Source organism: Quercus robur, chromosome 8 (assembly GCF_932294415.1).
Source record: "Quercus robur chromosome 8, dhQueRobu3.1, whole genome shotgun sequence".
Classification (NCBI taxonomy): Eukaryota; Viridiplantae; Streptophyta; class Magnoliopsida; order Fagales; family Fagaceae; genus Quercus; species Quercus robur.
This window is the reverse complement of record NC_065541.1, coordinates 31,561,265-31,622,212: the sequence shown is the minus strand read 5'-3', so window position 1 is coordinate 31,622,212 and position 60,948 is coordinate 31,561,265. Positions and strand designations below refer to the sequence as shown.

At 34.5% G+C, this 60,948-nt stretch overlaps 3 protein-coding genes across 4 annotated transcripts; 1 reads left to right on the top strand and 2 right to left on the bottom strand.

Moving 5' to 3' along the window:
• Positions 1-11,228: 11,228 nt before the first annotated feature.
• LOC126695219 (cytochrome b561 and DOMON domain-containing protein At5g47530-like) lies at positions 11,229-12,320 on the top strand. Its single transcript, XM_050391887.1, has one exon. The coding sequence runs from the start codon at positions 11,600-11,602 to the stop codon at positions 12,164-12,166; it is 567 nt and encodes a 188-aa protein (XP_050247844.1). The 5' UTR covers positions 11,229-11,599; the 3' UTR covers positions 12,167-12,320.
• A 159-nt stretch (positions 12,321-12,479) lies between these two features.
• LOC126695216 (uncharacterized) lies at positions 12,480-18,738 on the bottom strand. Of its 2 annotated transcripts, none has more exons than XM_050391884.1 (6): positions 18,458-18,738; positions 18,193-18,264; positions 17,891-17,993; positions 14,645-14,777; positions 13,456-13,494; positions 12,480-12,704 (listed from the first exon to the last, which is right to left on the bottom strand). In XM_050391884.1, exons 1-6 carry the CDS (start codon positions 18,639-18,641, stop codon positions 12,624-12,626), a joined length of 612 nt encoding a protein of 203 aa, XP_050247841.1. In that variant the 5' UTR covers positions 18,642-18,738; the 3' UTR covers positions 12,480-12,623. The 2 variants fall into 2 exon arrangements, with proteins under 2 accessions (XP_050247841.1, XP_050247842.1); XM_050391885.1 differs by having other exon boundaries at positions 17,891-17,978; positions 18,458-18,728.
• A 5,468-nt stretch (positions 18,739-24,206) lies between these two features.
• On the bottom strand, positions 24,207-25,115 carry LOC126696154 (uncharacterized). Its single transcript, XM_050392939.1, has 3 exons — positions 24,966-25,115; positions 24,649-24,845; positions 24,207-24,519 (listed from the first exon to the last, which is right to left on the bottom strand). The coding sequence occupies exons 1-3, from the start codon at positions 25,113-25,115 to the stop codon at positions 24,207-24,209; spliced, it is 660 nt and encodes a 219-aa protein (XP_050248896.1).
• Positions 25,116-60,948: the final 35,833 nt, after the last annotated feature.

Genomic DNA, 60,948 nt, shown 5'->3' with positions numbered 1-60,948 from the left:
TGAGAGAAAAGTGTCTCATAGCATTATTACCATAATGCCCTCCCAAATTTTTTTTTCAACGTGACCTGAACGTTCTCTTCTTTTTTTTTTTTTTTAACGTGACCTGAACGTTTTTTTTCTTTTTCAACGTGACTAACCTAATTTTTACATTATAATAATAAAAGTAATAATATAAATTTATATATATATATGATGTGATAAATTTTATATTATGTAATTAGTACAAATAAATTTATTACTTACATATTATGTAACAAGGGTATAATAGTCTATTTATATAAATTACATTTTTTATCCTTCCCTTTTTCTCTCCAACCAAACAAAAGAGTTTTCCACCCTTCCACTTTTTCACCCCTCCAACCAAACACACAAGAGAGAAAACTAAATATTTTCCATACTCCTACTTTTCCATTCCTCCATTCAAATGAACCCTTAATCTATCTTTATCTTAAATATATAACTCACCGTTGTCCCAATGAATCACCAATGATTAACTTAAACCATCTATGCCAAAATCTCTCTTCAAATTTAACTCACTATTCCCCAAATATAAAGTTCCTTCAAGAATAAACAATAAGACCCACTAAAAATTCTTATATAAATAAATAGCCAAAAGCTATCAGTGCAAACACACCAAACATACACAACCTAATTAAGAAATTGCTAAGAAACACCTAAGGGATTCTAAAAGATGATTTCGTAGCCAAAACAGTTAATCTAGAGGATCTATAACGATTTCTTGGAGAAAAAAAATTTGCTCACCCAAAAATGGTGTTTGACTTAAGTCGAAAGTGAGTTGCTACTTGATAGGTTACTGATTTTTTACTAACCCACTTCTTAACATATTCTAATCCATTCCAGAACACTTAACCAAATCCTTTTCTAACAGCCACTGTGAGATCAGTGAAACTCTACCAAACTTCAGTGTACTAGCAGTCTAGCAGCATGGTAAAGCTAGCAAATCCTTCTCTGCCCCATGTGGCTGAGCGGTACGAAGGCATTGAGAAAAGAGATGCCGATGGTTGCTGTCTAATGATAGAAGGGGACTGAGAGGGTATCTTATGAGACTATTCTACTAGGGGTGGCAATTCATTAAAAATCATGTCATGACTCTTCAACCTTAACACGATTGTTTATGAAGAGGGTTGATACAATACGACCCACTTGACATGCTTAACATATAGGTTAGGTTAGATTGACACAAATATAACATGACCCATTTTAACCCACTTGATATTAAACAAGTTGTATTGGTTGACACAAATACAACTTCTTTAACCCGCTTCAAATACAATCCATTTCAACTTGTTTGACCTTATTAATATTGTTTTAAATTTAATAAACAACAAATTTTCTACAGAGTCATAACTCATAACATCAAAATACCTATAACAAGTAACATCTAAAATAAAATTAATATTTAATTGTTATATGGGTTAAATAGGTTTGAAATTTGGTCATTACATGTTGACACAAATATGTAACAGTGTTTGATGTGGGTTAAGCGGGCCAACCCACAGTTGACAAGTTTCTTATTATGTCGATTATGGGTTGTCCCGATTATAATCCAAACTTGTTAAGGCTAAACCCTAACTCTCAAATACCTATATTGTGTTTATGTAGTGTTTGGGAGTTGTGTCAAACATTGCCACTCCTATTGTTCATTACACAAACCAATGCAAGCAAACAGGCTGACTTGGTTACATCACGTGGAAAAACTGTGAGGTACAAGAGAGAAGTGTTGGTGAGGGAAGTTGGGCTCCTGGCTCGTGCCAATAGCATGATAAACGTTGGGGGAAGCAATATGCACAGTCTGGCATGGACAAGAAGCACTACCATGAAAGGGAATTTGGTCTTTGTTGGTCAAAGGCTACAGAACACCCCTCATTGGGTAGTACCAATCTGGACCACTGCCAAAGACACGTGCAATGCCCTCAGCTTCCATGCAATCCTTTTCCTTGTTGATACTTGTTCCTCATGATGTAGTAGAGTCGCCTTTCATCTCTTTACCCTGGCAGCGGCAATTTTTCTCTCTCCTCCTACTATAGTACAATAGTTGTATTAGGGTTTGTGGGGAGGAATGAGAGTGAGACACTTGCTATTGTACATCTAGCAACATTCCTCGTACTATAAGAGGAGAATGTTGCTAAGCAAATAGGGTAGAAAGGTGGGAAATCAGGATAGGAAAGAAAGGCAAAAATGATAGGTTTTTGGGAAGAACAACACCTTATGTAACCTTAAACTTTTCATATATTATACAACTTTTAAGAGTGGATGATATTTTGTCCTTCACTTGCTGTGGATTTTCATCCTTACACAGGGTTTTCCACATACATTCTCTTTGTTCTTTATTTTCTTTATTCTGCCATTGTTTTCCTTTTCATGTTTTAGTGTTAAAGTCTACGTTTTTATTGCTCACAAAGCTTTGACAACCAAATGTGCTTTTAGGCTTTTAGGTCACCTACACTGAACACCTAAACATCTAGCTTGCACGTATGCCTATCTACCATGGATTTCGTAAAATCAATATAACCATCCTAGCCATTTAAGTCATAGTAATATATATATATATATATAGAGAGAGAGAGAGAGAGAGAGAGAGAGAGAGAGAGAGAGAGAGAGAGAGAGAGAGAGGGCATATTACATCTTTTGTCCCTCAAATTTGGGACATAAGCAATTCCTCAATTTTCAAATATTTAATTATAATTCTTTAAATTTCAAATGTGTAACAATTTAGTATTTTAGTCAACTTTCCATTCAATTATGCTAATATGGCTAATAGATAGTCAAAATGTACGGGATTTAAAAAAACCTCTCCCCCAACTTCCAAAATGCAAGTATCTTAATAATAATTAAAATAAAAAAGTCCTAAATATTAAAGTCACAATAAACGTTCACAGCCATTTCACTACACTCATAATTTTGTCAAACGCTTCATAAATTGATCGTTGAAAGAAAAATTAAATTGCAAACTGTGGTAAGTCTAGGTGTGAGTTGATAGACAAATTTAAGAGGGGTGTGAAATTTTGTTGCTTCCTTAACTTTATTGTAATAAAATATGTAAAAATAATAGCAAATATAGTTGAGTTAGTAATATCCCTCATTATTAATAAATAAATCATATACTATATAATAAAAGTTGGGCTTAAACGCTGTGGTTGCACCAAGTAACCTCACCATATTGTAGAAATTTTTTTAGATTTTTAGATTTAAAATATATATATATAAATATATAATTTTTCTTCTCCTATAATTTCTAAGTTGATAAAAATCTTAATTTGATTCCAATTCAAATTCTTCATTTTATCCATGTAATCCTTATTTTTTATGTGGTGTATTATAAAAAGAAAAAATTTATATAAAAAGGCTATATATTACTAATAAAAGTATAATCAATATTGCAGAATTTAAAAAGGTTAGTTCAACTCACATTGTTATTTTTTTTTTTTTTTTAATCCAAAACAAATTGTAGCTAACAGGTGTAGTAATATAAACTAAATAATTTTTTTTTTAAAAAAAAAAGTTTAGATGAACATGAAGATTTTGGATTGTAATCAAATTAAGAAGAAATAGATGAAGAAAAGGATTTGGATTGCAATTAAATTAAGATTTTTATCAACTTTTAGAAATTATAGGAGAAGAAGATAAGGAAAAAAATATATATCTATTTTTTTTTTTTTTTTTACAATTGTTGAAGGCCAAAATTTCACAAGAAAGCCCATTCCATGAAAAGTAAAGAAGACCCAATTCAAGCAGCAAGAAGAATCAACATTAAGGCCCTATTTATGTTCAGATTTCCAGCAAAAAGGTCATTAAAAAGTCCAGCAAAATTTAGTGAAAGAACTGGGCCGGGATACCTAGAGACTGCCAGAGGCCCGGGATCCTCAGGTAATGCAGGACAGCTACTGTAGGATTGAGACAACTCAAGAAAGGCACCACGAAATACAAGAAATGAAGAACAGAGATGTCCTTCTCAAGTACCCACTGGTGCAGCAAAGAATCAGAAAGTATAAAGCAAACATTCATGAACAAAGGAGTTGTACCACAAGGAACCAAGAATGAGAAAATCATACATAGAAGCGACTGGAAGAGAACTTTCAACCCAGCAGTAAAAGATTCCAACTATTTGGGAATAATGACAGCAAGGAAATACAACCGACAGCTGAGTCTGAAAAGTGAGAAATATTGAAGGAAGAGAGATTGAAGGCTAGTTGCCCAAGGACGCCCCGGAATGGAAAGTCAGCAAGTGACTTTTAGAGAAACAGCAATAAAAGATGAAAACTATGAGAAAAAAGGGAAGAGACCAGCCCTTGAGCAACTGTCACAGCACGAGCTCTGAGGGGCAAAAGAGAGAAATCACTAGTACCATGGAGCCTTAGAAAACACACTATAAAAGGAAGAGAAAACCCATGTTGAAAGGGGGGGAGGATTTTCAGTAGGAAGAATATCATAACAAAGCCATGAGAACTCTGTAAAATTTAAGAAAAACAGAGGAACGTCTCCCGGTATCCTAGAAACAGCCACTATAGCATATATTTGTCTCCCAGTATCCCAGAAACAGCCACTATAGCACATACTTGGATTCAAAAGGATTCAAACTTTGCAAGTCTTAGAAGCTTGAATAGCCATCAAAGTCTGTAATTTTTGAGCTTATTTGAACCTTGTATCACGTCTTAGTGACCACATTTGTAATCCACAATCAAGAAAAATAATGAAATATCTCATATTGATTTGAGGATTTCTAACAATTACTTTGCATATTTATTTATCATATTATCTTCATTTACTGCTTCTTGCTGCTCAATACATATATTCTTGCTTGTAAAGCTAAGTCTTTTGCCCAAGTAAAGCCACTCAGACTTAAGTTCCAAATCCCACAAGTCTTGTGCAAAAGCACCAAGTCTGTAAGAATTGGGACCAGGATCCTCGTGGCTGAATCATTCTTATAAAATTCATTTACATATATGTATATGTATTAATATATATATATATATATATATATCCTAATCTAAGAAACTAACAATTATTTGAAGATATGTGCATTGTATAGTTGTTCTTGTGTAGGACCTATAGAGGTAAAAGGAAAGGACAAAACTCCATTGCATAACAAGCATGGAGAAAGATTGTATAGTGCAGAGAACCAGAGATTCTGGGTTCTTACAGGCCTAATACGCCCGGGGATCCCACGACAGTACGTCCCGGGATCCCACGACAGTATGCCCTGGATACCAAGTGAAGGAATTCTTTAAAATGTTTATACGATAAAAGATAAGCCTTAAATATTCTATTTCAATCTCTTTCTCATTGTGAATATTATGAAAATCTATTTTACTTATTTTGTAAGAGTAAAGGGTCATTTTATGATACTAAAACACTTATAATGGTATTTTATTGCTTAGGAGGAATCGCATTTTTGCCTTGAGGAGATTTATGTGACTTGCGCACAACTTGGTTTGTAATCAGCCCCCATTTAGCTGCGGTGAACCAAGCCCAGTCCACCAAAATACAACTATTTGGCCCAGGATCCTTGGGCCTGTGTGCTAAAGAAAAAAAAAGCACTCTCACAACAATCCAAACTCTTCATCTTATCCATGTAATCCTTATTTTTTTACTTGTAGTGTATTATAAAGAAAAGGCAACAATTTTTTTTTTTTTTAATTACTAGACTATACGTAAAAAGAAAAATTTTATATAAAAATGTTATATATTACTAATAAAAGTCTAATCAATATTGCAGATTTTTTTTTTTTAAGATTTAAAATGATAAGACATGTAAAAAAACAACCTTAGAAACATGGATAAGATAACTAATTTACTTCGATTAGGATCGTGTAAGAAATTTTGTTATATGATAGAATAAAAAAAGTTTATATCACAAAATATTAAACAGAAAAAGTAAAACCGTGTAAAAATAAAAAAGTTGATATTAACTAAGTTTTTGTGTTTATCCAAAAAAAAAAAAAAACGAAGGGAATTTAGTGTTTTATTAAAACACTAAAAGTAGTTGAATAGAATTTTAAAGTAGATCTTTAGAACAAAATCGTACACCATGTTGCTGTTTTTCAGTTGCATTTTTTTTTTTTTTTTTATATACTTGTCTTATCATTTTTTTTAATATATTTTAAGTGATAAGACGCGTAAAAAAAATAAAAAATAAAAAATAAAAAAAACCCTTAGAAACATGGATAAAATAACTAATTTACTTAGATTAGGATCCTATAATCTTTAGTATTTTATTTAAATTTTAAAATTATAGATAAAAAATAATTTTAGAAAAAAAAATACACTTTTTTTTTTTTTTGTATAGAAACCTTTTTTAACAATATATAATTGATTAAAATTTCACATAGGATAGGTTTTTCTTTAATTCCAAACCATCTAATAATTTCTCTTATAATTTAACTTCAATACAATTTGAATTCTATGTCTAATAGAACTCCCCAAGTCCTAACTTCCAAGTTTTTTGGATAAATATGCATCCTAAGTGATGAGTTTTAGGGTTTTACGTTTTGTTTTTTAAAAAAAGTTAATTGTGATAATTTTTTTAATACATATATATATATATATATATATATTTTTCCTAATAATTCTATTTCTCTTATAATTCCTAAATTGATTAGAAATCTAACATCTTCACAATTGAAAATTCTCTATATATACCCTTTTTTTAGTGTATTCTTATATATTTATATGCACAACTTCTTCATTTACGGCTTCTTTCTTTCTCTTTTTTTTTTTTTTTTTTTTAATTTTTTGGAGATAGAAACACTACTTATTGTTCTCATCAATTTTTTCTCTCCCCATTATTAATAATAAGTTTGTATCTCTCTTTTTGTTTGCAACAGACTATAATTTTCGTTATTTATTTAGCTAATATGTATTAACATTTTCGTAAACTTAATTTAAAAAAAATCTAATTTAGATAATGTCAAAACAAAAACAAAAACAAAAAATAGGATAAAGTAACCCAAAAAGAATATATTTTACATAATGAAATATTTTGCAAAAAAATAAATGACATATTCAAATCTACGTAAATTTGAAGAAAAGCATACAAATTTTGTTTCATGATATTCACAAAAAAAAATATACAAAAAAAAGGAATAAATAATCTTATGCATTCTAAAAGAAAAAAAAATATTATTACACTCTTTTAATAAGTTATTACTTTTATATATATATATATATATATATATTTGTGTGTGCATTTTATAATACCTTAATTTCACACAATATAAATTTATTATATAACTTAAAAGTAAAATATTTATTAATTTTTATTATCTAATTTTAAGTAAATTAACAACAACAAAAAAACTATTTACATATGAATTTTGATTAAGCCGTGTCCATGGATATAATGCTAATAAATCCTAATAAAGTCAAGCCGAATTTTTCTTATCTAAATTCAAAACGCCTAGTCGAAATTCCAAATTGTCTCAACTCTAACCTTCTAGAACTTCAACTTGACAAGGATCCAAACACCAATACGATGAAAATATTCTCACCTAACTTCTCCATGCCCTTTCTCCTAAAAAAAAAAAAACTTCTCCGTGTCTCTTTCGCATTGCATTATCAACTTTTTGGTAGTCCTAACCTCCTTTGACTTTTTAAGTTTTTATATAGGTAGTTCGTCCCATTCTTCCATCCTTTCAACTCCACGAATCCCTACACTTGAAAATTGACATGAGGAAACCACGCGTACGATTGGAGGAAAACAATTTATTTGAGAAAATTGAGAGGATAAGAAATCGAGCAAATTTCTCCCCTCTTTCCAGATAATTCAAAGAAGGATTTCTAGTTTAGGTAATCAACCGAATATAACGGTCATATTTACATCATTCTCTAAAGTTTTATATAGATAAATTTTCTATTTTTTTTTTCTTTAGAAAAAATAAATAATCATAGGTAGATAATACTAACATTGCTAACTTTAGCTAAATAAATTTTCTAATTTTTTTTTTCTTAAAAAAATAATCATAGATAAATGATACAACATTACTAAGAGTCTTATAACTTAATTAACAATTTTATATATTTACCAAATCAAACCACATGTTTAACAAAAATTTATATAAAAATTAACAATATTTTACCCAACAAAAAAAATCTCTAAAAAAGGGTTAAAATTTGATAGACCAATTTTAAAACATACTAATAGCATGCTTTACGCAATAATAATTACTTAAAACTCTTTGTCTATTCTCATCCCATTTTTTGGGTTTCATTTTATACTCTACCAATTATGTCAATATAAAGAGTCAACTTTTTTTTTAAATTTTTTTTAATGATCTAATTAATTTTTTTTTTTTAAATACACACACAAAGGAGAGCGAATGAGATTCTAACATAAAAACATACTACAAACTTTATTAAAAAATCATGGTAATATATAGAGAGTCGATATTTCAACATTTACCTAAATCATAAATCATGAAAGAATATTATGTTTGTAGGTATGATAATATATATGTTGGGTTTAGGGCCCAATCCGAGGACATCTAGTAGTTCGAGGACGGGTAAATGCTATCATGGAAGTCTGCATTAGTGAATGAAGACAGTCTGGTTATAAGGGTCTGGGAAGGTGGTCCGAGGAGGAATGTCTCATCGGCTAAGCAAAGCAAAAGTTAAAAGGTGTGGTTTGCCATCCAAAGCAATGTTCCGGGAGATTCTATTAATAAGGATACATATCATAGAAGCACAAGACAAAGGGGAACTATGAAATATCTAAAAGAAAGCTACTACCACCACATTGAATACTCTGTAACTAACTCTCTAGCCGCATTAATATGGAAGTGATACCTAAACAGTAATTTTCAGCCTTACAACTACTTCTAGAGACTTCAAGAAAGTGCTGATAGGACAGGGATCAACGTCAGAAACCTAGTCTACCCATGAAGGGTAGAGATGAAAGAAGGAAGACAGTATAAAAGAAAAATAATACACTGAGGAGGGGGATCAAGAAAAAGAAAGGAAAACAGTCTAACAATAGGAAATAGACTTGTAATCAAATTCAAAAGAGATATATATAATAACACATCTCCTCGGATTGGGCTGAAGACGATTTTCTTTGGATAAAACCTATTTATCTTTGCTTTCAAGTCATCTAGACCTACCATAATTGTTGTCCAATTCATTAGAACTTAGTTCTCTAATCTACTCTCTACAAATTCATTGTATTGGATTCTTGGGGCCAAGATCCTTTTGACTCTTGGTCTTGGGATTCAAATTAGGTCCTTACAATGTTCCTTTAACAAAACGCACTTTACTTATAATTTGGTAGATCTAGGTGTTTTTAATACTTTAAGAAATAAGGTTTCAAGATCAAATGTTGAAGTCATTCAAGTTTGTCCAAGAAACAAGCTGAATAGTGCAAATTCATTAAAGCTCGACAGCTGCATCTATCGAGCTTAAGAAAGCTGTTTCAGCCCGTGTGCTCGACACCTGCTCGACAACTTCTTGACACCTCCTATCTGTTGAGGTTTAAAAAAAAACAGAAATTTTGATCTGTTTTCTTGGAATCCGCGAATGTGTCTTTGGGCCTTCTTTTCTCCTAACCCTAGATGTATATAAGGCTTATTTTAGAGGCTGTCACATAAGAGAATACAAGGAGAACATATGCAAAAGGTGACCGATGTCTTATTCTCTCTAAAAAAAGCTACTGCGTTTTTGCACCTTAGGGTTTTGTAACCAAGTGCTTCTTGATCTTTATTGTTGATGAAGTGAAGAACTTTGCAGCCAACATCTTCTTCTAGTTGGTGTATTAGTCACGTACTGAGAGCCGTGCATCATTGGTTAGTCACGTACTGGGATCGGTTGAAAAAAAAGGTGGCATTCATATATTAAAGAGTTCAGAGGTTCTGAAGCGGTAGAAGGTTTCTGTTAGGAGTTCATCTACAGGGATTGTAAAGTTTAGAGACAAAGGTTTTGTACTAGGTCTAAAACTTCTCTTTACTATAGTGAATTGCTTTTCGGGAAGGTTTTTCCCTAGATTTTTTACTATGAAACTAGTTTGTTTCATTGATTTTCCTAGGTCATCATATCTTGTCTTGTTTATTTTTCCGCTGCATGATTTTGACATGATATTGACGTTTGTTTGTTTAACAAATTTTATTCATAATAAATCTAATTAACAACTTAGGTTTAAAACTTGTTAATTCCATCAACCGGAGTCTAAATTTCCCAACAATGAATATAATAAAAAGATACAATTTTTAACCAATCAAAACATATAAATATTAAAAATAAAAATAAATAAATACATATGTTAAGAAGTTACACAAATAAAAGTATAAATAACTAAATTAAAGTAAAATATTAAAAAAAAAAATTTGAATGAGAATAATTTAAACCATATTTTGAAAATTATAATTTTCTTCATAATAACTTTATATAAATTAAGAAATGTAATTGTGGAAATAATTGTAAATAAATAATGGAAGATGTTGTTTTCGTAATATAACATTTTTCTTTTAAAAGACCAAAATGTCAAAATATTTGTAATAAAAATTTAAAAAAAGAAGAAGTCGATAAGTGATTTAGAGAACATGATCAGTTTTAAAGAACCTGTTCGGGTTGAACAAGTTAGAAAAGAACTCATTCGTGTTGAACGAGTTAAAAAAAACCACCCACCAGGTGCGTGTGTCTAGGTTTAAACGGCTCATAGGCTTAAACAGCCGATATAGGATTTGAATCATCAAAATTTACTGGACCAACTAGTCAAATTGATCCCTCGAATTTAATAACTATGGATGATTGAAGTTGGAGCACAGTGCAATTAATAAGTTTAGTTACCTGCACATTTGATTTCAGTCTATTACTATAAAAGTTACCTCCTCCACTCTACTCCACAAGACTTCTTTTTTTTTTTTAATTATTAATAGGTTGTCTCACTAGCTTTCAATTACTTATTTCGTTCTGTATTCTTATCTTTTTGTTTTGGCTTCATAGACACGCACCTAGCACATGTTGTTCTTGTGAAGAACAAAGTTTAAAGATTAATATATAAATAAATGCTACTTCGACGTTTCAAAAAGACTATGTCTATGAAAAATAGAAAAGACTATGTCTAAAGCAAAAAACTTGTATTTCATTTCACCTATAAGTTCCCATTAATCCCTTGTCGGTTTATCAAACAATTATGCCCACTTTTTAGGACTAGGCTTTGTTGTTGAATTGGTGTTGGGTTGGAAAAAATCAGTTACAACATAGGAGAAATTTTGTCAATGAAGAATTCATGATGCTATAATGAAGACAACTCTCATGACTATTCTACTTCAATTCATTAAGTTCACACTGAGATTGAAAAAATTCACAGAAGTTCACACTCCAACCATATTTTACACTTCACTAAACACTTCTATTAAAAAGGAGAAAAACCCTTTTACGCTTTTATCAAAACAGCCGCTAGCTTTTACAAAATCAAGGATCGAATGCTTGTCTAAATTTGATAAAAATTTCTTGGTTCCATTCAAGCTCTTTGGAAAATATTTCAGCATTAAAGCTTATTTGACCCAACAGTTTACTCCAAATCCTCAAACCCACTTCCCCAGCAGAAAATCATTGTAATCCTAAGCTCCTAGATATTCATCAGTATCCCATGGCATTGACCTCAACACCCATCCTGATAATTTGCATTGTCATCTCTCTAGTCTACATTTCCTCTGCTCAAACCTGCTCAGACTACACCTTTTCAACTAACCGAGCATTCAATTCCTGCATTGACCTTCCAGTATTACAGAGCCATCTGCACTGGAACTACATTCCATCCACCAGAAGCATTCAGATTGCTTACAGAGCAACTCAAACTTCTACAGGATGGATTGCATGGGCAATCAATCCAACTGGAACAAGCATGATTGGATCGCAGGCTATTGTTGCTTTTCTCAATGCTAATGGGACTATGACAGCTTATACAACACCAATAACCAGTTACAACCCTTCAATGAAACAAGCAGCTCTTAGCTTTCGGGTTTCAAACATCTCAGCAACATATGCCAAAAATGAAATGACTATTTTTGGTGTTGTGGGCCCACTAAAAAATGGAACAACTGTTAATCACGTCTGGCAAGCTGGAAGTTCGGTTGTAAACAGTATCCCTCAGATGCATCCAACATCAGGCCCCAACATTCAATCGGTAGGTATTCTAGATTTTCTTTCAAGGTAGAAACAAAAATTAGACTCTAGAATGGCTGTCCTCAAGTTTGCCTCCTTCAATACTTTAATTTTGCTATGAATATGTTTACCAACATTACATGTTTTCACATGATCGTTAATGTAGACTCTGCAGATATAAGAATTTTCAGTGACGTCTACTTTAATGTAACTGGCTCCATTCTACTACATCTCACCATCAACTACTTGCAAATATTCTTATCCATGGATGCTCCACATTTTGCAAAGATTTTTACAAGCTCAGTTTATCCAATATACTTACTTGGTCTATACAAAAAAGAATGAAAGGCCCAAAAGATCAGGAATTACAAATCTAGCAAAAATAATCTATCAAAATATCTTTCTTCTTTAGTTCATAACCCCTACATTCAAGTGAAATGCCGTCTCATGAGATGGCATCCTTAAACCATAGTTAATCCAATATACTTGCTTGCTCTACACAGATAAAGTTATGCATGAGTAACTACATTACCCAGCAAATGCAGGAGCTCCTCATGCTTGGGCTTTGTTACTTGTAACTCCAAAGTCACCTGTCAAATAAGGAACAATATACCGCTAAGTGGCAGGATTATGAAGAGGACAGTTGAAGCTATATTCCGCCAATGTAAAATTTTGCCATCTTGGATGCTTATGAAAAATAAGGCAACTAGTTCAGCAAAAACTTACAGCTCAACCTGTTCATAATTATAGAAGTCTTATTCCCCATTAGAACAATGAAAAGAACATAACTAACCACATAGATCCAGTTCAATATTTGACAACTTTCCTGGTAACTGTCAATCAACCAGTTTGGACAATTTTTTTTTTTCCCTTAGAATTTTCCTTAATATTTTTCCACTTCATCTATCTGTATAATTTGATAAAAATTAAATGTCAAAATAATCCAATTAAGCTGATTTCATCTGATTAGATAAATCCAACCCATTAGATAACAGGATCCTGAACTATTTACCAAACTAACATGTCATAATATTACTAAGAATTATATACTAAATGGGCTGGAGCAGCCAAATAATCTGTAAGCTCAACTGTGTAGAAATTCCATTGTTACCAGGCCTGCACCATTACAAGGTTGATGCTGGGGGAAGAATATTTCCTTACATTAATATCAAGAATCAAGAAGCTTCTATTTCTTCATAAGCCAATGACAAAAAATGCATGCATAAACACTTGGTGATATAAAGGATCTGGTTGTAGTCTATTTAACTTCTTCATAAGCCAATACAATTACACAACTGCACAGCTATGTGTACTGGAGTTTGTAAGGATTGAAAATCTTACCTCTTTAAAGATTTCACTATAAGAAGCCTCTTCGAATCCCTACACCAATCACAATTGAGTTTAGTTAAGGACAAAGCGTAAACGCAAGTGTCATCTGTCGTGCACACAAACAAGAAAAGTGTTGGGGGTGAGGAGGGATAAAATGCAGACCATGTAAGCACATATGGGTGTTTATATATATATATATAAATAAAAAATTAAAAATAAAATTAAAAAAAAAACCTATCAGAATTTTTGGTTTTGGCCTTTTTTGGGTATTGGTTCTAAAAATCCGTTTTTGGAATCGTTACTGGAATTCTTCATGCCAACACCAACTGATATATATGTAATTTTATAACCATAGCACTTATATCCTCAGTAATTATCTCATGCATGGGATATACGCATCCACCCTACAAAGTGAGAGGGAGGACAATATATCCCATTCATGAGTACCTTCTCCTATATTTCAGTGGTTCTGTCACCAGTATCCTAATCAAGAGTCCTTGGTTTGACCCCCCACACAGGTGCCGGCATAGACCTTAATCTTACTTCTAATTTCTCCTAGCATCACAACCCTTCCCACCCCCCAACATGGACGTTAAGCCTCTCTCTCTCTCTCACTCTCATATGAACATCAAGGGAGTACAATGAGCCAAATTTCATATTAAATAAAGCACAATGAGCCAACATGGACGTTACTTCGAGTACGAAATCAGGGGTTTGAGAATTGTAATGACAGGTCTTGGGCTTCTGCTTCTCTATGGGATGTTAGCTTTGGCTCAAGGTAAAATACATTACTCTGACTTTGCTGCACCCTCCCCCCCCCCTTCTCTATTTTGTATCATGCTCAAGTTTTGACTCTCTTTTTTTTTTTTTTTTTTTTTTTTTTTTTTTTTTTTCCCTATTTTAGTGGTAGTGGTGGCAGTTGATATGAGTGAAAACTATCTTCTTTCAAACCAACTGAAGTACAGTCAGCCCGGTCCGGTTGTCCTTCCTAACAGTTCAATGTTGTTCCCAAATATTGCAAAACCAACAACACTGGTTCAGTGCAAAAAATGCTCTCAACACCAAACCGATATCAACCCTAAGTACATGTGTACCAATTCATATGTAGGCAAGAACAAGGGAAATATTGTTCAAACGAATGGCCAGCATTGCATGAATGTGTAGATATGAAATTAAAAGCATGCTTCAGAGAGAGAGAGACCAATTTCCGGAACAAGGTAAGAGATGCTCCATTTGATTCCCCAATTTTAGCGCGGAAGATGTGTATCCCTAAGCTCTCAACTGCAAAGGCCATTATTAACAAGACAGATTCCTTTCCAAGTCCTTTCCCACGACTATGCTAGCAAGAGCAAAATGATAAGATATAAGCTTGAGAACTATATTATAGTATAGGAAAGTAATTAAGCTTTTTCCCCTTTTTTTAATAGGTAAAGGAGTTTATAAAGTTCACAGCCAATCAAAAAGAAAATTGAGCAAGATGAAGGTTAGCATTCATTTCAGTCAAAACATTCAAAATGGAGTGTCAATAATCAGACTATCCTAATGCACTGGCCACAGATTAATTGACAAATATATTTTAAAGTAGCTGAGTTGATAAATCACTAGTTGATGATCTGGTCTGGGTTAATGTATAAGGGTCAATCCAAAACACAAATTTGAAGTGATGATATTTTGGAGCCAGCCAATGGCCCAAAAGGCTAATAAAGCAAATTCTGCTTCCCCATCTATAGCTGTATCTGCTATGATCATAAGACTGGATCTAAATATACTTGGATGACATTTGTGTTTCTAAAACCTTGAGAATTTGACTTGCAAAGACAAGATAATAACTACAATCATGATTATTAAATCTCTAACACAAATAGTGATAATCACTGAAGGGAAGTTAAGGACTATAAAAATGTCCTCACACCAACCTCCCTTGAGGAATTAAGAAACAATACGCCCTCCAACTATTAGAGAACTGACATTCAACATTAAAACCAATGTTTGACCTAACTTTGTCAGGACATTAGATTTTTTTTTTTAGGGGGTGGGGGGACAAACTTGCCCTTGGTTAAAGTAAGGGTTCTATCTTACCTTTACCTTATTAATGAAATCACCATTTTGTCCTTAAATAATTGCAACCAATTATAAAATCACTAGCATCCTTGACATATGATAAAAGGGCTGAATTTGAGTTTCCTTTCTTTTCTTTGTTTCTTAAAATCATGATGACAGTGGAACATCTTTTTCTCTAGTGGGATTAAACATTTTAGGAATTACAAATTTAATAATGGGAACCATCATTGCAAGTGACACATCCTTACTTTTTATGAACATGTTGAAGTATTGGAAAAAGCTTCTCCATCTCTTTCATCTCTTCTTTCATGATGATATCTTCTTTTGTTTTAGCTTTAGCTTGTTATAGAAAAATATGTGTGGCTTGCTAAGATGTATTTGGCACAACAATAGTTGAATAGTAGCTGGTTTTTCGAATTATTTTTCCGCATTCGAGAGTTTCAAAACTTTCCTCCATTAAACTTTCAAATCGCTTGTTTTGACTCATCTTCAAGTTGTCTAGGCGCTTCAGCTAGCTCATTAGGTTCTTTTGCTTGTTTTCCGGCTGTCTAGGATTTTTTGAATATTGTCTGACTCTTGAACTTGCCATTTAGAGTCTACTACTTGCTCCTCTAGCTGTTCTACCATCCTAGAAAGTTATTCTGATTTGTCAGCATCCTGTTGTGGCTTTCCAACTTCCTTTTGTGGCACTTTAGCTGTTTTACAATTCTAGCAAGTCAATCCACTTGTATATTATCTCCCATGGTGTGGATACATCATGGCAAAACCTGCTCTAATACCAAACTGACGCAATACAAACATTTAAGTGGGCTTTGATACCAAACTGATACAGGATAGAGGACTTAATAGGCTCCGCAACCAATTTTGATGTAGAATCTTTAGGAATAACCACTGTTCTTGATGAGATCTTGAAGGTTTCTTGAATACACTATGATAAGGGTTTAGGTAGGGTTAGACTTAGGTAATAAAAAGATTGGATTTTGAAGAAATTTGATGGCTTCTTAGGGTTAAAACAATGAATAGAATTAAAAACAAAGAAATATAAACCCTAGGCAATCACACACTCATAGCTTAAAATATATTGCTCGAATTTTATTAAATTCAAGAACTCTATGAGTCTTATTGACTACAAAAAAGACTTTATACAGGCTATTTCTAAACCTTTTTCTGGTCGAAAGACTAGGAGACTTAAATAACCTATTACTATAAAGATTAGGACTCTAGATAACAAAGGAAACAAACCAAAAATTAAAAGAAAAAGACTCAAAACTTTGAATAATACTCATGGTCCTTTCCTGCAGCCAATGACAGACAGCAAGTTCCAGAAAATCTGAAAATTACCAGATTGCTCTCATTCTAGTTAAACTTAATGTCTGTTTGTGTCCAGCTTACTTGCTAGCTTTTAGCTTTTATGTACAGCTTTTTAAAACCTTTTTCTCACTTTTTCAAGGTACAAGTACGCTTTAACACACTTTCAGCAAAAAACTAAATAAGCTAATGCCAAATGCACACTTATAATTAAGACTGAACCAACAACTTTTTAAGTGCATAGTGGGGTTGAAATAGAAGAGAGAGAATCCTAGGAGTAAGAATAGTTTAAGGGTTAGATTTAATCATAGTTCAGAGTAAAGTTAATTTGAGTAGGAATCATTTTTTGAACTATTTTGCTTAAGTAAGTAATGGCGTCAGAGTGAAAGGACTTATCTACTATTAACTTCATCACAAACCTCAAGGGGTTGAGTACTATTTTTCAATAGTTTCAAGGCAGTGTCATTGTTTCTCAAAAAAGAAAAAGAAAAAAGGCAGTGTCATTTCTTGAAACCTCAAGGGAGGTTGGTGTAATTTACCCCCCACCCCTCCCTTTTTTTCTGTAATAAGTAGAATAGGATGTGTGAATGAAGTTCATATAACTATATGCATATGAAATCCATATGCATAACCCCAAGCTCATCACGAAAAACACACACACTAACTACATTCATATGAAGTTTGTGCATATAAGCACACTCTACTAGCTGCATTCCTCAATTCATTATATGCATATGTTATATTCACAGCTTCCCTTTTGCAAAATTGAATATGAAGCAAAAACAATAAGGAAAATGAATGAAACCCAAATCCCAGCAAAAGCGGTGTTAATATGCATATAAATGAAATAAAAAATAATGAAAAGAGGCATTTGGCAATCACACAATCCTCCACCACTAAATGAAAATCTGTTTATCATCAGATTTTTTGTTAACTTATGTTAATTGGTAAGTTACACACACCTGATGGGTCTTGAGCCCAATACCTCAGCCTCCACCTAAAACTTACAAGTGGAGGAGGTGTCAGTAGAGCTAGAGCTCATTTGAAAGTTTATCCCGAAAAGTAAGGGTAAGTGTACCTTTTGGGTTCAGCTATCATTATCTCAATCTCTGCTATATTGGGATCATCGAAGTTGTTCATGTATAAGTTCACATCACCGACCATGGCTGGAAAAGGGCATGCTGTCAATCCCTTATAATAGATTAATAGAGACTATCATGGATACAAGCTACTTAGAGTTCAAGTGGATTTTACTATATTTGTACATGGGAAGCTAAATTAATTCTGTCTATTTAAAAAGACCTTGTATCCTGCAGATTTTTTTTTTTTCCGGACCGCAATTTTCTCAGCAAACGAACTACGGGTAATTGATTAACTGACCTTCAACATGGGGATCTCCATGAATGAACTCTCCAACAACCATCTCCCTATCCAATACAATGAAAGTCTGCTCTGCAAAACCCACCTCCAATATTAGTTGGTGCCACAAGCAGATACATATATGCATGTACAATCAAAACTGAACAAACCCAACTGAAAATTTTAGAAAACCCATATCCAAAACCTTAATCATTCATCAAAAAATTAAGCCGGTGCACAGAAAGATCAAATATGACGCACACACAAAGGGAGAGAGAGAGAGAACTGTTAGGGTCTTGGGTCCAGGTGAGCTGCATCTGGAACTCCTGTTGAAGGGTGAGGGGCTCAGAGGCAGTGGCTTGAAGGAGAGCCGGGTGTTGCATCCACTCATGGTACTTTGGTACGTGTGCCTCCATGTATGGTACCATTATCACCTTCTTTCCTTCCAAACTCACTCTCTTTTTCTCCATTTTTTTTCTTGTTATCTAACACTCCCCCACACTGACTGCTCTCTCTGTCTAACTCTGTCTCACACACAGATTTATCTGAACGCGAATCTTTACTCTTTAGGTATTTTTGTTAAAACTGAAAACTGAAAACATTATAGTAAAATAATTTGAGACAGAAGCGCTGATCTTATTAAAAAAATAAAAAATAAAAAAAAAGAAAAAAGAAAAGGAGAAAACGCGGGTTTGCTGAAAACGTAGACGTAGGATGTGGATCCAAACTCCACCTTTGCCTCTTTTCTACCGTTTTGTTCTCCCCAAAACGACTGTCGTTTCAGAGCGACTCTACCTTTTTAACACTTTCTTTTTCTTTTTTCAATACAAGAGTTTGGTACTAACCAACTTAAGGCCTTTATGGTAATGTTGTTCTGGTAACATTATTTAAGTGTTATGAAAATGTGTGTGGGTGAAAAAGTGTCGTGAAAATACTTGTTTTGTTATTTAAACAATACAACCAAACAAACCTTAAGTCTCTAGTCACGATGAGAAAGAAGAGATAAATGAGTAACGGTTTAGATTCAAAGTTGGGTTTATGACCAAGTTTGTCACTTTTAAAAAGGCTGGCATTAGTTCAAACTTCAAAGATTCCCAAAAATATTTTCAAGTATTTGGTTGTGTTGAGGAAAATGCTACAGAAAACCAACGGCCAACGACCAATGGTGGTGGAGACCCACAACCAGCGGTGGTGGAGTCTAGCAATAGCGGTGGTTGGCAACTTGAGATTGGAGACATTAATTAGTAGGGGTGGCAATTGGGTGGCTGACAGTGGCGGTTAGAAGTTTTGTTGATGAGTTTTGGGTGATGCGGAAAAAGTTTTATTAAATATAAAAGCGTAAATCAATTTCTGTCATACATGCAATTATTTTACAATCAATCGAATTATCTTACATTTTCAATCGCCCCAAACACCCACAAATGCGTAAAATATTTTCTTGAAATCAATTTCTGTCAAACCAAACACTTTTCAAACTTTAGAAAAATTATTATAGAACAAACTTTGCCTAAGTATTTTGTAGGCAATGGATACAAAGTCCCACTAAAAAATTATCGTATTTACATATTTTAAAAATCTATTCATTGGATTGCATATTATTTATGTTCTCAACATGCATGTCCAATTTCGTTCAAATTAAATATTATTTACTATTTAATCCATAAACTTATTTTTATGCATAATTTAAGACTAGAAACTTTAAAACTAACCATTTGATTGATGACATAGATATAGATATTTGATTTTCTTGAAATTTTACAAGCATGGAAGATTTAATAAGAAAGTGCAATCTGATGATGGATTTGTCAAAATTTACCTCTTATAAATATATATATATAAAAGGAAATTTCGTAACCATTGGTTTGTAGGCCAACGTAGTTCGTTATTTTATGAAACTCTTTTATGTGCACTCCACCTTTTGGATTAAAAAAAAAAAAATTCCAATAAACCATTTGCATCCTCGACTATTTAACACATTGATGTGAGCATAATTGTCAATATTGTATGATATGCGATACATATCATATATTATATGATACATATCGTATCATGTGTAAAAGTTTCGTATTATATCAATGTATTGTAAGTGCTCATGAATTGTATAAATCGTATCATATCGTAAAATCTTATGATAAATGCTTTTAAATGAGATTTTTTGTTAGAATTTGTACTTTTATTTGAATCTAACATGTTGTTAGACTTGTTTTTAACACAATTATTAAGTTACTTAATTTAGCCTAATAAAATAATATATTCATAAGTTTGTTTTTCTTTCTTCTACAAAATTTGGATTACACAGTACACAATTAATTGAAAATATAATTATTTTTTTATTTTTTTTCATTATTGTTATATGTCCAAGAAACTAGAATGCCAAGAAGAAATATTTTTTTAAAAAATTATTAAAATAAAAAGAACAAGAAGAGATAGTAAATGTTAATGACGATGAGGAAAATTTTAGCAAAGAAATAAGTTTACAAAATGATAAACATGATGATAATATTTGACTTAATAGGGTTGATTAGGCAATATGATGAAAATAAATTATTATTTTTGGGTAATTTGTAAATATTATCACATTTGAATTTAAGCAATTTAAATGTGTATGTTATAAACACATGCTAGTTTGATTTATTTAGTTAGCTTATTAAATATTATTACATAAGAGATGAACAAATTAGTCATTAGTTAAATATATTCAAAATTTATAATGAATATACCTTTTATATATGTATATCTATAATATTTTAATAAATTTTATTAAATGTTTTTGTTCCTGAAGATGATATTTGCCACTATTTTTTTTTCTTTAAATCACACTCTAACAAATTCATCTCATTAGACCCCACCACAATACAAATATAAAACCATGGTGGGATTTTTTTCTATGAAAAAATTGGAGGCAATAGACTTTCTAATTTGCTTTTTTTTTTTTTTTTCCGGTAAACCAAGGAAATTTCATTAAACTTAGGAATTAACAAGTCTGTTACAATACATATTTGCTTTATCAAAAGCTAAAATACTATCCACCACAAGCGATGGACACAAAAAACACAGTAAAGGAAGACAAGGAAGTCGCTCCTATTTTGCCAATGCATCAACGCATTGATTAGCTTCACGGTAGACATGAACAATCTGTTTATTAGGTATTTCCCTCAGCAAGTTCCTGCAATTAGTCAGTAAAGGTTCCATTAGCAAATTGGCACTGTTATTTGTCATGAGAAGCACAACACTCAGCACATCAAGTTCAATGACAAGGCTGTTGAGCCTCATTTCCTTTGCCATCACCAATCCATCTCTTAAGGCCCAAAGTTCAGCCCTGCAACTGTCAGTGCTCCCAATTGGTCTTGCATATCCCTTAAGCCAAACCCCCTCATGGTTTCTGATCACACCATCTCCCCCTGCCTTACCCGTACTTCCCATCACAGAACCATCTGAATTGAGTTTTGCCCACCCTTCAGGTGGTTTGGTCCAGCCAACGGGAATGACAGCCTTAAGTTTCTGTACCTTGCAATTAATGCCCAGCAAGAAGAACTCAGCGCTTTCTTTGATACACCTCATGTGACTTATGTTATCCACCCTTCCGGATCTGAATGTGACTTCATTCCTGTGGAGCCAGATATGCCATATCCCCATGACAAACAAAATTTTCCACGGCAACCCCATTATATCAGATCTGATCTCTTTCTAGTAGTTGATATCAAGCCACTTCCCAAAGGGTAGCTTGAAAGAATCCCTCAGGCATTAGGGAAATTTCAGATCCTGCCAAAACCTTTGTGCTACCTCACAGCTCCTTAGCAAGTGCTTAATTGTTTCATTGCCTCTCTGACGCAAATTACACATAGGGTCGATATTTAAACCCCTTGAACCTAGCACGTCTCCAGTTGACACACTATTATGTAAACATAGCCACAAAAAAAACTGAATCTTTGGAGGAGCTACTACTTTCCAAACCCAAGCTACCGAATTTGTCACTAGGTTCAAAGGATTTAAATTTCTTGCTAACATGTAAGCTGATTTCAAAGAGAATATGCCATCTTTGGAAAAAGCCCAATGAAGAGTATCTTCAGTGTTTTGGTTTAGAGACAATGGTGTAGCTTTAATTACATTAAGAACTTGGTCTGGTAATTCAAAAGATATACTTTGGTTTATCCAAGCACCTTCATTATCAAAGCATTGGTTAACTGTAATCTGCTCTTCAGTCCGGTTTAGTGGTCCCTCAATGAGATTTCGAAGCCTGCCAATTGGAAGCCAAAAATCCCTCCAAACATTGATTGACCCACCATTCCTCACAGCGCATTTTAGACCCTTGACATATATTCGACCACCCTTTTTGCAAGTCGTCCAAACACTTAAGCACGGGGCTAATCTTCTTTGCTCCAACCTATGGGGAGTTAGGTATTTAGCAGCCAACATTTGAGCCCAAGGCGCCCCTTGATCACTTGCCAACCTCCAACACAGTTTAGCTAGAATAGCAAGATTCCTATCTTTTATGGAATGAAGACCCAATCCACCTAACTCTTTAGGTAATGTCATTGTGCCCCAATTTACCATGTGCATCCTTCTCTTCTCCTCAGTTGAACCCCAAAGAAAGTCTCTTATAATCTTGTCCACTGCATCACACACTTTGGTAGGTAAGGTTGGCATTGCATATAGTATTCTACTACTGGTGAAGCTGCTGTTTTGGCAAGCACTAACTTCCCTACCCTCGATAGAAGCTTAGTCTTCCATCCAGCAAGCTTGTTTTGGATTTTCTCTACCACAAAGTTGTAAGCAGACCCGGCCCTGTTTTGATGAAGTATTGGAAAGCCAAGATATCTTCCAAGATTGGTAGTTGCATGGATTCCCAATTTCCTACAAATGAACCTCTTCCTTCTTCTAGTGACATTTGAGGAAAAAAAAAATTTTTGACTTTCTCGGACTAACTTTCTGCCCAGTAAGATTGCAGAAATTGTCTAGAACTTCAATGATAGCCTCACAATTCTTATGATCAGCCTTACCAAAGAACATCAGATCACCAGCAAAGAAAACATGGGAAAAGCTTGGCCCATTTCCAGATGCTTTGACCTTATCCCACCTCTTAGCTTCACACATGCTAGTGATTTGGCTTCCAAGAAACTCCATACACAACAGGAAAAGGTAAGGTGAAATTGGATCACCTTGCCTAATCCCTCTCGAAGGGTGAAAAGCTTCAAGCTTGCTACCATTAAAAAGAAGAGATGTAGTTGTAGTGGAGATACAACTCATGATGAGATTGATAATATTCTGGGGAAGACCAAAATGCTCAAGAACCATCTTCACAAAACTCCATTCAAGGCGATCATAAGCCTTCTCAAGGTCAATTTTAACTACCATGTACCTTTCCTTCTCTTAAGAGAATAGATCAATTCTTGGGCAATAACAACATTATCCATGGCTCTCCTTCCTTCTAAAAAGGTCGTCTGCATGGGGGAAATCAGTGATGGAAGAAGGGGTCTAAGCCTTTGAACAATGATCTTAGAGATGACCTTATACACCGTATTACAAAAGCTTATAAGTCTGTAATGGCTGACTGTTTCAGGTCCAAGCTGTTTTGGAATAAGAGCAATGAGAGTCTGATTTAGATATTCAGGAACCTTTTGGCTTGTGAAAGCTTCCTTGACTTCTCTTTTAACCAAATCTCCAATTATAAGCCAGAATCTCTGAAAAAACCCTGCATGAAGGCCATCAATCCCAGGGGCTTTATATGGTTTCATAGACTTCAATGCAGTCCATATTTCCTTATCAGAAGGGATATGAGACAACCCTCTTGCTTCTTCAAGACTAAGTTTAGCACCCCACTCAGTATTCCATTGCAGGGTAATATTACAAAAAATTTGCTCAGTTTGGTATAACTTAATGAATCTTGAAGTGAAAATATCCTTAACTTCTTCAACATTATGCACCCATTCCCCATCACCATTTTGAATGCTAGTGATTCTATTTTTACTTCTTCGAGCAAGAGCTGACATGTGAAAGTAGGAAGTATTCCTTTCCCCCAAAATAACCCAGTTTGTTCATGCTTTCACTGCCCAAATTTCCTCCTCCATTTGAAGAATAAGATTATACTCCTCAGATAATTGATTCTGGAGGTTAATAAGAAAAGGGTTAGGGTTAGAAGCTAAGGCTTTCTGAGTACCCAGTAGCCTGGCCAAAATTTGCTTCTTCTTGACAAAAACATTCCGAAAAACCTCCTTGTTCCACCTTTGAGCCTTTACAGTAAATTCCGAGATCGCACTCTTCAGCCCAACATCTTGTCCTTCCGAAGCTGCCCTGACCACAAAAGGAAATTCCTCATGGTTGAGCCAAATGGACTGAAATCTAAAGGGTCTGTCCAAGGTATTACCCATATTGGGCTTCAGATTTAACACCAAGGGGCAGTGATCAGAATTAATTCTGGCCAAATGAGTGACATTGGCCTCAGGGTAAAATTCCTTCCAATCAGGGTTGGCTTAACACCTGTCTAGCCTGCATTGAATTAGATCCCCAGTCTCCCTCTTATTTGTCCAAGTAAATTTTGGTCCTGAGAAACCCAAATCCATCACGTGGCAAGCATCCATACACTCTTTAATTGCTCTAACTCTCCTCAAACAAACTGGATTCCCACCAGATTTTTCCTCCTCAGTGAGCACCTCATTAAAATCTCCCATAAGTGCCTAAGGAAGATCATGAAGATCTGCTAACATTTTTAAATTCTCCTAAAGCATACATCTTTCTGCAAATCTAGGGCTAGCATAAATAGCACTAATTAACCAGTTAAGGGATTGAGATCTTACTCGAATAATAGCATGAATCTCCTGCTCAGTTGTTGCCAGGATGTCCACATGCACCACATTTGAACTCCAAAGCAACCAAATTCCTCCTGCAAACCCAATGGTGTTAGTCACTTCAGCCCCATCAAAAGGAAGAGTTTCTATTATCTCCATAGTCCTCGCACCGCTTAATCTTGTTTTCATAATCACCATGATGATTGGGGAACACTAAGCAACTAGGTCCATAACAGTCTTTCTAAACAGGGGTTTCATAGCTCCCCTACAATTCCATATCAAAATGTTCATGATTCTATTTGTGTTTGTTGTAGAATCAACATGAGACAGAGAAGAACCCTCTTCAATGTCCCTCAACCTCCATGCATCCATTAGTTCCATCCTCGACTCTAAACTCCCTCGAAGTAGAGTTATGGAGTGTTTGATGATCCCTAATGTATCCTGCGTTGCTCTGATTAGGATTGTTCCCGTGATCGTTAGCTCCGTAAATTGCAACATTTCTACCTGATGTAAGTGACCCATCATCAAACACTCCACTGGTTTGTTCTTCAAGAACTTCCTCATGGTTATCACCGACTGTGTCCATTCCACCTCTGCCTTTGACCATGATTTTTCCGAAATCAGCTTGCTTGATTCTGTCATTGATGATCCTAAGCTTTGCATCGGTTGTACTGGTACCGGTGGCCTATCCATTAAGAACCTCCACCAAGGGTTTGGATTTGTCACCCATGCTTCGTCCTTCAACGGTAAGTACCCTAGCCTTCTGCTTATCTCTGTTAATGGGAATATGTTCTTCCAAGCCACCATTAGCTCCGTCTCGAACCATCCCCAAATCTCGGTTGGATCCTGCCTTATCCACCGAATGGTTTCGTCTCCCACTGCTATGATCTTCCCTTTGTAAAAAATCCCCCATTTTTCCCTCCCCTCCATTGTTTCTGACATTAGGAACGGTGTTTTCTAACTCTTTAAAATTAGTTTGTGTGTATATATCATCCCTAGTTGTGCTGGAGAAAACAAATGGGCTTTGGCTTGTCCCATCCGCTTTTATAAAGTCTCTACCCGAACCACTAGGGTCTAAACCAATTTTAAAGCTAAGGCCCACCCCATTTGGTTGACTTCTAACTAAGTTTACAACTTTTTGGTTTTTTTTAGTGCGGGAACTCACACCTTTAGTTCCTTTACCCCTGTTTGATTTATTTAGACTTGATGTGAAAGATTTACTGACCTCACTGATTGATGCTGCAGGTTGCGTGTGGGGAGTTTTTCTTTTGCCCTCCCTTTTGTATTGATCCGCCACCCTAAGCCTGGCTATGGAGCTATGCTCTGAGCTAGCCTCACCCGTTTGGCTCTGTTCCACGGGTTGTTGCTTGAATCTCATTTTACCACTGGGCTTCTGCCGTCTAACCACCATCCATTCCCCATAATCCTTCATCTTATTCAACTCCACATCTTCTTTCTCATTCCCTTGATCGTTTCTTTGCTCTTGAGTGTCTGTATCTCGTTCCTTCTCTGCCTCCTTTGGTGTTACTCTGATGATGTATGGGCATGTTTCTACCTTATGACCAATCCTACCACAAGAGAAGCATAAAGCATTGATCCCTTCATATTGCACACACTGCACAATCTTACCAAGGTAAACAGTTTTTATCAGAGGTTTATCCAAATTCACCTGTATGCACAATCTCGCAAAACGGCCTCTTTCACCATTGGCTGTGTGTGAGTCAATTCGGAGCACAAGGCCGATGGCTTGCCCAATCGTAAGAAGTGCATTAGTCTCATAAAATTCTATGGGTAACTCTGGGAGCCTTATCCACACCGCCACCAACGACAACATAGCAGTTGACGCTTTGAAAGCAGGTTCCCATTGTCTTATAGCCAAAAAGTGTCGCCCCACAAACCATAGCCCACCCTTCAGGATATGATCCACATCATCCACTAGTTCAAATTTAACTAGGTAGTAATCATAACCCAAATCAATAAAATCCATACCTCCAGATGGTTTCTACATGCTTCGGATCTTTTCAACAAGAAAGGAAAAGCCCATTCTTCTCCCAAAAGTTTTGATAATCAGAGCTCTTTGCCAAGGTGATCTCATACAAATCTTTTCCTCTTTGGAAAAACACACCCTAGTATTGCCTTCATGGCTATGTTCCTCTTCATTGTCTGACTCAATGTCTTCATGCATAGAACAATCAAAACCAAACGCTTGCTCAAAGGCACCAGGGATTGCTCCCACCAACCTATCTCTATAACTTCCCATCTTCTTGCCAAACCCATTCTGTTTCTCACCAACAGATGCATGAGTTTCCTTGAATTTCTTTGTGCTACGAGTTAGTATATCTTCCTCTTCGTTAGAGCACTTAAGCCTTTCTCTCTCCATTGTTTCTAATTTGCCATTGACAAGTCCCAAAATTATGTCGTTTTTAATAGGAAAAATATTTTAATAATTTTAGGAAAACAAAATAAGTATAAACTATTCTTTATCTCATAGCAAAGTGACCAACCAAAACCTAAGTAATCCATGAATCTAGAATCTTCTCTATTTCATTTTTATATAGACTTTGAAGGTCATGATTCATTTGAAAGAAATCAAGAGTTTGGAATATGACAATTCATTTAAAAGCCTTTAACCTAACTTAATAGAAAATTTAACAAAACTAGCTTTCACTCGACTAAAAAAAAAAAAAATAAATAAATAAAAAACACAAAGAGAGAAACATATGGCTCACACTAAGGAGGGGACAAATTAATATATCTAATGAGGGGAAATTTTTGTGGACACTCGGAGTACCATAAATGTGTATTCCCTCCTCTCACATGAATGGTGAGTTCCACTAATTAAATTCATGGTAGGACCCACCATTCATGTGAGAGGAAGAAATACACATTTATGGTACTCTGGGTGTCCACCATTCATGTAAGAGGAGGGACTATCATTTATGGTACTCGGAGTACCTAATAATTTTCCTCAAATGAATTATTTTTAGGGATGCAAGGTTTTATAACACAAAACCGCAGCTCTATTTCTATATGCACTCCTCTTTGGCCACCCCATAAACAAAGCAATAGCGAAATTTCAATCATGTCTTTGTTTAGATTTTATGGATGGGTTTAGCATTGAAGGAATAATATGTGAAATGTAGGAGTGCATTCACAGCAAAGCTGTAAAATGCTAAAAAAGTTATTTTCTAACATCTCACACCATAAAATAAGGCTACATCAATGATGCTATTGCTATAATATTTAGCATCCAAGCTACAGTAGTGTGTCATCTTTGACACCCTACTGTAGCTTTAAAGTTATAAATAATAATAATATTTTATATCATTCTTTCTCTCTTTTCTATTAAAATAATATTTCCCTTTCTTTCGTTTTCCCTTTCCTTCGCCATATCTCTGCCACTCCTTTTTCTTTTTTCTTTTTTTCTGCTCAGTCTTCACCATTTTTATCACTCCCATTTCTGTCATTGTCTTTCTCTTCTTCTTCTTCTTCTTTTTTTTTTTTTTTTTTTTTTTTTTTTTTTTTTTTGTGGGTCGACTTCGTGGTTCATGGGTGGCTCAACTCGTGGGTCTTGCAATGGGTTTTGGTTGGTTTTTAATTAGAGTTACAGTGGTTTTCGGCGGGTGTGGATGGTTTCCGATGGATGTGGCTGGGTTTTCCAGCAGTGATTGTGAGCTTAGGGAGGGAGAGGATTACGGGTTTGTGATTTTGGTGGGTTGTTTTTCTTTTTTTTGCTTGTTGGTGGTGATAAGGTTGTGGGTTTCGGTTTGTGATTTTGGTAGTTGGAGATTGTGGTTGTGGGAGGTGGTGGTTATGGCAGTTGTTGTAGTTGTGGTGGCTGCTGGATGTTGGTTTTTTTTTTTTTTTTGGTTTGGTGGTGGTGGTGGTTAGCAGTGGCTAGCTATGAGTGTGGCTATGGCTGTGGGTTTGTTTAGGAATAGGGAGAGACATAGATAAGAAGAGAGAAACCTAGGTTGTGTTTGTTTTGGGTGAAAATCACTTCCAGAAATGCTTTTCCGTAAATGCGGGTGTTTGGTTGCGCATGGAAAATGCATTTTCCGGAAATGCTTTTCAGTTGTCCTGTATTGGGATGTAAAATGATTTCCGTTTTTATTTTACCTTCAAATATCATTTTCCGGAAAACAGAGAGAGAGCTGAGTGAGAGGGAGATCACGACCGCACGTAGAGAGAGAGAGAGAGAGAGAGAGAGGAAGAAGAGACCGAACCCAGAAACCGACTTCGACGAACCCAAAAAACCCAAAACCAAGCTCGTTCGTCGAGCAATGCCCAAACCCATTCGTCAAACCCAGAAAACCCATTCGTCAAACCTAGAAAACCCATTCGATCGCACCATCTCAGACCCTCATCGCGCTGATCGCACCACCGGCGAGATCGTCGCACCCCCGCACCGATCCACCCAAAACCGATCGTTCTCGTCGCACCCCAAAACCGATCGTCCTCGACCTAGATTCATCGTCCCCGATCGCGATCTCACCTTCGCGTCGATCGCAATTGCAGCACCGTGCCGCGCGATCTCGCCTTCGCCTCCGCTGCGTGATCTCGCCTCTCATCGAACCCAGTCGCCTCTCTCTCTTCCTTCTTCTCTCAATTTGACCGGATTATGAAATTTTTTTTTTTTTGGGTTTTATTTGTGTTTCTGGATTGAGAAATGAAATTATATATTTGTTTGACAGCTGAGAAAATGTGAGAAAATGTGAGCAAGAAGTAGAAAATGTGTTTTCTATGGTATTTTCAACAACACAACCAAACACTAGAAAATATTTTTCACAACATTTTCTGAAATGCAACCAAACACTTAAAAATATTTTCCTTATTTTCCGGAAAATATTTTACATGAAACAAACATAGCCCTAGTGAGAGAATAAAAATTATAATATTTAAATGAATATGTAAAAAAAAAAAAAAACCTTTTTTTTTTTTTGAGATCTGGGCCTAGGCCTGTGAAGAAGTTTTATTAAGAGTCTGTTTGGATAGAACTTATTTTACTGAAACTGAAAACTGAAAACACTGTAGCAAAATAAATTTTAAATGTGTAAATAGTACCGTGAGACCCATTTTTAATGAAAAAATTGATAAAAAATGAAATTTGTGGGTCCGTGAACAGTGCACGGATGCACTGTTCACGGAAAACTGGTCAAATGTTGCAGCTACTGTTCATGTACATTACATGAACAGTAGCCGCTTGTGAGGGGAAAACGCGTGAAAAAAAAAAAAAAAAAAAAACGCAGAAACGGAAACGCAACGCAGCAGACGTTGGAACCAAACACACACTAAGAACCAGAATAATCAACAATAACAAAGAAATCTATATCAGAAATAACATCTTCCATCCAAACTAACAATAAAAAAGACAAATGAGTTCTCTGAGTTAAAGCATGGGCTACAGAATTGTTTGCTTAAGAAATATGAGCGAAAGAAAAACTCGTCAATGAGTTTACACAGACTAAAGTATCTCTGGCTATATGGCCAAAGGATGAGCAGAACATATCCTCATTTTTGAGGGCCTCAATCACAACTTCAGAATCTCCCTCAAACTGGCAGCTTTGTAATCCAGTCTCTTGAGCAAAAATCACAGCCCTTCTTGCTGCCATCATCTCTAGACAGTCCACAGAATGTGGTTTTTTTTTTTTTTCTCAGCTAGTGCCGCTAGTACCAGCCTCGAGGAGTCGCGTACCACGATCCCGATCACAGCTTCATCACTTTCATCGAACCATGCTCCATCAAAGTTGGCCTTGAAATCCCCAACTTGAGGAGGGGTCCATTTACACCTTCGTGTCCGTCTCACACCCCTATGACCTTCACGGACTGACTGCACCTGCTGCACTAAATTTTTTGCAGCTTCTCCCACTCTGCTCAGCAGTAAAGTCCTATCATTCAACCTGACTTTGTTCCGGTGATTCCAAAGGAACCATGCCGTGGTCCCAAACAGCTCGCCCATTTCGGGTTTTGTCACATATAAGTCCACAAGATCCATGAATGACCCATGTGCTGCCACCACCTCTTTCACCCAACTAAAGTCCACATTCCATAAATAAAATGTCGTGTTAAAATAAATAAAATAGTGTTTTGAGATGTTAAATGCTAAAAATTTTGCCTCCCTTGATGTGAATTCTCTAATGTTTGGATTGGGTAAAGATGTAATAGAATTCAAACGTGGGCAAAGCTGAATATTGATTTTTTTTTTTTTTTGGTGAAACTCTTGTAGTCTTGTGTTTGGTATAAATATTTGATTTCGATAGGTGAAATGTAGGATGGTTGATTTTTTGGTTGGGTTAAAGCATTAAAAGAATCGAATTAAAAAGTAATTCATATATTCTTTTTTTTTTTTTTTGGGGGGGGGGAATATTTCTTATCAAATCAATTTTTTATCTCTGCACCTTAAAAATTATTTCATATATCTTACATGTATAATTCTTATCAAACTATATACAATACCATGTTTTGTAGCATTATAAACTTTGTTTTCTTGGTAAATATAATTTCTTTTAAAAATAAATAAATAAATGACAGATAAAAATTATAATTTATATTCAGTTTTTTGTTAGGGATGAATGTCTCAATATGAGTACTTGTTCCTCCTAATGTGTCCATGCAATTTACACCATCAAATTTGATGGATAGAGTATGAACCAAATTAATGATATTATATTTGATTTTTATAATGAGTATGAAAGAAAAATAGGTTTTATTTAAGTACTTTTTTCTACTACTAATTAGTAGTAGAAAAAGGGTACCTGAATAAATTTTAAAAGACCAAAATATTTACTTCAAGGAGATTGGTGTGCGCCAATGAGGGATTTCGATACATAGACAAGTGAGATCATAACATAAAGAAGACTCATGTATAAACAGGACGTGGTTGTGAAGCACAAATACATGGACAGAGCTATGGTTGGACTTGGAGGGGCAATCCCCCCCTCCCAATTTTTTTAAAAATATTATTATATATATGGGTACTAATTTTAGCAATTTTTTTAAAAAAAAATTACACTTTTGCCCCTTTAAAAATATCATTGATTCTTTTAAGAGTATTGTTATAGTCACAAATTTTTCAGTAACATTTTTACAAACTATTAAGGCAACAAATTCTTATTAGTTCACATTTTGGCTCATTACTTACATTATCAACAATTTGTAAAGAAGTTTGTAGTTCAAACATTTTCCTCATTTTAAAGACCATTAAAAAATTTATAAGTCTAAAATCTAAAAAAGAAATATACAAGCCCAAAAAAATTAGTACAACAACAAAAATTACCAATAATAAAACTATAAAAAAAATAAAAATAAAAATAATTAAGCCTAGTCAACCAATTTTACCTAAATCAAATAATTTGATCCTTTAAAAAATTTTAAACAACTAGCAGCTAAGTGATTAAGTAGCAACAAAGTCGGAGGCCAAAGTCATTGCACACAACCAACAACAAAGTCGCTCCCCCTACCTCTAAGTTCTGGCTCCATCCCTACACAAATGAATTTATTGATGAATATATCCACTATCTTTATCTCCCAAATACTATACCCATGATGCCATCACAACGAAGGATGTCTACAACTCAATCTATTGATATTGATTTGTCATATGAATCATGATTAAGACTAAATGAGTCTTATCAGCTTATTAGAGCATTCACATCTGGTCTTCCATATGCCATATGTTGGTATATTTTAGCATCAAGGCACAAAAATGATGCATTACCCAAACTTGTAAATCTAAAAATTTTACAATTTTGCTATATTGCACTCTTACTTATAGAAATTGCTGTAGACAATTGTATCTTTTTTTTTATTCACTTTATTATCTCTCTCCTCTATCTTCTCTTTCTCTTTCTCTTTCTCTTTCTCTGGTCTGACTCTTTCACTCTCTGACTCGCTTTCGTATCCCTCATTCGTCTAGCCCCATTGTTGGCTGAAGCATGCTCTGACGAAGGCATGAGCTTGACTTTCGAGACGAGCAGTCACTGGATGAGCGAGAAAGTGATTCCGACGATGTTAAGATGATGTGAACCCTGTCAAGAATAACGAGACCCAACAACGAAAGGGAACCCAGATCGTTCTATGGATAGATTCAAATGGGAGACCTTGACCCGTTGTTTATGACAAACAAGAACCTCGGTATAAGGAAGACGCCACAAACGGTGGTGGAAACTCCATTTGATAAGTCGAGATGAACGCCACGGGAATTCCCGATAAGTTCAAGTAGTTCTTCAAAGAACCAAAGAGAATAAACCTCACAAGTTTTTATCAATAATAATCTGAAAAACGTTTACAGACTTAGATGACTATTTAAGGGCTCCTTAAAACTTGACAGACAAGAAAATATATTCTAAAATAACTCCTAATTGATACCTAACCATATTAGGAATAAAGTTTGACCTAAAAAGCATTAAATGCACCTAAAAACAAGGAAATAAATCGCCTAAACCTAGAATAATGTTTTTTACATAGACCCAAAATATTTTATGCCAATTCTTAGCCTTGACCGGATCCTTCTAGAACTTGAATCAAGTTGACGATTTTTTGTTGCCCACGTGAATCATGCTCAATGGGCCTCCACGAATTTGCTTGAGCTCATAACTCTTGGATGAGTCCGTTGAGTACATCCTTGAACTTCTTTGCTCGTGCTTTCATAACCGGCCCAATTGGTACTTGAACGAGGTCCTTCGAAGCGGTGTTTTGATCTCCATCATGAGATCTCCTTCAGTCCTTAGTCAAGATCTCCTTCACTCCTTACTCCTTCTCCCACGGCGGTGGTGGTGTGTTTTCTAGGTGATTTTTTGTGGTGAGATTGGCGTGGTCAAGGGTTGTTATGGTTCTGGTTGTGAGATTGGTGTGGGTATGGTGGTTTGTGGCTTCATGTTCGTGGGTTTGCTAATTAGATTTGGTTGTGGGTTGTGATGGGTTTGCTTGCTAATCGGTTTTGGTGATGGGTTTTGGCTGTGGAGGTCCTAATGGTCATGGTTTGATTGAGTTCATTTAGGTATGGGTGGTGTTTGTGTTGTTGATGGTGGGGATTGTGGTTGTGGTTGATGGGTTGTGGTGGTGGCTTTTTTTTTTTTTTTTTTTTTTTTTTTTTTTCCTTTTCTTTTTTCTTTTTTCTTCTGGTGGTGTGGTTGTGGTTAGGGTTGTGAATGATGTGGTGGAAGGTTTCCGTGGTGGTGGGGATGTGTGATTGATTGTGGTGGTGTGTTTCCGTGGTGGTTGTGTTGTTGTACGATGGTTCTAGCGTGGTGTTGGCATGGTAATGGCGGTGGTGTTGTTGTGGTTGTTGGTTACTTTAAGGAAGAGAGAGAAAGAGGAGGAGAGAGAAATAGTAAAAAAAAGAATATTCAAATAAAATGGCAAAAACAAATAGAGTTTGGAATGTTAGATGTGATGTAAAATGGTTTGGTATAATAAATAAAGTAGCTTATAAGATAGTAAAATGGAATAATTTGTAAAATGGGATAATTAATATGCAAGTCGATGGAAATGATAACCTCAATTTTACCAAGCAAGATCACAATAATTATTTACGTAATACTAATAAGCAACAAAGAGCCTTAAAGTATAGGGAAGATTATTAGGTTGGAAAGAACTTTCAATCATCAACTTAAGGAAAACCCTTCATATTCTTATGCCATTTAATTGGATTTTAAAGAGTTGATCACTAATATAATCTGGGCTAATGCAAAAATGGTATTGACTATAATCACTTTGCTTATGTAATAACGTTTGATACTACGTACGCGTTTGGATATGCATTTCATGGTTGCATTTGCATTTTCATTCTTTCTTTCTTTTTTACCAGAGCCTCTTGCATTGTGCATTAAGGCAAATGAACAGTGTTTGGGGGAGTGACAAACCCTACATAGTACATATACAAATTGAGATGCAAGGCCACTTTGTGTATTTTTGGGACTCAGTCACTATAAAGAAATTATAATATTTGGAGTTACACTTTTATACGATGAAATAATTGAATTTTTTGTATGGTTATTTTAGACCATCCTTGAAGCAATATCCGAAAAGAAACCAATTACTATTTTTTTTTTTTTAAAGATTAAGATAGAGCAATGTCATTTGTAATTCAAGTAGTCATACTTGAAACATATCCTGCATTACGTAGTTCACACATGTGGCATAATGCTAATAGACACTTGGGTCATTTATTTAAAAGTGAATCTCAATTTAACCAAGATTTCTTAGCATTTATTAGTGGTATGATGATGAAGATACATTTCTCACTGCCTAGAATGAATTGCTGGAAAAATACAATGTTCATAAAAATAAATAGCTAATGGATCTATTCAAATTGAATGATGAAGGAAAAAGCATATGAATGCATTCTCGTATGAAAAACTAAGGTAATGTTTGGTAACGATTTTTATTTTCTATTTTCAAAAACTTATTTTTGGGAGTATAAAGAAAAAACAATTTTCTTGTATTTTTGAAATAAAAAACATGTTTGGTTAGTTGAAATTTAAAAAATAGTTTTTTGAAGGAAAAAAAAAAAAAAAAAACCAAAATATGTTGTTACTAGGATTTTAACTTTAGTGCTAACTCATTAAATCAGACAAATTCATTAAATCAGACGCATGTTTTCATTGACTTTTGAAAACTAGAAACTGAAAATAGCATTTTGCACGTTTTCAGTTTCCTTCACAAATTGAGTTTTGAGAACAGTTTTTATTTTCTATCTATTTTGGGTTGCCAAACAAGTTTTTTAGTCTCAAAAATAGAATATTGTTTTTAAAAATAGAAAATAAAGGGAAAAAATAGTTACCAAACATATCCTAAGAGTTTCAATTCATATCACTTGGGTTTACTATTAAACCCTAACCAAAAACCTTAGTGCAGCAAAAACAAATCTACCATATATAGCTCTTCCCACAAACCTCGACAGCCACCACAATCTCCAATGGCTTCCTGGTGGATAGAAACCACAAATAGGGTATTCTACTCTTTGTTCGTAGGCCAGGACTCAGAGCTCATGTGATGGAACCTTGAGATTTGAGAGTCCTAATACAAATGTGTGTGTTTCTATATTTTCTGAATGAAACGTATATTCGGAGAGCTTTACACACTTTGGGATTATGTACACCTATATAGTTGCACACCAAAAAACCCTAATGTAATTAAGACACATTTTATACTTGCAGTCTTAAACTATAATTATTTATGCACAGTAACAACTTAAAAATGTTATTTTTATTACTATAAAATAAAATTAAAAGAAAAGAAAAGAAAAAGGCCATCTTGATAAGCGCATAGAACATGTGAAGAGGTTAATATATAATAACGAAATTATAAGCAAGTTGAAGAATATAAATATATTCTAGATCATTCTAAAAAGTATTTTCTGCCAAAACAAATTAACGCAACTCCCCTCTGTACTAGCTGATGTAGTGCGAAGAAATTTTACATAATTAATTCTTCTCTAACTATAGATTATACACACTTTGAGTATTACCTTTCATTGCATCTATCATTTGAGCCAACCGCTGGCATAACTAATTTATTTGATAAGGGTATTTTGGCATAACGAAGAAGCCGACGGCCTCTCAGGACTCGACGGTTTCATATTAACAGACGGGGATCAAGGCAGTAGATGGACCTATGACATCTGATGAGCATCTCCATGAAGCCGATGGGGGATCGTTAGATGAGGAAAGAGGCCGACGGGAATGAAGAAGCCGACGGATTCAACATGGTCTACCTTGACCTCCACGGATATCTATATAAGGAAATATCTTGTATCTCATGATTTACCCTAATCAAGGAAACCCTCATAAGGAAAGGATCCTGCAAAATACGTAAATTAATGAGGATATTCCTTACAAGGAAATACCCTCCTTGCCAAGAAACAAAAGTCACCTCTACTCTACTATAAAAACCCCAAAGCCCTCACAAATCAAGGTACACATATTTTACTCCAATTCTAGCACTCTAAAATTGTGAAAGTTCTCTAACTTAACCTTCGGAGGGTATTGGGCCGTTACCACACCGGTACTCTCTGTGAGGTCTTCTTCTTTTTTGTTGTGTAGGTTTTTTCTAAAGCACGTGAGGACTGTGCAACTCACTGATGATTTTTGGCATCATCATTATTTAAAATCGCTTTGAACATCTTTCCTCAACCTGGATCAATATAAAACCCATTATCTATATATATATATATATATATAACCGAAGCCTCTGAAGCTCCCACAATTTTCCACGTCAGCACAGAATTAAAAAAAAAAAACATAAAAAAAGGCGAAGAAAAACCTTTTCTAAAACCCGATAAAAACCTAAATATAAAAAAACATAAGCGCAAAAAAAAGCTTTGTTGTTCCTCTCTCTTCTCTATTTCTCTACCTTCTCCTTCCCCAAAACCCAACACTGAAAATCAATCCTGCTAAGAAGCCATCCCCACACTGTCAGGTCTGAGATAGAAAGAAGGCATCACCAACCATATGGTTTCACAGTCGGAGAGTTTTTTCGGAAATAAAGGTGATGATGGGACCGCAACAGAGCTTGAAGAGAAAATCAAATCAAACACCGCCAATGCTGGTAAATAATTTTCTATACCATTAACATATTAGGAATTCATGATCCTATATTATATTTTGATTAGGAATCCATAACCCTATATTGTATTATAAATAATATTTTTTAGGAATATTTGTTACCATGCAACTCACGGCTAAAAATATGTACATATTAGGAATTCATGATCCTATATTATATTTTTATTAGGAATCCATAACCCTAACCAAATTTGATTAGGAATCCATAACCCTATATTGTATTATAAATAATATTTTTTAGGGATTATTTGTTACCATGCAACTCACGGCTAAAAATTTGTATTTTTTCATTCCTCTATTCTGAATTTTTTTTGCTCAATTTACAATTTTGAATTTTTATTACTCTCTCTATAATTCTTCATTTTTTTTGCATTTTAATTTTGTGAATTTTTATCTGGGTTCATGTGGCTACCGCTTAAAAACTTGATTTTAGTGTATAGTTTGGGGATTTAAATTCGAAATTCATAAGGAATTTTAATTTCTAATTCTTTGAGATTGTGTATTTGAAATTCTTTTATGATTCATATGTTAGATATTGGGATTGGTATGGGTTTGAATTTTTTATGATTCATATGTTAGATATTGGATTGGTATTGATGGTGGGATAGGTTTATATTGTACAAAACAACATTTAAATAGTTTTGGTAATAGTTGATTGTATTGTACAATTTTTTTTTTTTTTTGGCTGCACTATTGTAACAAGGTCTAATTTAGGATTTAGGGAACATTCAAAATTCATCAATTGCTCTTATTGGAGTGGTCTATATTGCACATGTGGTTTGTCACTCTTAAAGAGCATGATGTGCTGTGACGTGCTAAAGAGTACTTCTCTTTGTATTGGACACTAAATGTGCAGCCATAACTTTTAATTTTTGCTTGAAAGGTGATCCACAATATTTTACCTATGAATAAGCTCAATCTTTACTGTAAGAAAATAATTCCATCATTCTCAAGTGAAATATGTGGGGATAATGCAGAATCAGTGACACATGAAATATGGGAGTGCTCAGAAGTGCCAGAAGTGCCAGAAGTCTAGAGACCAACCATGATGTTTCCATAGGTATAGTGTTATTAGCAAAATGGGCATGTCATGGAGGTGGAGTTCATGTTGAATATAGCCTAGCTGTTAAGGTACAATCGGAACCAAAGGTGGGTGAGTGAAGCTAGACAACAATGAATTTGGTGCAGATAGCTTCTAATCTTGATATGGAAATTTATGGAAGCATAGAAAACTAATCAAACAAGAGTGGTTGTTGAAGAGTGTAGATAGAGACCTCATGTAGGTATCAGGTATGTATTACAAGCTAATCAAGATCTAACATTTTAGATGGCTTTTTAGGATCATCAAGATCTATTATTGCTTAAATTTTATAAATTTTTTCTGCTATTAGATAATGCAATGGGTCTGAATGATTGATAGGATGCTTTTAAACCCATATATAATGGCTGCATGATAATGATTTTTAGTTATTAGAGTTCTGCAATTACTAGAAGTTAATTTGTAATATCGACATGTTTAATGTTGACGATGCTCTTTTATTTGTCAGAATTGAATTGATATTACTTTTTCATGAATAATATTACATTTTTACATGAAAGCATCTATTAGTGGAGAAGGTTTTGAATTGACTACTTAATTCAACTAAATGTGCGTTGTATATTATGTTTGATAACATTCGTCAAGAAAATATGAGGATTATCTGTTACTCATCCTCTCAATAAATATGTAATCCTTAAAAATAAGTGATTTTTGTTATGATAAGTAGAAAAAGTTGGAAGCACTACTCTGATTTGGATACATTTTCATTGGCCTTGATTTTTTATTTTTTTGTTGGAAATGAATTTCTTATAAGTAGACATCCATATATTTACTTACTAATTTGATTGTGTTTCGGTTAAATCTATAGTACCTGTACATGTTTCACAAGGATGCAAAATTATTGACATTACATATGATTTACAATTGATCTCTACTATAATGACTTAAAAATAACTGGGGATAGTTTTATAATCTTTAATAAGAAAGTCGAAAACCTTAGCCTCTGTCATAGCATGAACAAACCTACCTTTCAGATTGGTGAAGAAACATTAGAGACACACCTTTCAGTTGCTCGCACATTCCAGAATTCCATATCCTAAAGGAGCCAATTCTTTAGATTTCATATTCAAATTTCATGTGATTGTGAAAGAAGCATCTTTAGAGGGATTTCATGACTACTCTATACTTGCTTTAAACCAATGTAATATTTTTTTTTTCCTTTTCTTTCAATCTGTGGTTTTTTTTTTCTTCATTTTAAATACCACTTAGTATTTACAAAGTCTCAATTATTAATTTATTATTTACAAGTTTGCTATGAGAAGGTTTTGGTGTTCTATTTTGGGGAGTCAGCATTAATAGTATTGTGGTAGTCCTACACTCTTTAGTGTTTGTTATTTTTAGTTATTGTTCATACCATGTGTTCAGTGAAATTTCTTTTAGAAACATATAGGAATTTAGCATGTTGTTGTGACTCATGGCTATTAGAAATTTTTGATAAAATCACGTTTCTATGCACCAATTCTTTTGGCTTTTCTTCATTGATAAAGTGGGCTACATCTTCCATTACATCTATGTCTTGCTATTTTCCCAGGAACATATATTTGCTAAATGAACTTCTATTTGTTTCAAAGGAAAATTATTTATTTTCAACAAAAACAATTGTTTAACAACTTGCTCTGTTGGGTTAAATTGTTGTAATTGGTTGCATATACTTTCATTCATAAGAGATGCTTAATTCAAGGGCTTTTCACCCCTGAAGGGCTAAGCAGTTTACTTAGCACCCTGTTACTATGATTGACAAAAGAACCATAGTGACTAACCATCTTTAATCTTGCTGTCTGCAGCATCACAAATTTTCCATTACATCTATGTCTTGCTATTTTCCCAGGAACATATATTTGCTAAATGAGCTTCTATTTGTTTCAAAGGAAAATTATTTATTTTCAACAAAAACAATTGTTTAACAACTTGCTCTGTTGGGTTAAATTGTTGTAATTGGTTGCATATACTTTCATTCATAAGAGATGCTTAATTCAAGGGCTTTTCACCCCTGAAGGGCTAAGCAGTTTACTTAGCACCCTGTTACTATGATTGACAAAAGAACCATAGTGACTAACCATCTTTAATCTTGCTGTCTGCAGCATCACAAATTCACAATATTAATATTTCATGAAGGTCATTAAAATGGATATTAGCTGGTGTCATCTCATCATATCATATAATAAATGCAAAAAAGCTGCATTTGTTGGGTTTTCTTTGGTTTTCAATGCAACTGAGCAATTGTAGCAGGTAGTTATGGATAAAGAGGTTGAACATGACCTAGGTGCTCTAGGAGGGTGCCTATTTTTTTTTTCTTTCTGTATTCCTAAAAGGATTTAAATTCTAGACATCTAAAGTTTTTGATAGTGTGATTTGTTTCCAATCTAAATTCCAAACCAAAAGGATTCTAATTTTGTTGGCAAAGTTCTGCCTCCTTTGCCTTCCTTTTTGCAAAAAAATTTTGTAGAGAACAATAACTCCTATGAAGCTGAAGCTCCAGTTGTTTCCAATTGATGATGGTACTCACAAAATGGTGAGAGATTAAAAAAAAAACTTCTACTTTTTGATAAGTGAGATTTAAAGTAAAAAAAAAAAAAAAAAAAAAAAAAAAAAAAAAAAAAAAAAAAACTTAAAGAGTAGCATAATCCTCACATGAGGCTGTTTTTTTGTGTGAATATTGTTACTTTTTAATTGATTTGGTTGTTTGTAGTTCTTTTGGGCACTTTTATATATATATAAAGGGGGAAGGGGACACGCTGCTGAAGAGAAGGAGACGGAAGCACAGTAATATTGTAAAGAAAAATAATGTAAAGAGCTTGAAAGTAAATAGCTTGAAAATAAATAACTTGAATGAAAGAACAAAAAGTAAATAGCTTGAAAATAAATAACTTGAATGAAAGAACAATAATAAGGCGGTAGAACCAGCCAAGCAGTATAATTCAAAGTAAATAAAAGCAATAGTTCAAAATAAATGAAAGCAATTTAAAACCATCCGGTATGGCGGTAATCCGTCCAAGGTGGTGGTAACAACAAGTAAAGTAATGAACATAGAACTGAAAATACTTGTTATTGAAAGTAGGATAAACACTTACAGTAGTAGTAGTCAATACAAGATCTCAACAGTTATAGGTTAACAATTATAAAGCTTGAACTAGTCCTAGTTACAAGGTTTGTAGGATTACAAAGTTTGTAGTGAACAAGGATGAACAAGGTAGTAGTAGTAGAAGTAGGGTGAATTCTCTCTCTAAGAAGGCTAGTTCTAAGGGAAAGGAAATCAGAAGTAGAACTTGACTTGAAGAAGTCCAAAGGGACAACCCCCCTTTAATAGGCAATATTTTGAGTAAACAGTACTTGTGAACAGTGAAAGTTAACAGTGAAAAGTGAAAGTTAACAGTAATAATTTTGCTGAAAGCAATCTTGGTGTGACTAAAAGTCACGGGAAACATGGAGAATCATCTTTTCAGGACATTATCAATAGTCACGGGAAACATGGAGAATCATCTTTTCAGGACATTATCATTAGTGGTGGAAATCAACAGTAGATTTTGACCAGAAAATTGCAGCATTTTTGGCCATTATGCAGGCCAGACAAATAGGGGAATCAAACTTCCAATCAATCTTTTGCTAAGTCATCAGTATCTTCGTCATCATGACCAAACCACTCCTGATTGTAAGGGTAGTAAGGGTCTTTTGAAACAGAGGCTTGAGAGGATCGCTCATCATCTGAATCAGCAACTTCTTCTTTAATCATTTTAGTGAGCAGGGCATATAAAGCATCAGGGTCTTTGCGGATTACATTCAAAGGAGAACTCTTCTTCTTAGCCTTTGCAGGTGGCTTAACCCCTTTAGCGGATGACGAAGCATGTGCGTCGATTACCGCTTTTTGCATAGGAGTAGTGATTCGTAATGGGGAAGCACTTGGGGAAGGGAAATCTCTAGCAACATTGGTAATGATGGATTGGGTGTGGGCAAACTTATCCCACCATTTAACATAACAACAGCGAGTGAGAACATCACCATCTTTAGCATACTGCCATTTTAGAATCCAAGGAACCTTGTATTTTTTAGTGAAATGAAGTAGGGGAGTGAACTTAGCTCCATGATCATCAGTTTTGAATCTTAATGTAAAATTTTGGAAAGAATCCTTCAATGGCACAGGGAGTATTTCAATAATTGAACCAAACTGGGTCCACCAACGGAAGAACCAGAGGGGGAGTTCAGAATCAAATTCTTTGTCAAAATTAATAAACCATGAATGGGACATATTTTCATTTTGGTGGAGCATGAATCTGAACCAGGCAGTAACATAATCATGATATGAATAGGGAATAGAGAAATTTGGTAATCTTCTTGTGGCGGCAGGATTGGAGCCCCACATTTCTTCTGAAATAATATTTTTTATGTAAGCACTGTGATAAATAATCCTATTATTATTAGCCCTATCAGTTATGGCTTTGATAACAATAGAATTCTCATGTCGAAGCATTTCAGAATAATATTGGACAGTCTTTTGGCTATGTTCTGGAATCCAGTGAAAATTTGGAGGAAAATAACTGGTAGCAAGCCTAAAAGGGTTAGTGATGGAGGCCCTATTTGGCTCTACGGAGAACAGGTTTTGGATATATTGTTTTCTAACATACTGGGAAGTATTAGAAGCATTAGGGTAAATAGTTTTAACAGGTTGGTGAACAGTGGCTAAAGCATAAGGATCATATTGTGAAGCTAAAACAGAAGAATAATTAGGTTTGGGAATGGTACCTAGGGGAGTAAAATGGTTAACAATATCCAAAGAGGAAACAGGTTCTTTTTTAACAATTGGATTAGTAGTGGCAGGTGTCTTGTCATTCGACCTTCTACTTGCCATTGGGACACTGCAGAAATTCACGGGTAAGGAAATCAGGGATAGCATTTTGAGATCCTTTAATATATTCAATATCAAAATCAAAAACACTCAAAATAGCTTGCCATCGGGCAAAAATGTGTTTTGAAGCAATATTTTCAACATCTTTTTCAATAACATATTTAGCACTTTTACAATCAATACGTAACAGAAATCTTTGGTTTAACAAATCACTTTGAAATTTCGAAATACATAGTACTATAGATAAAATTTCTTTTTTAATAGTACTATAATTTAACTGTGCATTATTCCAAATACCAGAATAAAAACGAACAATTTGTTCAGGTGACTCAGGAGAAACTCTTTGTTTTAGAATACCACCATAACCAACGTCAGAGGCATCGGTTTCAACAATTTTGAAGGCACCGACAGTAGGAATACCAAGACAAGGCAATGTCTTAACATGAGATTTGATTTGTTTAACAAGAGAAGTATGAACATCAGACCAAAGAGGAGGATTACTTTTTAACCGATCAAACAAAGGTTTGCATTGTTTCCTCATATCTTTGTAAAAATCCGCAACATAGTTTAATGATCCAAGAAATCTTTGGAGCTGTGTTTTGTCAATGATAACATCAGGAAACTTGTCAGCAAATTGGATAGCTCTATCTATAGGACGAATTTGTCCTTCAGAGATGTCATAGCCAAGAAAACGAACTTTGGTTTGGAGTAGTTTAATTTTCTTGGCTGAAACAACAAGACCATTTCTTTTAATAATGTCTAGAAACGAATTCAAATGTTTCCAGTGTTCGTCAATGGAGCTAGAGTAAACAAGAACATCATCAATATAAACAATGGTGAAGTGACTGAAAGAGTTAAAAATGTCATTCATGATATTTTGAAATTCACTTGGAGCATTTTTAAGGCCAAATGGCATGACATTCCACTCATAATGTCCAAAGGGAGTGGTAAAAGCAGTTTTATACCTATCATTCTCACTAATCTGAATCTGCCAGAACCCAGATTTCATGTCAAACTTGGAGAACACAACAGCTCCACTTAGCCTATGGACAAGGTCATTCTTATTGGGAATAGGATACCGAATCCATTCTAAAACCTTATTCAATGGTTTGTAGTTAATGACTAATCTAGGGGTTCCTCTTTCAATCTCGGCATTTTTTTGGACATAAAAAGCTGAACAAGACCAGGGGGACTTGCTATTCCTAATCAATTTTTTCTGCAACAAATCGTTGATTTCTGTTTTGCAAAATTCAACAGTTTCAACATTCATTTGGATAGGACGAGCTTTAGTGGGAATATTTTTCTCATCAAAATCTTTGACATAAGGCAAATTAACAATATGTTTCTTCCTATGCCAGAAAGCATTAGGAACATCAGAGCAAACATCATCAATCAACATTTTCTGAAAATTACCAATTTTGGATTGCAACAATTTATCAGAAATTTGTTCAGCAATTTTCTTGTATCTTACCTCTTGCTGGAGAAATTTAAGATGTTTAATTTTAGCATGAATCATGTTTGAAGCAGTATTAGTTTCAATATCAAACTTCAAAGCAAATTTGAACTTTACTTTTTGTCCAAAAGGATCAGTAGTAATTCCATCATGTTCAACAAGAAAAGGATATAAAGCATTTATAAAAGGCAAACCAAGAATCACTTTATCAGTCATATTCTTTACAAGAACAGATGGAATCTTGAAACAGACATTAGCATGGCATACATGAGCATTCTTCAATTCATACTTTATTTGCATCTGAGAACCATTAGCAGAAACTAATCTTTCAGTAGATTTTTCAAAGTATTTTGAAGGAATCAGTCCTTCTTGGATACAGTTCATATCCGCCCCCGAATCTATCATAGCAATAACAGTAAAATGATAATCAGGAGAAACAACAATTTTAACTTTTGTAAACCATTTTGGAGGAACTATTTTATTAACAAGAGCAAGTTGAGAAATAGTGACGTCATCAGGAATACTTTTACTGGAAAGAAGAGCTTGTTGACAAGATTCATCTCCATCTTTATGCTCAAGTCCTTGTTTAAGGTTATTTTTATCACTTTTAATAGTTTTAGAATCATGTTTTAATTCGCTTATCTCTTGTTTAACAATATTAATTTCATGTTGTAAATCATTAACAGTCAGTTCTTTAGATTTCTTATTATTGAATTTTTCTAAAGTTTTATCTTCTTTACTCTTGGTGAGGACATTGGTTTTAATAACATTGCAGCAAGAACCTCTACCACCGATTTTAATATCAGGAGAATTATCAATATTGAATTTGTTTTTTAAATTACTAGGTTTACAATTTTTATTAAAGCACCCAGATTTTCCATAATTAACACGTCTCTTCTTAACATAGAAATAATTAGGTTTAACAAAGTTATGTCTGTACCTTAATTGGTGTTTTAACAATTTTTTATTATTACACCTATTGGTACTAAGTTTTTTAATAGTACTGAAAATATCTTCATAGGTTAAATTATTATAATTAATAGAATCATTTTTAGCTATTAATTCTTGTTTTACCTTATGAGCAAAGATAGGAGGCAGACCATCAATAAACTTTTCTTTCCAATAATATTTATGACAATCTTTCCGGAGCATCACTCTGGAAATAAAAACATCTTGATACCATTTGTATTCAGACATAGTTGAACAACCCAAATTATTTAAATAATCATGAGATGAAATATTGGATGGAGTACCAACAAAATGTTTGAGAATAGTATAGATCAAGGCATTGACACTATTACAAACAATACTTTCATCAAAAATAGGCAAACATTCATCATTCTTATTAACAGCATGTTTAATAGATTCTCTAGATTCTTCAGTGAGATATGAATTCCACCATCCACGAAGAGCACCAGAAAAACTAGTAACAAGCGAGTTAACAATATCAGGTTGATCAAGATCATGGTTATTTTGATAAGCAATACTAACCATAGACATGTGAATCATTTTATTAACGATTTCAAGTTCAGACAAACCATCAATATTCCATTCATAAAGTTCATCAATAGAAACAGAAGACACAGTATCAGAATCTGTATTTTCTTCAGGAACAATTTCTTTTTTGGAAATAATTTGAGCAGTTGGAGTACTTGTAGAAGTATTGTCAGTTTTAACTTTTAAATCAGAAAGCATTTTTTCAACAATTTCAAGGGTCTTGGACTGAGTAGTTTGAAACATAGCTTTTTCTCTTTGACTGGGTGAATTAGTCAAAGGTTTCTCAGTTTTAGCAATAACAGATTTTTCATCAATTTTTTCTTCAATACGGTCAAGCTGTTGACTAATAATATGCAAAGATTGATTAGTGAAATTGTTTTGTTTAATAAGGCTAACAATGGGAGTTTTATCAGTCTTAATTAACTAAATTTGGTTTCTTTATCACATTCAAATGTTGTTTTGAAACCTCATTATTTGGAACATAATGGTTTTCGAGAAAATCAAAAAACAAAATATGTTTTTTCAATTGATTCATCATTTCCAACCATTTTCTTTTAACATGGTCTGTATCAGATTGAGCAAAATTATCTTGGAAATATTTTCTCTTAGTTTTGTTTGAAGCAAGCATAAACTCATTGTACAAAGAATCCCAATCAATTTCAAAATCATCATTTAAAACAGTCAAAACTCTTAATTGATTTTGGTAAACAGGAGGAGTTTCAATAGGAGATTCAAAATCAGATGGAGTAAGAGAAACAGTATCTTCCTCATCTTCATTAGCAGTTTTACTAAATGGAGTGGAAGTTTCAGGTTTAGTTGAATAGTAAACAGAGCTAAATTGGGATTTCTCACTTGAAATACCTTTTAGCTTTAAAACAGAGGACGTTTCCAAATTCTTTTTCAAAAATTCATTGATCTCGCGATCTCTTTTTGAAATACTTTCAGATCCAGCAAAGGAATGTCTTCCTTCGTTGATCCTCAAAGGTGGATTGTTTTGAAAACTTATTTTAACAGTACCATCAAGATATTGTTGAATATGGGTGAGATCAAGCTCATCAAAAATGGGTCTAGTAGGAGGGGTTTCTTGTTCTAGCAACCAATCCTTAGGAAGATTAACATCTTGCCATTGGATCATTTTTGGAACTTGGATTTTAGCATCAGGAGTTGAACATTGAATTAACATGGTTTTACCTGAAGGTTCTCTAGGCATTAAAGCACAAGGATTCATTTGAGTACCCATTAGTTTGTAATAAATGCGATAGATCAAAGCAAAAGGCTTACTACCCTCTTCCATGTAATATCCAGATGAGGCAATATTCAAAGTTAAAGCTTTAACAATATTAGGATCATCCAAAGCAAGAGTAAGATCAGGATAACAGTTAAAATAAACAGGACCATCATACAAAGAAGCAGTAATCATTTCAAGAATGCTATCTTTAAAAATCTTAAATCTAGCATCTCTTAAACACATAAGAACAGAAGCATTAATGCCCTTTCGGGTAAGTGGTTTGATAGCAACTTGAACCATACCAATATGCAAATAACTGAATTTTTTAGCAGCAAGGAAGTCATTAATATTCTTTTTAGTAAACAAACAGCATTTTTCATGAATTCTTGAGATAGAGAAAATTTGTTCAACAGTTCTAGCTTTGTAGGCAGAATGAAAAGTACTTTCAACAAAACTAGTTTTATAAATGGTTTTAGTATCAACTTTAGGAATAGTCCATTTTCGAAAATCAGGGATCACCTCATTATCATCAATAGTGTGATCTTCTTCATTTACAATATCAGGAGGACAACTAGTCCTGGAGCTGATAGAGGAGTTGGATCTCCACAACTTATCCATACTATCCTAGGTTCAACACTCAGTTGTCATGTTTTTCTCACAACCGTTGCATTTCGTAACACATACCCTAATCAACCTCATACCTCTCATGCCCTACACGCCCTCTCTTGGCTCAAACGGGCCTTACAGCTAGGTCCTAGGAATTCACTTTACAACTAGGGTGGCGCCAACGACGGTAAGAAAGGAACACAACAACGGAATATCAAGCGTTCGGGTAGACACGGACAAGAAACAAAAAACACAACCACACTACCACCAGCCAGAAAAGAGTGGCTCTGATACCATAAAGGGGGAAGGGGACACGCTGCTGAAGAGAAGGAGACGGAAACACAGTAATATTGTAAATGGAAATAATATAAAGAGCTTGAAAGTAAATAGCTTGAAAATAAATAACTTGAATGAAAGAACAATAATAAGGCGGTAGAACCAGCCAAGCAGTATATTTCAAAGCAATAGTTCAAAATAAATGAAAGCAATTTAAAACCATCCGGTATGGCGGTAATCCGTCCAAGGTGGTGGTAACAACAAGTAAAGTAATGAACATAGAACTGAAAATACTTGTTATTGAAAGTAGGATAAACACTTACAGTAGTAGTAGTCAATACAAGATCTCAACAGTTATAGGTTAACAATTACAAAACTTGAACTAGTCCTAGTTACAAGGTTTGTAGGATTACAAAGTTTGTAGTGAACAAGGATGAACAAGGTAGTAGTAGTAGAAGTATGGTGAATTCTCTCTCTAAGAAGGCTAGTTCTAAGGGAAGAGAAATCAGAAGTAAAACTTGACTTGAAGAACCCTGAAACTTAAGGGACAACCCCCCTTAAATAGGCAAAATTTCGGAGTGAATAGTGTCATGAATAGTAAAAGTGAACAGTAAAAGTGAACAGTGATCTGTGAACAGTAATCCGTGAACAGTAATCAGTGAACAGTAATTAGTGAACAGTAATCAGTGAACAGTGTTTTTTCCGCTTTTTGAAATAAAAACTTCTGAACTTTTGTCTTTCATTTGGTCCAACATGTCAGGAGAAGCATGGCAAAAGGTAAAAGGAAAGCATGCAAAAGGGAAAGCATGCATGTCTCCACCAAGTACCAAGATGCACTTTCTTTTTCTAAAAAGACTTCAAAGGTGACATTGTTGGTCAAAAGGAAGCATCATATCTTCACAACCATCATGGCTTGTGTCTTTCAATTCTGAATATTGTAATAGATCTGGCCGTTGTGTAGGCTAGACAAATAGTGGCCGTTGTGCAGGCTAGACAAATAGGAGAATCAAAATCTTCCGCAAAATCCGGAATATCATGAGTTAGTTCCGGATTTTCCGCAACATATTTGTGAATGAGAATAAAATATTTTGGCTGTTGTGCAAGCCAGACAAATAAAGTAACACCAGTCTAGAAATAGTAGTGACCTCATCAATCAGTAGAGGGAGCATCGAAGGGATAACCATCAAAAGGATCAAAAGGTCCTTGTGGAGAATCACATACATGCTCATGGTAAATAGCATACTTATTACAGAATCCATAATATAAAATTGGCTCAAACCTTGGAGTTTTTCCTGGGATGAGGAGACTGTTTAGATTAGGATGATCTTTTGTTTGTAGGTGAACAAAGGCATCAGCATAGGGTTTGGGGCCAAAAACAGCAATTCTTCCTGTGCTTCCTATGAAATGATAATTTTTCCATAGATCATGAGCAACTTCTCGAATTTGATTATTAAAATAATTTCTCCAGCATTTTGCAAGAACAAAAGGATCTTTAGAGGACAGTTGAGAATTTCCCTTAAACCATGGCCCTTGGTGAGTATAGCCGTTAATGAGAATGAGATGGTTTGAGGGTTTAACATTCATCCAGTTATCTCTCTCCCATTTTGGTAGAGTGCTCCAGCATCTAATAGTAACAAAAGGTCTTGTGGAAGAGTTTTCAAACCCTTTAATAGCATTCTGAATGATCTGTGGAAGTTGGCTGGCCTGTTTGTGACTTGTCAACTTTACAAACCGAACAAAGCCATATTCAAACATTTGAGAAAGCCAGCTAGAATTAGGATCATCATCATCATTATCTGAATCTTCATCAGTGAAATACGAACCATCATCAAAATTAATAAGGAGACCAGGAAATGGGTGTTTCTTTTCATATACTCTGAGACTGCTCCCAAAGTGGTCTTCCCATTCGAGCTGAATAAAAACATTATCACCTTCGTCTATTTCATCAGGGTGAGGAATAGTAGCAGTAACAAGTTTTCAGAAATACATGGACCATAGGTCAAAAGACCTAGACATAGCCTTGCTATCCAGAATACGAGATTGTAAATCTGAAGGCAAGTTGGCAACAACACTTCTTAACATGGATTGGGTCTTAAGACTCAATCTAGCATAATCAGTGCCCATTATAGTCTTTTTATCCATCGAATGGATTTCCTCTTTGCCAAAGAGTTGACTAATGTAGGCTTTAAGACGGCTCACAAGAGCCTCATTTTCTGAAACAGGGTTATTTTCTGGAACAAAGTCAATATTTGAAGCAAGGCCATTTTCTGGAATAGGGTTACCAAAATGGCTCATATAAATCTCATTTTGGGCAGTAAGGTTAACAAGGTGGATTTCAAGGGCTCTAAGGGTTTTGTGAAAAACATTACTATGGTTTTTGGTAAAAGCAAACTGGAGGTTATCAAGAATGAATTTAATAGAATCTGGTAGTTCTGAATAGGTTCCATTGTGGAATTGTAGATTTTTTGATAAAACTTCCTGCAAAGCAATTAATATATCACCATTAGAGTATGTCACCTCTGCCGGGACATCTCCTTGAAGGGATGTTGATCCACTGGGTTTTACACCAGAAGATGTGCCTTCATGCATTTTAAAAGGTCGTCCCGCTGGGAACCTTTTGTTTTGAGAATAGTCCTGTGCAGGAGCTTTTCCCTTTTTCTTTTCCATAATAATCCACTTACTAGTGGTATAAATATGAATATTATTATTCCACTTATTATTTATCCAAGCATCATCAACCGATTCCTGCAAAGAAGCATTAATATTGTTAGGATAATGGATAGTTTTTAACATTTTGGTGTTATGAAAATTACCTTTAACATCATCAGAATTCATTATTAGTTCTTGAACAAGTTCATTCATGGGAGAGTCTTTCTTATAAGACAGGTTATCAATATCAACTTCAAACTTTGAAGCAAATTTGAATTTTACTTTCTGTCCAAATGGATCAGTAGTAATTCCATCATGTTCAACAAGAAAGGGATACAAAGCGTTAATAAATGGCAGACCAAGAATCACTTTATCAGTCATATTTTTGACAAGAACAGAAGGAATCTTGAAACAAACATCATCATGGCACACCTGGGCATTATTCAATTCATACTTAATTTTCATTTGAGAACCATTAGCAGAAACCAATCTTTCAGTAGATTTCTCAAAATATTTTGAGGGAATTAATCCTTCTTGGATACAGTTCATATCTGCACCAGAATCAATCATAGCAATAACAGTGAAATGATAGTCAGGAGAAACAACAATTTTAACTTTTGTAAACCATTTTGGAGGAAATAACTTATTAACAAAAGCAAGTTGGGGATTAGTGAAAGTATCAGGAGTACCTTTATCAGAAAGAAGAGCCTGTTGACTGGAATCATTTCCAACACTGTGCTCATTTTGTTCGTTACTGGATTTATTAAGATCTTTATCAAGTTTTAGCATTGTCAATTCTTGTTTAAGATTATGATTATCACTTTTCATGCTTTTAAATTCATGTTTTGATTCATTTATCTCTTGTTTAACAATATGAATTTCATTTTGGAGATCATTAACAGTTAAATCTTTAGATTTCTTGAAAGTTCAAAAACGTGTACAAAAACACTTTTGAACGTTTAGACCCCCAAAAACCAACTTAACCAACACAAGCAATATGTCAAACAACAAGTGTGCGGAAACTTAACATATGCTATAATCTGAAATTGGTTAAACAACTATCTAAGCCATAACAAAATAAACCACAGCAGATAATGTAAAGGCAGAGATAGAGAGGAAGGAAGATGCAAACACAAAGATAACACCCGATGTGTTATCGAAGAGGAAACCGAAGACCTCGGCGAAAAACCTCTCCGCCGCCCTCCAAGCGGTAATCAATCCACTAGAAAATATAGTTGGGATACAAGGACAGCAATAGACCTTCCAAGCCTAATCTACCCAGTGCACCTAAGCCCTCCAAGCTTCTTGCTCCAACGAGGTTGCGCCGAACCTTTTTCTTTTCTAGCTTCCCGGATTCCGCTACTACACCGTAGCATCAACCAATGAAGATTGGCTCCTTCCTAACTGCTTCCCAGAACTCCAAACGACTGTCTCACAGAGATGATAATGGTGAGAACCAGGTTTGGTATAATGCCTCTCAAGGTTTTGACAATGGAGAGGAAGAGAGTGAGGGAATTTGATGAGACTCTAAGGTATAGATTGTGGGTGAAACAATCTGGTTTTTCCTTAGGGTTTCTCTCTCAAAATTCTCTCTGGAAGCTCTCTTTCAATCGTGGGTTAAAGGGGTATTTATACTTGAGTGAAGAGGAATGTGAAACGTCAGGTTTTTCCAAAACAGGGGTGGCTCGCGGCTTGACCTCGCGGCTTGACCAAGTCGCGAGATCCAGTCGCGAGTTAACCGTATGGCCAGTTGTCCTGTTTTGTCCTGTAGTGCTCCAGCTAGCATGACTGTTCATCTTCCAGCATGCTTGGCACGTGTGCAGCTTCTGGCGACTTGCAGCCGCGAGTCCACCCGCGAGTCCCAGCCGCGACACTCTGTTTTCTTGCACACTCTTGAGCAATCCTCACTCTATTTCACTCACTACCCTTACAACAATCCCACCTAAATACAGGGTTACTAAATGCTGAATTACAAGCAAATTTGGCACGGAATAAAGCCAATTAGATGGTTGAATAAATTCAACCTTACATTTCTTTTTATTAAATCTTTCCAAAGTTTCTTCAAAACTTATGGTTGATTTTGGTTTTTTACCAATTTCATCTCTTATCAAGTTTTTCTTAAACCTATCCAAATAATCTTTCTGGAGTTCAGGGTTTTGAATTTGATTTATTAGCTGAATTATCAGTTTTTCATCTTCTTCACTCTTGGTGAGAGTAGTAATAACATTGCAACAGGAATCTCTACAACCAATTTTAATATTAGGAAAATCAGAAGAATCATCAGCAGATTGATAGCAAGAATCAGATGAAGAAGAAAAATCATCTTCCAAAGAATCAGACGGAGTGTTTGATTCAAGGATTCTAAATAATTCTTCTTGCACATTATCATCAATGTTTAACATGTTGAACTTGTTTTTTAACTTACCAGGTTTTTCTTTACAATCTTTACTAAAGTGTCCAGGTTTACCACAGTTAAAGCATTTACCTTTACTTGGTTTTTGTTTAACATGTTTTTTAGAAACATTTTTCCTTTAGCATAGAAATCATTAGGTTTAATAAAGGTATTTTTGTATTTTTTATGGCTTTTATCATGTTTTTTACTTTTCTGCCTAGAAGGAGCAATAGGAGGCAGACCATATTGTTCACAGAAATTTCCCATTTCATATTTAGCTTTTCTTTTATTCTTTAATTGGTGTTTTAACAATTTTTCATCATTGCACATATTAATACCAAGTTTTTTAATAGTACTGAACATATCACCATAAGTTAAATTATCATAATCAATAGAATCATTTTTACCCATTAATTCTTGTTTTACCTTATGAGCAAAGATAGGAGGCAGACCGTCAATAAACTTTTCTTTCCAATAAGGCTTATGGCAATCTTTCCGGAGCATCACCCTGGAAGTAAAAACATCTTGATACCATCTGTAATCAGACATAGTTGGACAACTCAAATTATTTAGATAATCAGAAACACGGGATGAAATATTGGATGGAGTACCAACAAAATATTTGAGAATGGTATAAATCAAGGTATTAACACCATCAGGAATACACGACCAATACTTTCATCAAAAATAGGCAAACCTTCTTCATTCTTTTTAACAGCATGTTTAATAGACTCTTTGGATTCTTCAGTGATGTATGAATCCCACCATCCACGAAGAGTACCAGAAAAACCAGTAAGAAGCAAGTTAACAATTTCAGGTTGATCAAGATTATGGTTGTTTTGATAAGCAATACCAACCATAGACATGTGGCTCATTTTATTAATGATTTCCTGTTCAGACAAACCATCAATATTCCATTCATAGAGTTTATCAGCAGAGACAGAAAACTGTGTTTGAAAAGATCTCTCTTCAAACTGCATATCAGGAGGAGTAGGTTTTGGATACCAATTTTTTGTAAAAGACATGGGTTTGGAGTTCCCAACAAATCTTTTAATTTCTGGGAAATCATTATCAAAGATTCTTTTTGCAGGAACAGAAGAAACAGAAGAAACAATATCAGAATCTGTATTTTCATCAGAAATAGTTTCTTTTTTGGAAATAGTGAGAGCAGTTGGAGTTCTTGTAGAAGTACTAGTACCTTCAGATTTAATCTTTAGATTAGAAAGCATTTTGTCAACAATTTCAAGAGTCTTGGACTGAGAGGTTTTAAACATAACTTTTTCTCTTTGACTGGGTAAATCAATCAAAGGCTTCTCAGTTTTAACAGGAATAGGTTTTTCAGAAACAGAAACAGATTTTTCAACAAATTTTTCTTCAATACGGTCAAGCTGTTGACCAATAATATGCAAAGATTGATTAGTAAAATTGTTTTGTTCAATAAGGCTAACAATAGGAGTTTGATCATCAGCAATTTTGAAAGGAGAGGCTTTCACTTCCTCTTTTTTCACTTCATCTTTTTTTGTAGTTATCAAAATTGAATCAAGAGGAGGATGACTAGACCTAACAATGGTTTTATCAATCTTAACAAAATTTGATTTCTTTATCACATTCAAATGTTGTTTTGAAACCTCATTATTTGGAACATAATGGTTTTCGAGAAAATCAAAAAACAAAATATGTTTTTTCAATTGATTCATCATTTCCAACCATTTTCTTTTAACACAGTCTTTATCAGACTGAGCAAAATTATCTTGGAAATATTTTCTCTTGGTTTTGTTTGAAGCAAGCATAAACTCATTGTACAAAGAATCCCAATCAATTTCAAAATCATCATTTAAAACAGTCAAAACTCTTAATTGATTTTGGTAAACAGGAGGAGTTTCAATAGGAGATTCAAAATCAGATGGAGTAAGAGAAACAGTATCTTCCTCATCTTCATTAGCAGTTTTACTAAATGGAGTGGAAGTTTCAGGCTTAGTTGAATAGTAAACAGAGCTAAATTGGGATTTATCACTTGAAATACCTTTTAGCTTTAAATCAGAGGGCGTTTCCAAATTCTTTTTCAAAAATTCATTGATCTCGCGATCTCTTTTTGAAATACTTTCAGATCCAGCAAAGGAATGTCTTCCTTCGTTGATCCTCAAAGGTGGATTGTTTTGAAAACTTATTTTAACAGTACCATCAAGATATTGTTGAATATGGGTGAGATCAAGCTCATCAAAAATGGGTCTAGTAGGAGGGGTTTCTTGTTCTAGCAACCAATCTTTAGGAAGATTAACATCTTGCCATTGAATCATTTTTGGAACTTGGATTTTAGCATCAGGAGTTGAACATTGAATTAACATGGTTTTACCTGAAGGTTCTCTAGGCATTAAAGCACAAGGATTCATTTGAGTACCCATTAGTTTGTAATAAATGCGATAGATCAAAGCAAAAGGCTTACTACCCTCTTCCATGTAATATCCAGATGAAGCAATATTCAAAGTTAAAGCTTTAACAATATTAGGATCATCCAAAGCAAGAGTAAGATCAGGATAACAGTTAAAATAAACAGGACCATCATACAAAGAAGCAGTAATCATTCCAAGAATGCTATCTTTAAAAATCTTAAATCTAGCATCTCTTAAACACATAAGAACAGAAGCATTAATGCCCTTTCGGGTAAGTGGTTTAATAGCAACTTGAACCATACCAATATGCAAATAACTGAATTTTTTAGCAGCAAGGAAGTCATTAATATTCTTTTTAGTAAACAAACAGCATTTTTCATGAATTCTTGAGATAGAGAAAATTTGTTCAACAGTTCTAGCTTTGTAGGCAGAATGAAAAGTACTTTCAACAAAACTAGTTTTATAAATGGTTTTAATATCAACTTTAGGAATAGTCCATTTTCGAAAATCAGGGATCACCTCATTATCATCAATAGTGTGATCTTCTTCATTTACAATATCAGGAGGACAACTAGTCCTGGAGCTGATAGAGGAGTTGGATCTCCACAACTTATCCATACTATCCTAGGTTCAACACTCAGTTATCATGTTTTTCTCACAACCGTTGCATTTCGTAACACATACCCTAACCAACCTTATACCTCTCATGCCCTACACGCCCTCTCTTGGCTCAAACGGGCCTTACAGCTAGGTTCTAGGACTTCACTTTACAACTAGGGTGGCGCCAACGACGGTAAGAAGGGAACACAACAACGGAATATCAAGCGTTCGGGTAGACACGGACAAGAAACAAAGAACACAACCACACTACCACCGGCCAGAAAAGAGCCAAAATGAAATTCATATTGTTAAACAAGAGATAAATGAATTAAAACATGAATTTAAAAGCATGAAAAGTGATAATCATAATCTTAAACAAGAATTGACAATGCTAAAACTTGATAAAGATCTTAATAAATCCAGTAACGAACAAAATGAGCACAGTGTTGAAAATGATTCCAGTCAACAGGCTCTTCTTTCTGATAAAGGTACTCCTGATACTTTCACTAATCCCCAACTTGCTTTTGTTAATAAATTATTTCCTCCAAAATGGTTTACAAAAGTTAAAATTGTTGTTTCTCCTGACTATCATTTCACTGTTATTGCTATGATTGATTCTGGTGCAGATATGAACTGTATCCAAGAAGGATTAATTCCCTCAAAATATTTTGAGAAATCTACTGAAAGATTGGTTTCTGCTAATGGTTCTCAAATGAAAATTAAGTATGAATTGAATAATGCCCAGGTGTGCCATGATGATGTTTGTTTCAAGATTCCTTCTGTTCTTGTCAAAAATATGACTGATAAAGTGATTCTTGGTCTGCCATTTATTAACGCTTTGTATCCCTTTCTTGTTGAACATGATGGAATTACTACTGATCCATTTGGACAGAAAGTAAAATTCAAATTTGCTTCAAAGTTTGAAGTTGATATTGATAACCTGTCTTATAAGAAAGACTCTCCCATGAATGAACTTGTTCAAGAACTAATAATGAATTCTGATGATGTTAAAGGTAATTTTCATAACACCAAAATGTTAAAAACTATCCATTATCCTAACAATATTAATGCTTCTTTGCAGGAATCGGTTGATGATGCTTGGATAAATAATAAGTGGAATAATAATATTCATATTTATACCACTAGTAAGTGGATTATTATGGAAAAGAAAAAGGGAAAAGCTCCTGCACAGGACTATTCTCAAAACAAAAGGTTCCCAGCGGGACGACCTTTTAAAATGCATGAAGGCACATCTTCTGGTGTAAAACCCAGTGGATCAACATCCCTTCAAGGAGATGTCCCGGCAGAGGTGACATACTCTAATGGTGATATATTAATTGCTTTGCAGGAAGTTTTATCAAAAAATCTACAATTCCACAATGGAACCTATTCAGAACTACCAGATTCTATTAAATTCATTCTTGATAACCTCCAGTTTGCTTTTACCAAAAACCATAGTAATGTTTTTCACAAAACCCTTAGAGCCCTTGAAATCCACCTTGTTAACCTTACTGCCCAAAATGAGATTTATATGAGCCATTTTGGTAACCCTATTCCAGAAAATGGCCTTGCTTCAAATATTGACTTTGTTCCAGAAAATAACCCTGTTTCAGAAAATGAGGCTCTTGTGAGCCGTCTTAAAGCCTACATTAGTCAACTCTTTGGCAAAGAGGAAATCCATTCGATGGATAAAAAGACTATAATGGGCACTGATTATGCTAGATTGAGTCTTAAGACCCAATCCATGTTAAGAAGTGCTGTTGCCAACTTGCCTTCAGATTTACAATCTCGTATTCTGGATAGCAAGGCTATGTCTAGGTCTTTTGACCTATGGTCCATGTATTTCCGAAAACTTGTTACTGCTACTATTCCTCACCCTGATGAAATAGACGAAGGTGATAATGTTTTTATTCAGCTCGAATGGGAAGACCACTTTGGGAGCAGTCTCAGAGTATATGAAAAGAAACACCCATTTCCTGGTCTCCTTATTAATTTTGATGATGGTTCGTATTTCACTGATGAAGATTCAGATAATGATGATGATGATCCTAATTCTAGCTAGCTTTCTCAAATGTTTGAATATGGCTTTGTTCGGTTTGTAAAGTTGACAAGTCACAAACAGGCCAGCCAACTTCCACAGATCATTCAGAATGCTATTAAAGGGTTTGAAAACTCTTCCACAAGACCTTTTGTTACTATTAGATGCTGGAGCACTCTACCAAAATGGGAGAGAGATAACTGGATGAATGTTAAACCCTCAAAGCATCTCATTCTCATTAACGGCTATACTCACCAAGGGCCATGGTTTAAGGGAAATTCTCAACTGTCCTCTAAAGATCCTTTTGTTCTTGCAAAATGCTGGAGAAATTATTTTAATAATCAAATTTGAGAAGTTGCTCATGATCTATGGAAAAATTATCATTTCATAGGAAGCACAGGAAGAATTGCTGTTTTTGGCCCCAAACCCTATGCTGATGCCTTTGTTCACCTACAAACAAAAGATCATCCTAATCTAAACAGTCTCCTCATCCCAGGAAAAACTCCAAGGTTTGAGCCAATTTTATATTGTGGATTCTGTAATAAGTATGCTATTTACCATGAGCATGTATGTGATTCTCCACAAGGACCTTTTGATCCTTTTGATGGTTATCCCTCTGATGCTCCCTCTACTGATTGATGAGGTCACTACTATTTCTAGACTGGTGTTACTTTATTTGTCTGGCTTGCACAACAGCCAAAATATTTTATTCTCATTCACAAATATGTTGCGGAAAATCCGGGACTAACTCATGATATTCCGGATTTTGCGGAAGATTTTGATTCTCCTATTTGTCTAGCCTGCACAACGGCCACTATTTGTCTAGCCTACACAACGGCCAGATCTATTACAATATTCAGAATTGAAAGACACAAGCCATGATGGTTGTGAAGATATGATGCTTCCTTTTGACCAACAATGTCACCTTTGAAGTCTTTTTAGAAAAAGAAAGTGCATCTTGGTACTTGGTGGAGACATGCATGCTTTCCCTTTTGCATGCTTTCCTTTTGCCTTTTGCCATGCTTCTCCTGACATGTTGGACCAAATGAAAGACAAAAGTTCAGAAGTTTTTATTTCAAAAAGTGGAAAAAACACTGTTCACTGATTACTGTTCACTAATTACTGTTCACTGATTACTGTTCACGGATTACTGTTCACAGATCACTGTTCACTTTTACTGTTCACTTTTACTATTCATGACACTGTTCACTCCGAAATTTTGCCTATTTAAGGGGGGTTGTCCCTTAAGTTTCAGGGTTCTTCAAGTCAAGTTTTACTTCTGATTTCTCTTCCCTTAGAACTAGCCTTCTTAGAGAGAGAATTCACCCTACTTCTACTACTACTACCTTGTTCATCCTTGTTCACTACAAACTTTGTAATCCTACAAACCTTGTAACTAGGATTAGTTCAAGTTTGTAATTGTTAACCTATAACTGTTGAGATCTTGTATTGACTACTACTACTGTAAGTGTTTATCCTACTTTCAATAACAAGTATTTTCAGTTCTATGTTCATTACTTTACTTGTTGTTACCACCACCTTGGACGGATTACCGCCATACCGGATGGTTTTAAATTGCTTTCATTTATTTTGAACTATTGCTTTGAAATATACTGCTTGGCTGGTTCTACCGCCTTATTATTGTTCTTTCATTCAAGTTATTTATTTTCAAGCTATTTACTTTCAAGCTCTTTATATTATTTCCATTTACAATATTACTGTGCTTCCGTCTCCTTCTCTTCATATATATATATATATATATATATATTACTGTGAATGATGCTTTGATGAACATTTTCTTTCATTCTTGTTATTTTCTTTTAGGTTTGGGAAGCGTTGTAGACTTTGCATTTTCTTTTCTTTTTTCCAGCTAAATTGAAATAATTTCCTATTTGTAGTCATAAATTTTTAATTGAGGTGTTGGTCTTTCTTTCCTCAAGCAAATGAGTTAGGCTGCTTATATTTGTACAAATGTAACTTTTGCTTGAAACCACCAATTGACAATTTTCATTTTTAAATATTTTAACTTGTGGGGGATGGGATAAAGGAGGAGGAGGATGCTTGCGTCAAGACCATTAGGTGGTATACTCTCATGGAATTGAGCAATTGTGATAACTCTTGCAGCTACTATTGGCTTGCAAGAAGGAATGGGAGGACCTACATATATTTTTTTTTATAGTAGTGGTTTATCCTAATAGTTTAGTTTGATTTGCAATTTGCTTGCACCCCATTAAGTTGAAATGTTCCCTCAAACATCACTATCTTAGCTTTAAGATAAAGATAGATCTAGCATTATTAGTTACTATTGCTATATAATTTTTTTTCAATGGCCTGTTGTAGTAATTGTGAAAATTGTTA

Bases quoted from the DNA above. Each gene is read 5' to 3' on its own strand.
- LOC126696154 (XM_050392939.1), bottom strand. From the start codon at position 25,115: ATGGAGATAATAGAAACTCTTCCTTTTGATGGGGCTGAAGTGACTAAC. The intron at 24,846-24,965 runs GTAAGATCTCAA...GATCTTCCTTAG, and splicing joins AGATTCATGCTATTATTCGA to GCACTTATGGGAGATTTTAA. The intron at 24,520-24,648 runs GTGTTAAGCCAA...TACCTTGGACAG, and splicing joins ATTCAATGCAGGCTAGACAG to ACCCTTTAGATTTCAGTCCA.
- LOC126695219 (XM_050391887.1), top strand. From the start codon at position 11,600: ATGGCATTGACCTCAACACCCATCCTGATAATTTGCATTGTCATCTCT.
- LOC126695216 (XM_050391884.1), bottom strand. From the start codon at position 18,641: ATGGAGAAAAAGAGAGTGAGTTTGGAAGGAAAGAAGGTGATAATGGTA. The intron at 17,994-18,192 runs GTCAGTTAATCA...AGGGATTGACAG, and splicing joins TGGAGATCCCCATGTTGAAG to CATGCCCTTTTCCAGCCATG. The intron at 14,778-17,890 runs GTACACTTACCC...TTGCTAGCATAG, and splicing joins ATGATAGCTGAACCCAAAAG to TCGTGGGAAAGGACTTGGAA.